General features: G+C 37.5%; 3 protein-coding genes across 6 annotated transcripts; 2 read left to right on the forward strand and 1 right to left on the reverse strand.

The window, feature by feature from the left end:
• Positions 1–940: 940 nt before the first annotated feature.
• Positions 941–29,095, reverse strand: LOC139143726 (presequence protease, mitochondrial-like). Of its 3 annotated transcripts, none has more exons than XM_070714263.1 (26): positions 28,981–29,095; positions 26,966–27,074; positions 26,695–26,801; positions 25,571–25,722; positions 24,833–24,947; positions 23,771–23,867; positions 22,990–23,150; positions 21,962–22,088; positions 21,529–21,617; positions 20,913–21,041; positions 20,259–20,372; positions 19,708–19,804; positions 19,063–19,336; positions 18,112–18,228; positions 17,440–17,569; positions 16,490–16,610; positions 16,050–16,126; positions 15,257–15,422; positions 14,601–14,701; positions 13,411–13,531; positions 3,667–3,779; positions 3,123–3,176; positions 2,763–2,834; positions 2,319–2,433; positions 1,458–1,591; positions 941–1,070 (listed from the first exon to the last, which is right to left on the reverse strand). In XM_070714263.1, exons 4-26 carry the CDS (start codon positions 25,698–25,700, stop codon positions 944–946), a joined length of 2,781 nt encoding a protein of 926 aa, XP_070570364.1. In that variant the 5' UTR covers positions 25,701–25,722; positions 26,695–26,801; positions 26,966–27,074; positions 28,981–29,095; the 3' UTR covers positions 941–943. The 3 variants fall into 3 exon arrangements, with proteins under 3 accessions (XP_070570364.1, XP_070570361.1, XP_070570362.1); XM_070714260.1 differs by lacking the exon at positions 28,981–29,095 and adding an exon at positions 28,360–28,502; XM_070714261.1 differs by lacking the exon at positions 28,981–29,095 and adding an exon at positions 27,562–27,599.
• Positions 28,744–36,575, forward strand: LOC139143728 (ankyrin repeat and SOCS box protein 8-like). 2 transcript variants are annotated; one of them, XM_070714264.1, is made up of 3 exons: positions 28,744–28,903; positions 30,859–31,117; positions 32,369–36,575. In XM_070714264.1, exons 2-3 carry the CDS (start codon positions 30,896–30,898, stop codon positions 33,002–33,004), a joined length of 858 nt encoding a protein of 285 aa, XP_070570365.1. In that variant the 5' UTR covers positions 28,744–28,903; positions 30,859–30,895; the 3' UTR covers positions 33,005–36,575. The 2 variants fall into 2 exon arrangements, with proteins under 2 accessions (XP_070570365.1, XP_070570366.1); XM_070714265.1 differs by having other exon boundaries at positions 30,862–31,117; positions 32,369–35,096.
• A 2,527-nt stretch (positions 36,576–39,102) lies between these two features.
• Positions 39,103–41,309, forward strand: LOC139144397 (tigger transposable element derived 5-like). Its single transcript, XM_070715098.1, has 2 exons — positions 39,103–39,130; positions 39,733–41,309. Exons 1-2 carry the CDS (start codon positions 39,103–39,105, stop codon positions 41,307–41,309), a joined length of 1,605 nt encoding a protein of 534 aa, XP_070571199.1.
• Positions 41,310–56,629: the final 15,320 nt, after the last annotated feature.

A 56,629-nucleotide genomic window follows, 5' to 3' on the forward strand; every position in this document is an offset into this window, starting at 1 on the left:
TTGGGAAAATTACCCCAAAATTACAAATATGACAATATCAATACAATTTGTACAAGCATGACTGAGGTCATTCTGAGGAACATGAATATTAAGTTTCATAGCAATCAGACGAACGATTTCAGAGAACAAGATTTTTTGACTAAAAACGGAAAAAATACCCTAAAAATACAAACATGCAAATTTCATCCCAATTTTTGCACACATAATTTAGAATACCTAAAGAAATCTGCATATCAAGTTTCAACCAAATCTGACCAATGCTTACTGAGTTTTAGCCATTTGCAGGATTTTTCCTTTTTCCCCCTCATTTGCATATTTTTGGCACTGACATGTTCATTTGAACAAATTCACATCTCCACCCCTAGGTGCACCTGTACACCAAATACTAAGACAGTATGTGCTACGGTTTAGGAGTTTTTGATGTGGACGGACTAACAGACATACATACATACTTACATACACACAGACGCCATTTTGCCACCTTATACGAATACCTCCCATTTGCATATATACATATGCATATATGGGAGCGTAAAAATTGATACAAACATATTAACTGTGACATTACAATTTCAGCTTCATTTTTTAAAATGTATTTCCAATGCTCTTTTGCATTGTTTAAAAATAAATTTTTGAACATACATAAGATGATTGATGTAATTCTCGTTTTTTTAATGGATAGTGTAAAGTTTTCTTGTCACTACGAACAACTTTGGGAATTATTAAAAAAAATGAATAAACCCACTTAAATAAAGGATGTACAATTTGAAAATTGTAATCCAGAGCAGTTACTACTCAATTGCAGTTTTCTATGTACCCCATGTAATTTTCTTTGTAACCTAGCACTCCAATTGATATCCAAGTGCACTGGGTGATACCACAGGCACTATAAGGGTTGACCAGATTAAAGAACTGTTGGGTCTCCACACCTACTTACTCATTATCAGTGTTTGTGAATGTAACTTGGTTGGCCATCCACCACTTTCATCCAGTCGTCATTCTCTCGCGTCAGCGGAGTCTCAGGTCCCAGGAATGCAATACCATTGGTTTGATGGTCTGACAGTAAATACCTGCGACATTTGATAGAGAAATATTCATGGGAAGAAGATGTTTAATGAGAAATGAACAGTCATGAATTACAGTGAACCTTATGATATTTGCCATTATTTTTATAGAAAGAGTGAAAAAAAGTTCACTGATACCAATACCATTTAGAAAGGTGTAGTTCAAAGATGTTCATTCCTGGGAGTAAAGTAGTCTTGCTGGGTAAAACCAAACCACAAACTCAATAAAACAGGACACGAATAAGCGATAGAATCAAAATACAACTCCATCTATGGATACAGCAAACTGAAAAGTCAGTTTTTTATATTATCACGACTTGCGATCATTCAAAGTTGTGAAGTGACAGGGATTCAGAATCACGCAAGTACATGAATTACACATGTAATTCTTACTTTTGTGCCACATTGACAAGGTCATCTCTGGTGACGGCAAACAGCTGTTCACGGTGGGTTTGCTTCATGTCGTCTGTGATACCGGTCAGAAACAGGGTCATTCCTCTGCTTGGGGGCGCTATTGGATAGTCAATCTGTTCAGAAATACCAGAATAGATATTTCAAGGAAGATTCATAAATAATTAACAAAAATCCTTATGGATTATTAACTTACAACTTCCTGGCTTTGTAATATTCAGACACATGGCTATAACAATAGCTATAACATATTCCGCAAAACCAGCAACAAAATATTTGATTTTGATGGTAAATACATGTACTGTACAATAGTGCTATGTAAGACTCTGCTATTTCAGTAATACTTAATAATACTTTGTTTTTAGTAGCTTTAACACAAAGTAAGCAAAATTTTGCTCTACATTGTGATTCATGTTCTTGAAACATGCTGTACTGAATCTTAATTTGACTGCCTGGCAGCTTATCATAGTTTAACAGACATCTCACTCTTGATTGTCTGTGCTTGTTTATGCAGACAGGAGGCGCTACAGTTGTAGAACTTGCTTCATAGTCTTAAGATTTTAAAAGAAGATTTCACCAGATATTTAAGATAGATGAACTTATGGTAGCACTGTCTGCAATACCATACAGCAAACTACAGTTGTGACCAAACACTGTGTCACAGCATAGACAGTAGAGGGAGTTCTTCCTCTCTACTGTCTGTGGTCACATTAACATGTATTAATATGTTTAATACCATTACTGTCATATGGGAATGAGAGGTTATTGATATTTTCATAAAATTATATTTAAAATCAACATGTATATTCTGATGATACTAATTTTTGTGTAAACAAAACTTACAGTTTGAAAGACTGAGAGTTTAGCTTCATCAATTTCTTGCTGCGTGTACTTCCCCTGGCTGGCCCACTCTGCTGAACTTTTGAATGCCTGTAGTGTTTCTATGTTGTTTGGATCTCTGAAATACAAAATACATTTTAGTGGGAGGATATCTCTGTGTATCCTTCGAGTAAAGAATCATGATTTGGCGCAAGAAACAAATAATTTTCAGCTGGGTCATCAAATTGTCACACCAATGATGAGCCATCTGGTAGAATTGTACATCACTTCAGACCTGCAGCAAAGCAGAAAAACTTGAATTCATCCAAAAGGAATTCCCATATCAGCAACAGATGGTCACTGACTACAGGTAGTGACAGCACTCCAGATTGCTACAACTTCCAAACATTCTGAATTCACCATATACACTACATGAAAAGCCGGAGTGACTGTATATTGTAGCATTACCTGTATGAATAGAATGTAAATATCCCTGATGTTCCCATGGAAGCCCCTCCTCCGTACGCACCACCTTTCTCTCTGTGGACAAATAAAATGTCATAATATTTGTAAGAAAGAATTACATGTCTTATCACAATGACTTTGCTAAAGATATGTTCGTTGATGTTCTTGAAGCGGGGACATATATCCAAGGCTCTACAGTATCTCCAATGGTAATTTGCTTATCCCTGAGCTTGCCTTGCTCTGAGTCAAACACACTGTACTTGGACTTGGATGTAGTAATGAACTGCATTGATAGTACATAATGATTGTCGTTGTTCGTCAAGAAAACTAAGTGAATTAATCAAGGACAGGGAACCAACTTGCCTGATTTCTCTGTGCAGGAACTTGCTGGTCATCAGTTTACTGAGAACACGTAAGCTGACAAAAGAAGGCAGACGTAAAGAGTTATTTACGAGAAACTTTGAAATGTGTTGGCAGCCCAGTGACATGGCCAGGAGATTGTCATTGACTTACAAAAATATATCAAAGTGTTGGAGGGGTATGATTTTTTTGTACAGAGCTGCAATCAAGACATTGAATAAAAGTATACCTTTAATCCTGCCAGGCTTATCACTTCCCTATCTGCTAAGCCAGTATGAAGTGGAATTCAGCTAGAACCTGTGATTATTTTCATCAACTTGACATGGTATATTGTAGCAGGTTAAGTTAGTAAAAATCGTGTTAACTTTGCAATATGCGTTTTTGGGGCCTTCCAATTTTCAAGTCTTTGTTGAAATGCACCATGCAGGACATTCTATGCATCACTCGCTTTGATCAATCTGACCTGAGGGTGGTCGACATATGCTCTTGGTAGGATGAAGATTATAGCTGATCTGTTATTAAACTCATATTGAGAGGCTAACTTTACCTTGCACAATCTCGGTGTGAGTAGGGCACTGTGGGTAGACACTGTCCCATGTAATTGACTGGAAAAGGCAGTGGGAAGTGTATCCGCCTGCTTGATGGCTTGAAGTCAGATACCTACGTGTGATATAAGTCATGATGTTATTAGATTGGAAGACAGTGTAATGATGTTATAGAACTGGTGGCAGGCTGGTAAATGTTGAAACGAATTTGATATACAGAATGGAATGGGATGCAACAATGTACATCTGTATCAAGCAAATGTTTGTTAATCAGAAGATGTGAAAGAGACAGATGCATGAATAAGATGGAGAGACTCTGATATGTAACATGTTGATATTGGTATAAACCTGGTGAGAAATACTGTCAGAAGAAAGGCACAATAGTTTGATATCAAACGGAGAAAACAACAATGGAAATATTCATTATGAAGATAAAACAGTGAATTTGAAGCTATTCCATTCATTTAGAAGTGGTTAATAACACATAACATTCAGGCACAGGTGAAGATCAGTCGATGCCATCTAGTGGATATGGACTAAAATGATTTTCCTTGGGGGCCTCAAGGTAGGTACTCTATCCCAAACCTGAAGCTAAATGATTCCACAGGTTTTTAGTGATAAATACAAAATACTGTTAATCTTTCCAATCTTGTAAAGCTCCATGGACATGAACTGTTAATTACCTGGTAATTAAAACTTGTTCACACAATTTCTTTCAGAAACTTATTGAGCAAACATCAATCATTAGTATAACTTGTCCAGGTGACTTAGTATTTCTATATTTATTATATGATGAAAACATTAGTTCTGGTGACAATAATATAATATTTAAAGCCCAATCACTCCGCTCATGAATATAGCCTATTGTTAAGGATTGGGGGATGCGGGTATTGTGGAGGCTACATCCATGCGAAAGATTAAACCATCATAAGGGCGGGTGGGTGGGCAGCACATCTTTATCTCTTGCTTGTACCTTTACTGCTCTGTCGTCGTATACGTTATTATACCATTCCTGCAGCAGCCTGGCCCTTATCTGTGCGAGGAATGACACAGGTCTTGGTACTTCTTCTTTCTTTCTTTTATACTTCTCTCCATTTGATGAATATTCATGGAACTTAACACCTGGCGTAATTATATCGCTATGTGATTGGGCTTTGAATAATATAATATTTAAAGCCCAATCACTCCGCTCATGAATATAGCCTATTGTTAAGGATTGGGGGATGCGGGTATTGTTCCGGCCGTCCATTTCACACATTAACCATGTATATAATTATATATCCCCCTCGCTACTTAACCCCATTCCTATAAACCCTTGCCTATAACTCTCCTCTTCCTCATCCAAACCCCCACTCATACATGCGTGCTACAACCATCAGTTATTCATGAAACCAGTTTTCCTATCAAAACAGGACATCAAGATAAACTATGCCAAATTGTTTTATCTTCTTTAATATTTATACAGCGGTTATTAATCGACACTTCACATATGCACATACTATGGCTCAAAGGCTATCGTAAAACTCGTTCATAACTTTGCAAGGTGTCTAGATTTTCATTCACAGCTTCAACAAACTAGTGTGCTGGGTCCTGACTGACATATTTGACAATTGTGTATAATAATTGACCATCTCTTCCGACCGCCAACCAAGGTGACGCACCAGGCTTTTGATATCCGTATCTGCCATGGCTAATATTACAGCGCATGCGCTTCTACAACTGTGAGGAGTATCCATGTCTAATTCTTTGAGGTAGTTTTAGGCGCAGATAAGAAACTTATGACGCTAGAGGGCGTTGTTCAATGTCTCCACTTGAGGTTGTCGGTCGGAAGAGATGCCCTCTCCTCAGATCCATACCTAAATCCTTTGCTAAACAAATATATTGTTCTACGGTGTTCACCGGACATAAAAACTTATCTTCACATCTTTTAATCGCAAACAAATTAGATGAGCCTCCCCTCAGTGTCTTTTCCCAAAAGTGTGATTAAACAAAAAACAGGAGTTGGCTGGAAAACTATATCTCTTGTGTTTCTACATTTCCCAAACCCCCAGCCCTATCACCCGAGAAGTAAATCACCTTGAAAAATGCTGGATCCCTTGCCAGAATGTATGTGTTGGGGACTTTGCGACACCAATCTTCTGCATGATGAAATAAAAATTTCATTAATTTTGTATAAAGAGTAGAGGGGCTTGTTTGGGTTACATGTGCTTTTACTGCCCCTCAGACAATTTTTTTTTTTTTCATGTATCTGACCACAATGTATGCTTCTACTGGGTTTTGTCTTGAAATAGAGCATTCCTTGTATACAATGCGATAGAATGTTTTTAATTTGGATACCATATTTATTAGCGTAGCAGCTTTTTAAACGTTTTGGACACTGGCAGGGAGACACCGGAATGCCCCAAATACTGACACGTATCAGTGTGAACATGGGTTTTTGTGTCCGTATCTTTAAATAAAAACCGTACAATGCCTTCTGAGTTCGCCATTGTTAAATCTATTGGGACAGGTAGTGAAGCTAGAAATTTCTCGAGCTGCTGAACAAGCCAATCTTTTTGTCTCTCGTATGCGGATTTCTCTCCCAACAGTTGATGCATACGTTGATGGATATCTTCAAATATTTGGTGGTAATTTCTCTGAGTGGGTTCTGCCGTCTCTCATCCGGCTTCACGAGTTTTGTGTTACACATTCGACAGTGGTGCATTCACTGTCATAGGAACAACCACAGATCCAACTGCGAGTGCCTGGGGGCAAAGACAGGAGTTTCTGCAATCGCTCCGCGAGGTGGATTTTTTGGGTCATGTCTGTTATGAAAATGTGTTTGTCTTGTGTTTGTGTATGCGTGTCATTGGGTTTAAATTGCACCTACTCTGGCGTTCTTTGTCATGTTCTTTTAAGCGAGCAGGGTCCAATATAGTGCTTCGGGTTCCTCGACTACGATATGCTCCTGTTGCCATGTACTTTCTCACATGTCACCTATCACTTCAACATCGTCGCGACCTTATGCTAAGGGTCGCCCATCTGAAAGAGCTAGAGTCCGTATGGATACGTAACCTGATATGATACTCTAGAAGCCAACACAACATGCCTGCTAAATCATATTGTTTCTTATCTTGTTTTTGGAAATGACCTAGTAACCGTATCTGCTGTAAAACAGAGCATCACAATGGATGTTACGGGGATTAGAATACTTTTCTCGAGAGCAATAAAATATCCAGCGTCAATACAAATTTGGCTAGTATGAAAGCAGCAAACTCTGCCAATTCTTGACGAAAAAACAGCGGGCTTGCTAGTTTTTTAATGTCGCAGTTGGCCACCATGTCCGTCATCGATATATTGTATACATGGGACGCCAAGGGATCTAGCATAGCTGGTGATACAATACCCAATTTGTAATACACGTATGCTGAAAGTTTCCAACTATAAGGCAAAGTATTACACACGTAAGCCCCTGTCGCGTTTAGACATTTTCACGTGGTCGTAACCACTTTTATAATCACACTTGACTTGTAAATCCCCCTGATCAAGATATCGACAGACTTCCACAAAGTGATCTAACTTAAAATTTACGTTCCAAATCCAAAGATTCATATAACGCATATCAATAATGCACAATCTAGGCTTCTTTGGTTCAATTGTGATGGACATCACTGATTTTGGAGGGGGGTCAATACCCACTTTTCCCCATACAGAAATCGCCCCGGATTCTAATTTACTTTCCGGTGTGGAGGATATAAAACTCTCCAAACTGTTGACAAGAGGGTGATTTTTGAAGACCGTAATAGTATTGGCGGGACTTATAGTCGTACACAAAATCTTAAACTCTCCCTAGAAATGCCTTATAGGCCTATACGGAGAAATACTGACACCAATGGTAATCCATTCCATGATTAATTTTTGTTGTCAAGTGGGTCTGTGACAATTTTCCAAAAAACAAGATGGTTGTGAATTTCCCCACTATAAAGGTCTTAGGATTTATAAAAGCTGGATGTGCAGGGGAGGCCATTATCGTCCCTTGAGCCATCGTGGATACACTCGAGTAAGGGCAGGACCATGTCTGGGGGTGCCCTCTAAGGACATCCAAGATAAAGTTTGTAGGCCTTGATGTCTTTATTGACTTGGTGTTCAAAGTCCCAATGATGGGTAATACGCTGAAGAGAAATGTACATTCCTGAAGAGGGCACCCCCAGACAGGACCTGCAAGGCAGGCAGCCATAACGGCAAAGGGCTTTGATGATCGCCCTCCCCGTCTAGGAGTACAGTGTCGCAACATAACAGGAACACATTACATATATGTATGCAAATAATATCTCTTGAATTCATTTATCATATTCGTATATACATAGGCTTCAACTATATTGCCATCTGGACAACTTCGGGTGCGCCATGTTGGTTACTCTGTCCACCAATATTCTGAGTGCATTGAGAGCTGTGGTCTGGAATTCCACGATGCGTTGTTGGCCATTTCGATCACTTTTTACAGAGCCTCCTCTTTAATCGATGCATTGCCAGCCGACTTCTCGAGCATGTCAAACTTCTTATGTAACTCTGCCAATTGTTTTTGCATCTGTAATGCAATGAAACACCGTATTACTACCTCTAGTGTAGCCAATCCGTTTTCTGTAATTAACAGTGTCACTTACACAATCACCTGCTCACCACGACCCCTCATCCACCCACGCACCCGCACTCATATACGATACCCGTACTCGCATATGACCACGGGCCGCGCAGGTGAAGAGCAGAAAACGAGCGAACAAGTGACAGTGTCCCTAATAGACATCACATCGTCACACATTTCATTGTGTATACAAAATATTGCATACTCCCACCAGAACAACACAGGTAACAACTGAAATTGCATATGCATAATTCTCATAAGCCCCCGCATGGGCAACTGTGTAGCAACTCAACTCAAATCGCGTGTATATGATACTCGTACGCTCCACATGGGCAACATAATGTAATGCCTCGACGCCCTTATACATACTACTAATATTCCCCCTCATGGGCAACACCACATAACGCCTTGACTCGCGTATACGTAGTTCTCATAAGCCCCACATGGGCAACACAACAACGCCTTGACTCGCGTATACGTAATTCTCATGAGCCCCACATGGGCAACACAACGTAACGCCTTGACTCGCGTATACGTAATTTTCATAAGCCCCACATGGGCAACACAACGTAACGCCTTGACTCGCGTATACGTAATTCTCATAAGCCCCGCATGGGCAACAACATAACGCCTTGACTCGCGAATACGTAATTCTCATAAGCCCCGCATGGGCAACAACGTAACGCCTGACTCGCGTATACGTAATTCTCATAAGCCCCACATGGGCAACACAACGTAACGCCTTGACTCGCGTATACGTAGTTCTCATAAGCCCCGCATGGGCAACAACGTAACGCCTTGACTCGCGTATACGTAGTTCTCATAAGCCCCGCATGGGCAACAACGTAACGCCTTGACTCGCGTATACATAATTCTCATAAGCCCCACACATGGGCAACACTACGTAACGCCTTGACTCGCGTATACGTAATTCTCATAAGCCCCGCATGGGCAACAACGTAACGCCTTGATTCGCGTATACGTAATTCTCATCAGCCCCGCATGGGCAACAACGTAACGCCTTGACTCGCGTATACGTAATTCTCATAAGCCCCGCATGGGCAACAACGTAACGCCTTGACTCGCGTATACGTAATTCTCATAAGCCCCGCATGGGCAACAACGTAACGCCTTGACTCGCGTATACGTAATTCTCATAAGCCCGCATGGGCAACAACGTAACGCCTTGACTCGCGTATACGTAATTCTCATAAGCCCCGCATGGGCAACAACGTAACGCCTTGACTCGCGTATACGTAATTCTCATAAGCCCCGCATGGGCAACACAACGTAACGCCTTGACTCGCGTATACGTAATTCTCATAAGCCCCACATGGGCAACACAACGTAACGCCTTGACTCGCGTATACGTAATTCTCATAAGCCCCACATGGGCAACACAACGTAACGCCTTGACTCGCGTATACGTAACTCTCATAAGCCCCACATGGGCAACACAACGTAACGCCTTGACTCGCGTATACGTAATTCTCATAAGCCAAGCATGGGCAACAACGTAACGCCTTGATTCGCGTATAGGCCTACGTAATTCTCATAAGCCCCGTATGGGTAACACAACGTAACGCCTTGACTCTCGTATACATAATACTCTGTATCCCGTGTGGGTAACAACGTAATGCCTTGACTCGCGTATACGTGAATCTGTACACAAATACTTGGTGCTGAATACAAGGAGGCCCTATCTAAGAACTTCTTGTCACTGTTAACGTGTGCTAAATACTCCTCTAAAACCCCTAGGAGGGCTACATGAAATACGGGACAGTAAGCACGGAGGGAAGCGAAACATGAAACAAAGTGATGAAAAACAAATTCGTTTGCCTCGAAAAATAATACAAGCGACAGCAGCACACCATGTGTATCTCATATTTCCCCAGAAAAGCTTCAGTGTTGCACACTATATACAACGAATCCAAACGCCCTGCATCACACGTAACTTGCAAGGTATCAACACGAGAAATGGAAACGGTGAAACTATCGATTTGGTAGACTGAACCACGGCCCTCCACAAAACTGAACGTGCACACACAGTACAAAATATCAAACTACCAAAGTACTAGCCAGCAAAGGTGAAAAATACATTCAGAATAAAGTGATGAGCTACATACGCAGTGGGCTTGAATTCGTACTTTTCCATTGAAAACGGAAATGTGTTACGTACACAAGGGGAATGGCACAAACGAATCTGCTCAACATACCTCATTGTGCCCCATTGTTTTTGGTGTAGACTGGGCGTTGGTCGCGGCACTGCTGGTTCCCGCCACTCCTTCAGTCGGTTGTTGAGCAACGCTGGCGAGTACTGGGCGAGTGACTGGGATGGGCTGGCCATCCTAGGCGATGAGCTTCCACGAAATTTCGAAGTCATTGTAGCATCATTCGTCGCAGAAACCGTCTGAGCAACAGCGTGGGGATGAGCCACTGAAGAAGTTTCAGTGGAGATGGTAGCGGTAGTGGGTGTAGAGGTGGAAGCCATCGTGAATCTGCCAAGACTGCGTTGCACAGGGCCCGGTCTGTGCGAGGAATGACACAGGTCTTGGTACTTCTTCTTTCTTTTATACTTCTCTCCATTTGATGAATATTCATGGAACTTAACACCTGGCGTAATTATATCGCTATGTGATTGGGCTTTGAATATAAAGAGGATTGGCGCCCTCACCAGGCAGAAAACATCAAAGTCTATCCTTTCCAGGCATGATTTTCAGAAATGGCACAGCTAGACTTTTTCAGTACAGAAGGGTACAGTTAACAAAGTCAAACATTTGGCTCTGATATAAGATGTACACCACTTTTTTGCTGTGAGTTTTTTTTATGAAAAGACTCATACCAGTAATTTAATTAAGATTACAAAATGTACTGTAAGGATTTTTTCTTTTTTTTCGATTTCTTAATGTTTTTCTGAAACTGCCAGCTCATTTCACCGTAGGCCTGTGAAACAAATTATAAAAGGCTACAAAATGAATAGCAAGAAACATCATAATAGCAGTATGGTCATGTATTCTCTATTCCTGTTCAAATCGTTCCGACTGAAGATTGTCTCCTCAAACTTTCCATATTCATTTCTGAACAGGATGAAGCAAATGTGGCAAATTTACCAAATACTGATAAACCTGCAGAAATTATTACAAACTACAGCATTTGAAAGATATTGACAAATGCAAGGAAAATTAGCATATTTATAACATGTTCCATCAGAAGTACCACAGCAAAACAATTTATGCATGTAACACATACTAATAAGTACATATTTCTTGTAGCAGCTGGTGAAATAAACGTTCTCTCTGAAACTGTTCAGAATCAACATTTACAAAAGATCACTTTTATTTACATTTCTATAGAAATCAGAATGACTTTTATCTTATCTTTGATCTGCTGTTTTACAATTCTATTCAGCAGACTTTAATTGTTGGCAGCATATGTTTCTGGCATTCATTGTTGTTGACAAAACACTGAATTGTGTGATCATTGTGTTCTTCTGCTCACATATTTTCAACATATGGCAGAGCTTTTGTACAATTTCATGGCGATGTTTGAAGTTTCAATACAGATTTCTGATAAATCAAGTCGACACATTACTGTAAAATTTGCATGAACGATACTTAACACTGTCACCCTCATTTCCCTTTAAACATGGCCACACCATTTACCATACTGAAAACAGTTGGGATATACCAAAGGCTGGGGTGAAAGCATTTAAATGTGCATAAATGGACAGCTTCTCACCCTTTTGCCACAATGGTGTGGTCCCAATCAATTGTTAGCAACTGTCAGTGTGGACCTATTTACAGTGAATGGGGGTGAACAGGTTAAGTACTGTGCTATTTTACTGAAATCATCCTCTCTACGAAAATATTTTGTGCCTGATGAAACCATACATGCACATCCAGTTGTGGTCAAGGTGAATATCACTCTAAAAGCTATTTACAGAAGAAAATGATTGCAATGCCCTTGGAAAATAAAATACACAGCTGGTGATTGTGAAAGCATTGAAAATAGAAAATATTGTCGGTTGTCATATGACATTGTCAAGGACAAAGTCAAGGGTACATAATAGGAGTTCACGTCCTCATTATCATAATTTATTAATATCATCTATTATCATTTCTATGGCATCACATTTTTTTGATCAACTGAAGTATTACTTTTGCTGTTCACCTGGAAATTAAATGTGAAATTTCTAACCTACATCTTTGTGACAGAGTGTTTTTGTTTGTTTATTCATTTATTTGTTTGTTTGTTGGTTGGTTGGTTTGTTTGGTGGTCTAATCTTAGGGGTAAAATAGTGCTCCTGGTACCAAAAGTGAACAAATGAGCATTCCAATTTCAAATTTGAGAGTAATACAGTAGTGATTTTGTACAGTAATCTTTAGAATTTTTGAATATTTTGTTTGCACTCATTAGAGCCTTCGGTAACTTTACAGAAAGACCAAAATGTCACTCCGTTGTTCCAGCAGGTACTTCACAAGTGCATTGTGCATTATTACTTATGAATGATTAAGACTTAGTGGAATATTGCCATTTTCATTTTATCAATTAACTTACTGGCCATACTCGGTGATCAACTGCCTATATTACAATGACAGAGAAACCTACTTCATGGTGACAGCAGCAAAAAATATTAATTTATGGATTCATATCGTATGATATGAAGTTTTTTAAACTGTATCTGTCCTTAAGTACATGTATTTATGAAAATCTTTGCTTGTTCATTATGATAAGCCCACATGTTATGGAATAGATTTGCAGGTACTGACAGCAATGGAATGTTGCCTTCTCAAAACCAATGATGTTGTAAAATGCTCATCTACATTCACAGTCAAATAGAATGAGTGACAGAATGAATGAAAGTGAAAGCATGTGTGAATGAATAAAGAAATAAATGAAAGAATGAATAGTGAGGTTGGCAAATGATTATAAAAACTTTATTATTTTTTTAATAGCAACACATACACATGCAATTGTACTGTTTTCATTAAAGTAATCATATATAAATAGCAATCACGTGAGAAATTTTACACGGATTGTCTGAAAACTAAGAATAGATGAAAATATTCTTTTTAGAAGTTTTAAAGTCTGTATGAAAGTCGTAACTTACATAAGGTGTACTTACCTCTATCATTTTTACATGGGAAGCAGGATCAGCTTTGGACGGTGCAGCTACTGTCTGTAGGAATTTCTCTAAGGAACTGACAGCAGGGTCTAAACCCTCAGCTGTGGTGTTGAGTGCACATCTGAAGATTAAATGAGTATGAACTTGGTCAATATAATTCAATGAATCATCGCTGAGATGATGAAAAATTATTGAACTTTTGATGTTGTTTCCAGAATCTACATGTATGTCAAGCACCTAATGCAAGGTTAGCATTTAGATTCATGACTTCAATTATAAATCAGTTAAAATTTTAATAAGAAATTAACACAGGTGGGATATCAAATTTCTTTGAGAAGAGGGCATTGCTTCTGTTAATAAGAAAGTTGATTTTCAGCAGCAGCAATTCTTTACCCTTTCCATCCTAAATTCCAAGTGAAGAAGTCCACACTCACCACTGATCACATTGCATTTGGACAAAACCATGGTAGAGAAAGGGTTGAACAGACAAAAAAACACAGACACAAAAATACTAGCTGGGAAAGTTCATTGGTTGATTATGGCGTACCAATGAATGTATTCTTAGCTTTGCATTGCATACATTTATTCACATCAAGCATATAGAGACTGGGAGTACAGGTCTATCAATGCATTTCAGCAAGCATGATACACCATCTTACAGATAGAGGCCAAAAAATGATTATTTAAGACACTCATGGCTGCCTCTTTACTGTAGAATGTATGCTTGGAATAGATTTTCTCAGCAAAATGCTAGCCCTTCGAATCTTTCCAAAAGTTCTTGGGTAACTATTTTGAGGATGTATTAAGAGAAAATATATGTAGGGCTTTCATCAAATTGTTAACAATTACATTCTGCCTTATAAGGTGAACAGAGATTGTGACCATTTAAAATTTCAAATATTCATTAAATTTGAAATTATGGTAGTCAACTTTTCTCCTCCAGAAAACACACATTGTCCCAAAAAGAATACTTTGAATGTAAAATTAACAGAAATTTTCTTGTCTAATCTAACATTTTCACACCGATTTCTGATATTAATCCTTCGTTGCAAAAAGGAACAACTTTCCGTGAAACACATATAATTTAGATTTATTTTTAGGTGTATATTGAGAATTCAAATGAAGTTCTCTACTAGCATATACACATTGGCATGACACCATAACCTTAATCATACATCAGATAAACCTACCTGAAATTTTTTCTATTGAACAATATGTGTGCAATCATTTTTAAATTATTAATAACAGGTTCAAGGTCCTTCATTTCGGCAATCTTTTTCATAATGGCGACCTGTCACAAAGGACACATCAAAACAACATCTGTTAGTCATTTATCATTTGCATAATTATCAACTGATGACCTACAAATTTTGATTGATGAAGTGTAGCATTACAAGATTAAGATTTCAAGGTTCTCATATTTCAAATTCAAATTTATAATCGGAAATAATTTCAGAGACGTTGGTTTATAACTAGGGCAATACACTTAGGGAAAAGCAACTCACAACTTCATATGATATCATTCTATAGATTCACGTATTCCTTTACATTAAAATTTTCAGTAATACATTCTTTTACATACAAAGACACTATTGTAGCAATGGCATTTCTGATAATTTGTAAAATAAAATAAAGTAAAATAAAATAAAAATAAAATAAAATAAAATAAAATTAAAGCTATTCTCTATTATCATTGTGTAATACTTTTCTATAAAATGTAACTTATTTCTCTGCAAATATCACATGCCATGACTTTTGCTTTTATCTAACATATAAGTGATACAAATTCTCATTTTGAAGAGTAAAGGTCCAAATGAATACAATAGTCCTTATCTTCCAGTCATACCTGTGTCATGCCACCGAAGAGCTCCTTGACTTTGCCGAGTGGAGTCAGGGAACTTCCGGCACACAGCATGGCATAGTGATGGCCGTGGTGTGGTAGAGAGTTGGCCATATCAGCTGCTTCCATTTGTATAAGTGTTGTCAGTGTGTTTTTGTCATCAAAATTAGCCCTGATGAGAAAAAAACGATACACATAATTTCAATACAAATCTGACGAATAGTTCAATGTAGTGAAGCAGACAGTAACATAAAATCTTATGTTCCCAAAGGTCAGACGAACTTAACAAAACAACGACAGCAATCTGGGATATGAAGTACTTTTATTGACAAGCATAACACAGGGTTAATTTTGCGATTCTGGATCTTTATCAATGAAGCATTTGAAACGTATCCATCATGTAATGAGGTAACTAAAATCTAAAATAAAGTTGTTTTATTCCTTCAAAACGTTCAATGCATATTTCAAGGCAATAGACAGCCACCTCCATGTATTCAACTGTGTCATGTAAGTTCAACGCAGGCTTAATATAGAAAGAGATCTGAAGCTATGTATAAATATGAAAGGAATACTGGAATTAAGTCACTTTATGAATTATGAATTATGACAGCGACAAATGCCACTAAATATAGTAGCACACACAAAATATTTTCAAATTTGCTCTTATAGCTTTGCATAGTATGAATATTTTCTTTCCATTGAAAGGCATTACATACATTTGACCAGTGAACTTGCTTGGTATAGATCATACTTGACTATGGTTTTCCTTTCAGCGTATCTCATAAGACATTTACTATACCTGTGAAAAATTTCAGTCCACAAATCAAACATGTCTTCCATGTTGTGATCAAGACAATATGACGAGATCAACACACCCTAAAATTTGATAAGAAATGTTATCAAACAAGAGACCTCACAAGAAAACTTTTTATTTCTAAAAATGTTGATGACGTCTTTTGGTAAAGACAACCTCTCTGTATGTATGTGTGTATTTATGTCTACAAAGTTTTTGGCAAGTTTTCAATGATGGTAATAATCTCACTAAAGAAAACAATACATGAGACATACACTTGCCATCTGATGTATGTAACCCAGAGAGCTTTGTGGTACACATATCAGGAAACATATGATGAGCAGTACGGGGAACACACACCTATAAATTATGCACACCATCTCGAAATCATTCTGATATGCCCTGACATCCAGCCAAATTATTATATTCTCCTTATTCTTACTAACCTGTTCATGACTGTTCATGTTGCTGTGATGTAGCACTGTGTGAGTGGAAACATTGAGGCCACCCGTTTTCAGCTCCTCTCTCTGAGCTAACTCATGGTGGCTCATTACCCCAGCACCAAGACTGACAGGAGATAAATATAAACAAAACCGATAACATTTTACCATGATCGTAATTAACAAATGTTCCTGGTAAGTTCACATAAAGGAGTTCTAATTTGTCAACTTGTTGATGATTTCCTATTTTGAAAAGGAAAGTGTTAAAAGTTGTTAAAAGTCACATCGTGAATTCAAAAGATGATCTGTTTACTTTAGCATGTATCTGTTCTCTATTCAAAGTAAGTTGTTAGCGCCATGGTACACCATACTGCAGAATATTTAAATGATCATCATCCTTGCCTTACAGAAAAAATGGACATACATGTAGCATAATGTTTAAACAGTGTTGGTGTACTGGTAGTACTGCACATGACTGTGTACTGGACTGAATGCAGAATGACAAAGCTTTTCCTGCCCAAACAATGTAAAGCACAGGAATGGTAAGCTCTAAAACCACTCTAAAATACCAAACCATGATCCATTTCAGGTGACTTCATGCTCTGGACTGCTATTAGTGCAAGATGCGAGGTATAATGATATTCAAATATGCAGATTACGCTAATGAGCATTGTTTCGGTATTAAAATTCTATGCTAATGACCCTTAATCAATGCGGAATATTCATGTACCTCGGATCTTGCATTGTATACTGGACTGAGACAAGAAGGCAGACAGACAGAGAGACAGAGAGAAATAATGACAACTATGATACTCACATACATGTATACACAATCAAAGACACAATTTGTATACAACACAGCAATCTAATCTGGTTGGGCTAGCTATACACAATTGCAAACACACACAGATGCACATACATATGTAGGACACTTCAATACCTGTGGCCACACTTACTTTGTTATGACACTGCAAAATAGAGGTACATAGGCCATGAGTTCTTCAGGGAGTTTTTTCAGATTAGCCACAGCTCTGAAATACGTCACTCCATTGGTAGGTTGCTCACATAGTTGAACAGGAACAGATTCTAAAAATTGAGAGAATTTTAAAACCTTTCAGTCAATTTCAAAATAGCAATGCTGTTTGTTCTGTACAGCTTCTATGCATTAAAGGTACTTCCTGTCAGCCATCTTTATGATCAATTATTAAACTGGATGTTCCTGTCTAACTATGGATTTGAGATTTTTACTAGGTTAAACTCAGCTGAAACAAATGTAAAATATTCACTCCGCTGTTAAAAAGTTGCACGTAGCCGACTAATCATGTGTACATGTACACTGTGCAAAAGTCAAATTTTGTTGAAATATCAGTAAATGGCATTTTTTAAAATCAGTATCAGATATTAAACAGCCATACATGTACTAAATGTAGTTTGATGTAAAATTAAAACGACTGAATTCATAAAATCCTGTCCTCAGTATGATTTATATTTTTGGCACGATAAGTTGACTGTCACAGGAAAGATATGACAAGGCAATGATTGATGAGAAATCTGATATCTAATTTCCCCCATATCTAAATATCACTCGGAGAAATGATTGATTGAGAAGCGTAGCTCTGAATGCTCACCAATGATGGCCTTTTTCACCTGTGTCCTTTTCAACTCTGGGTTTATGTCGCTAATTTTTAGCGTGGGCAAGCAGGAAAGGTCTTCTTTACTGTTTTGTATCTTGGCAAGCTCAATACCTGAAACGCACGAAAAGTGTGGAAAAAGTCATGTTGTCACTTCAGAAAGCTATCACCTTCCCGTATGACCCACTACTACCTGTTGCTGGAAATCTGCAAGCAGCAAAATTCTTTTTCCTTCATTATTTTGTGTGAATTAATTAGTGTTCAACAAAGATATTTTTGAGTATGGCCGACTTGATTGATCACATCCAAGGGGGATATAGACTTTGCACAAACTGCGGATGGAAAAAGATGACCTTTGTATATCAGTAATTCTTGTGAAATAACGAACAGTTCATCAAGATGATGCATTGACTGCCCATATGATATGAAGAAAAATGATCATGATGAATATATCAAAAGTCACAGAGTCAATAATATGATGCATTACAATTTTCATAACTGTTATACCTCAACAATAATCAGGGGGCATGATATATCAATTTTACGAAGCTTTTTCAAAGTGCAGCAAATATGCCCTCAAGCAAAAGTTACATAAAAGTGACATGTAACAATAACGTGAGAAGAAAAATTCATGATAATAAATCACTGAATGATTCGTTGAATAATTCATTGAATGTAGAATTGGAAAAAACTACCATGCGTAACAACGAACATCGATGATTGCTATTTGCAGTTTTTAGATTTCCCTACAACAAACTGCTTTTTTTTCAAAAGGAATCAGTCACGTACATGATTTTTCTTAAACTATTTTCATTTACAAAGTATATGACTGTGTATTTGCATATTTGTGTATTTGCATATTTGTGTATTTGCATATCTGTGATTTGCATATCTATGTGATCGATGTGATGAAAGATTTCCCGGGAGTTTCAGGTTAATGGAACTCACCATGATTGAAGACCTCTGTCTTCTGATCTTCACTCAATGAATTCAATTTTTCCTGCAATAGTACCTGTTCCTCTGCTGATTTCTTCGCCTCGTATTCCGAATCAGGACTCATTGTCAGTGTCAGTTTGTGAGTGTTGCACTTGAAGTATGCCTCTATCTTGTCTTGCAAGAACCTTGGATTCTCGGCCATCGACTTCTTGAACTGGTCCACACATTTGTTGATTTGTAAGTTTACCATGGGATCTCCACCATGGTTCCAGCTTGGCATCAAAGACTGCCATGAATATATAATATAAACATCCACATGTTAATCCCTACTTCACTGTATATGGGTCCACAAAGCACTATAATTGAATACAGTAGGGGATGTACCATAGTACTGTGGGGAAAGGGTTGGTGGAGATTACTGTGGAATGCTGTGTGTGTCAACTGCTTCCTTTATTCATTCCTGGTTTCAGTGATTTCTTATGAAGGAAGAAGCAATAGAGTATTCAAAGATGTAGCTACATATGCATATATATTGAACACACGCGTATCCCTCTTTTGTTCAAGTTCTGAAGATCTTCATCTGTGGCAATGGGAAATCCTACATGCAAGGATATCAAAAAATGCAGACAAAATAAAATGAAGTGAAAATATACTCACACTGATGACTCCAAGCCCAAACTGAGTTGTTTGGTGTTTAAGTGACAATTCTATCTTGTGCAAGACAGCTTCTATCCTTTCTTCAGGAAATCCTTCTCTGAGAAGAAGTGGAATGTACTGAACACTTAACTTGATTGAAGCTGGGTTGAAAACTTAGAGAGTAACTTAACTACAAAAATCACAATAATTTATTTCACAGACACCATCATACAAACTTTTGCTTTGCTGTCAATATTGTTGGTAATCATTGCATTACACTGATATCATTAAATGATCGTTGTTTATCACTGAGATTCAATGGCATGATCAAAAGATTCGTCATGAATAAAATCTTCGTCAGGACTTTCATGGGAGTCTAGTAGACGGGATGAATTTTAAAAAAGGGCTTATCGCAAATATCAAAAATTTTAAAGCTGATAAATTTTTTTGTGGCAGTAATATATATAATTATACAGATTATCATTATGGTAATTTGTCATAATGATACCAAAGTCATTCTGGCATGTTGAAATGCAAAAGCACAGATCCAGCTTGCATGGTGGAGGACTTACTGAATCACTTTATCAAATGTATCTTCAATTATATTCTTCACAGTTTCAACATCATTTTCACTGATTCCCTTCAGTCCAATGGAAAATGTCGCTTCCTTCGTTGAACTATCATATCTGGAATTATGTGACAAAAAAGACACAACTGTTCTGTTATTCTGTTACCGGTATCATTCTTTTTGACAGTTTAATGTGCTCTGGTACAAGTCTTTATTAGTTTGTTGTTCCAGATAATGTTATCATGCTACATTAAAATACCTGTAGCAAAGCAGAGGTCCTTCCAGATGATCCATTGCCAAAACAAGCTGGAATACCAACTTTCGATGATACAAAAAATTCCGGAAACCATCATTTCAAAATAGCTATAAGTACAGATGACAGCAAAACTTGACACTTTTGTCAGTATATTTTTATATTCCTTAGTTACTGGTCAGATTTTGCAATGCAATGTCAAGAGTTGTAATGGAACAAGCTAGATTTTAAATTTCAGTGAGTTGGCTTGGCTGATCTACATGCATTTTCCAACTACAATGATACATTTCAATGTGGTTATAAAGGTGAGCTCAAAAACTTACAATTCACAGATTACCCAATAAAAGTTTAAACAGCACAGGCTAGAATTTGGAAGATCTGCAGAGGAGGAGCTAAGCTACTCACCCAACAACAGGTGCATAATCTGATCCAATATTAGCATCCAATAGTGCTTGATAAAATGGTGAAGTTGGTCCTGCAGTCAGCAGGGATCCTAGAATCGATGCTGTGAATGATTCAAAAGTGTCTGAAATGCTGAGAGAGACAAAAAATGATTAGTCTTGAATAAGTTTGGAAATAACAACATCTGATGCCAGGTATACATGAATAACAGTGGACCTAGTAGAACAGCATTGCTATTAAACAGTCACTGCTTTATGGGTACAAAGTCAGCATTAGGATTAGATGACATTTCAGTTACTTTTGCCAACAGTCATCGATTTATGGGTACAAGGTCAGCGGTGGAATTAGGTGCCGTTTCAGACAAATCATTGTGCTGGGTCCACTGTTGTATGTGTGCACCCATTGTTGATACCATCTCAAATCGCTGGTGGGTCTGACCACTTAGAGAATTCCTGCACTTGACCTTTCACATTAAACTGCACAATGAGATCTATTGGTATCAAAATTGTTCACTGCAGTATGATATAACGTGATGATTATCGTCAACAGAGTTAAAAGGGTGCATACTGTATATAAATATCATGTACAGCATTGAATAGACTTGTAGAGGATAACTTACTCTTCGAGGAGATAAGAAATTGATAAAGTTGTTTGTTTGTTTGGATCTGCTGCCATGGGATCCACTGCACAGTAAACGTGGTCTTCTCTCTGGGAAATGCAAAAATCATCAAAATTATTTTCAAACAATTTGTGCCAGATACTGTGTATTTTTTTAAATTCTCTCATTATAAAATAGACAAAGACTTTCTCAAAGTAACCTTGCATTTCTTGTGTATGCAATGCAGAAATGTGGGTAGTTAGTCTTAGCAAGAATGTGAAGCTGATACTTTTGTGGGATTAAATCATATGGTCAACATTCAACCCGTATTTCACGCAACAGAGATCCACATTTGGTACAGAAAACAATGGGCTTGTAGCAAAATTTGGGGTGCACAGGGTCATATATGCTTTTCATATACATTAGATTGGATATATCCTGTATGTATACTCACAGGTTCTGTCCATCTTTCTTCCTTTGGAACATCTGTGTCAGGTTGAATTTTTGTAAATTTGCTCAAAGCATGGTTTTGAATGAACTCTAGATGTCTCTCCATTGGCATATCACCATACGTGTAAAATCTGAGTAAAATATACACAAGAGAAATCATAAGGTTGTTTGCGGTCTTCATTAATTTTTATTCAGGTTTGTGACTTTTAATTTTTTAAATGGCAACAATGATCAGATGACAATTACTGTTTTTTACTTGTGGTCACATCATTACTGTATGTCATTGGGCATACTGCTACATGTTGCATGATGTGCCTTATTACAGCTGTACCTAGCTTTGCATTGATACTTTGGAAATAGGTACTGTTGATTTCATTCTTGAGTTGAAATATTTAGTTAAATGACAACATATACTAGAAACGGCAAGATCACAATTTCTTGCCTGCCAAAGGAATTGAGCTCATGATGATTATATTGATGACACCTTCATTAGGGCAAGACTGCATTAACTTGCATGGTACATCAAACCCAGGTTCTTGCCTGACCAACTCGGGTGACAAACAGAAGACTTTAAAATCCCCCAAGCTGTTAATGTTCCATTGTTAAGTTTATCTTATCCAACTGGTGCCATTGTAGTGCCATTGTATGAAAGGCAGGTCTATGAAATTAATCCTCTGGTAGGGAAGTGGGGTATTCCTAAGTTAAAAGAGCTTTCCCGTAATGTTAGCTGAGTGATAGCAATGACATCATCAATATCATTGTCATGAGCACCAACTTGCAAATAGGTAACAAGTTGTGATCTTGCCCTTGCTATTACGTGTTATTAATTTTATTAAACCAAATAAAACCAAATAAAAAACTTTCACATCTAAAATAAAAATATCAGAGATGCAATCTTCCATTATGCTATGCTATGCTATTGGTTGAATCATTTAAAATCTGGCATTGTTGGGATAGGAGTGATCCAACATGCCTAACAAGGTTGTTATGTTACATCCAAGTAGCGGCCATATATTGATTGACATACCCTACCTGGCATTGCTTGGATGGTAGTGCGTTGAATGAAATTCCCTGAGCTGTTCAACGGTCAGATTTGGAATTTTCAGCGGGTCCCCACCATAGTTTGTAGCGTACGTGTGACTGGGAAGTATTTTATTCTGGACATGGATTGCAAACATTTGATCAGGACTGGTCTGAAAGAAAACAAATAAAATGTCATTGAGAGGGTTATCACATCACATCTTGTTCCCACTAACTTTTAGCACATTACTATTTCTTTTGAATATCATTATGATTCTTGAAACTTTCTTGTGACTGAACCCTTTTGTCGCAATGGTTTGTCCCAATGCTATTGTTTTCTATGGCAAAGTTGGACCTTATACTCAGAAGTGTGAACCTTTCTTCCTGTCACAGCCCATTACTGAGGTCTAAACAAGGTTTTGAAAGCAACATGACAAGAGGTAGACTGCAACAGTCATAAACCAAGTCAGTCTTTGACAGCAAGGTTGTATTTTCAGTGTATATTTTCAGAATATATGAGTGAGATGGTGAAAGGTCTTTGAAGTAAACTACTTTCCACTCAACCTGTCATTGAAGGTAATGACAGTGATGAAATATACCTACCTTCATTTTCAATGAATATGAATAACTTTACACCATCTGGGTGTAAAAGATTATTATACTATGAAGAACGTCCTTGTAGTTTTATAACCACAACAAAAGTGTATGCAACATGTACACATGGGACTAAAGATGAAAATTTGCAGCCTCAATCACTAGATGTAATTTAAGTACAATTGCAACATCAACTCACCAAAGCTCCCTTCATCTCATTGAAAACCACACCTTTGAATATGATGGGTGAGTTTGCATTGTTGACATCCTCATGTTCCAACCTCCATCCTTCTTGACTGTCAATGACAAAATGAAAGTGTGACTGGTCTTTTAATACAGATCTCCTATAGAATACTACATTACACATTACTTTAATTCAATCTTTGAAATAAAGATAATGCTTGATTTAATTCCAGTATATTGGACAGAAGCAAATACTGGCAACCTGCAAAACCTGGGTATGAGAATTGATTTTGAAAACTCTTACTTGTTACTATGTGCACACTTTTGATTTGGTTTATCACATTTTCTCAGATTTACCAATTCTTAAATTTGAAAAGTGATAACAATCTCTTTATTTCAGTTATAGAAAAAAAATGAATTGAAGACTTTCATTCAAAACTTCAAAAAGTGTAGGAAGTAATTTGTTACTTTTGTCAACTTTTTCATGGACTATTTTCCAAATAAAATGTTTCAAATAAGTCAGACATGAATTGTACAAGTCTGTTGTTTTCGTAACTTGAGGTAGAATGTGCCTTTTGTGACAGATATTTGGACTCAAACACTTTCATAACATTATTTCGGTCTACCACTTCCTGGGGCTCATTTTGAAGCTCATGGAGTGTTACTTAAGTTTTCCAAAGGAAATTTTTTTTAAAAAATTGAAAGATTAATTTTTCAGTTAAATCAGGGATGGTTGCCATTTTGAATTTCAAGAGTCGGTAAACGTTGGATAATTTGTTTCTCTGGTACAATTTTTGCAAACTGACCCGTGCTTTTTATTCTTGATTTTGAAAGGGAATTTTAGATTTTCCTCAGGGAAAGTGTGAGTGAAAGTTTAAGTCTTACAATTTTGAGGCACGTACTACCTGAATTGGTCACAAACTAGGATGTATAAAAATTTTACAAAAACCAGATGTCTATATTGCAACGTCACTAAATGACCATCGCTTCTTTTAAAATGCACAGCATTTAGATCTGACAAGGTAAGGATATCGAACGCCGAGTCACTTTCTTGATGTCATTTGAATCGGACATTTACCTGAAGTCAAATTCTTTGAGTCTTGGAAAGAAAACAGCATCTAGGTACACTGAGAGTAGATTTTCAAAGTCCTTGGCATTCTGACTTGAGAAAGGATACACTGTGTAGTCACATGCTGGTTGATAAAACAGATGAAATAGTCACTTATAACCTGTTAACCCCTTTTCCTTGTAAACATGTCCACAATTATTCATTGACAATAATTAATATAGGCCAAACCATGGTGGCGAAAGGGTTAAATCTGAGAAGGATGTGCTATGTCATTTTACATTAACAATATTCAAATTTGTGCCAATTTGGACCAAAAATGTGTAGAAACAGTAATGCAGATATACAATGTGCCTGGTTTTATAATTATCAACAGGTATGGTACATCTGGTAATAGTAATTCAATGGCTTGTTTATCTCAGGATAGTGAAATTTGAGTTGATGAGAAGGGAGGACTGTTTGGTTGGGGAGCAACATTAATGATCACCTTGTGTTCATGTTGGAAAAGAAGCAAGTCCATAGATGAGATGAACAACTGAACAGTCTGTTTGGCTACTGTTTAAAAAGGAAATACAAATTGCACAATTGTAGTTGGAAAACATGATGACAGAACCTTGAAACAAAAGTCCTTATCCTGTAACCATTCTATGCATCACATGGTTCACATACATCAACAGGTGTTGCACAATTATTACTTAGAAACATCAGGAATATACTGGTATATATGAGCCGTGACAACAAATGGCTCACCTGTCATTGCATTGAGGAATGTGGACAGTGATCTTGTCAGCATCTTGAAGAAAGGATCTCTAACCGGATACTTGTCACTGCCACACAGAACTGTGTGTTCTAAGATGTGTGGAACTCCTGTATCATCCATTGGTGTTGTACGGAAACCAACACTGAAGAGAGAATACCTTAAATTCTCCATTTGCATCTTTAGTAAAAGCATTTTACTTTGAAGGCTCAGATTGTGAGATCATGTAAAGATTCACAGCAATTATGTGACTGCATGTGCAAAAAGTAGCTTGTGCTTTCAAATGTCCCAATGCAAAGTATGTATGTGCACAGATATGTGCAAAGTTGATTCTTGAAAAGATCCTTGGAAAGTTTTATCTGTTCTGAGTGAAAATTTTGAACGTTTTAGAAAAGAGATTCAATAAAGACTAAGTACAGCACATGTAAACATACCAAAGATCCACTCCAAAATTTGCCTTGAGCCTTTGTAAGTAACTGTACATGCTCATCCCAGTGTACATGCATATATTTCTAAGTCCATTGTTTAATGTTAGAAATCTGATCAGATTTGATTTGTTTGGAGTACATGTGCACATGGCAGATTTAATAAGTTTGCTTATTGTTATCAATGTGTAAATACATCTTTTGATTCACTCCTTACAAAAGCAATATATCATTATGATTGACATTTGTGAGAATCAATACACTACTCCAAGGATGGAACTACCACTTGGACATACACACAAATGACAACTGTGTGTATGGTGTACATGCATACCAAAACCAAGTGACACATCCATCCTTAGAATGTGGCTTATTGCTATTTTATCATACAAGTCCATTGAAATTCTTGAATGAGATGTTTATGAGAGCAAGCTGTTTTGGACCAGAAGCTCTCATAAAGTCTGCATATTCTATGGACACTGAATTGAAATATTTATATTCCATTTCTGTGGGCATCAGATTACAAAGCACTGGGTAACTCCACAGTTTATCATTACCTGATGTTTTACATTCCACACTATAAATAGATAAATTGCAAATACTTCACATCCATGAAGGTGATGTCATTAATACACAACTCATTCAAAACTCTGCTGCATGCACAAAGCAATATAAAATATCATAGTGCTTACCTGAATACATTATTGGAATCGTCCCTGGCAACATGCAGATACTGGGCACCAGTTGCATCATGGGTAAGTTTTATGGCAGACAAGTGTAACTCGGATACCTTTTCAACCTGATTGAACATTGCAAAAAAATTACAATATGTTCATGTACTTCTGAGATAGAGGTTGATATTCAAAATATATTGTGGGCATTTCTCAAACTTGCATATTGGATCAGGGATCAGGACAAAAAATTCTGTTTACCCTTGGGATGTCAATTTGCCATAAAACTTACTTTGTCAACAGTAAAGCCATGAATATGTTGTCCCGGTTGGTATTTCTCTGCCTCTTGTAATATCGCAGAACTTGACCGTGCTCTTCTGCTGCATATTGGCCTACACTGCCTGTTTGCAGACAGAGAGAAGGCATGAGTTTTTTGCAAGTGAAAAAGACTGATCCTCTTAAACAAAGATGTACACATATGATATTATAACACGCCACATGCTTATTCCGTGTCGCGATTCGCCAGAATACGTCACGTGACGAGAAAATAGATACGTCTAGTCCTCACCGGATCGACAAAAGTGGCGCCAGAGGGCATTTTTTGGAAAGCTATTTCCCTAGGGAAATAGTCCTGACCAAATTTGGAAAAGTGTTTGGTCACGTGACCATAGTGTCGTCTGCAGCTTTGTAACAATGGCAGTTGACTAGAATGTGATGTGCGTCCGGGATAGGTGACAACACATTCTCTAAAACAGATTTTCCAACATTTTCCAACATTCCAACAGCGTAGGAACTTGAACAGCTCATCGACGGAAAAGACTGAAGTGCAACTAAGGATGTCGTAAGATATACTTAGAATATTTTTTGAAACAAAGTGGTGCCACGTACAACTGATACCGCTGTGGAAACATCGCCCAGTAAACTTGTCACAATGAATTGTTGCGGTGCAAAATATCAAAGCACATTCAAAACTGTACAACAATACAACATGAGCATAGCCTGGTCTTTATTCGGGCTATAGCACTCGTCTATAACCCCTCGTGGCCGTGTGTTACCAGAAACACATCGCTATACCCCTTGGCCTACGCCCTCAGGGAATAGCGACGTGTTTCTGGTAACACACGGCCCCTTGGGGTAATAGACGGGCGCTATAGCCCTCATGACCAGGCAATAGGTAAGGTGTTTAATAAAACTTCCTTAATGTTTCATGAATAACACGTCATCTAGGGTGATGCATCCACATGCAATATTACATGGGATGTCGTCATGAGTTCGATTCACGCTCTCAGTCTCATGTACACTGGCGAAGAGAGTGGACACAGGTGTCTGGAGTTGCCACTGTAGTGAGTAGTAGTGTACATGCTAGTTTTTACTACACAGGCAACTCCAGGTACCTGTGAGTGTGGATGGTGCAAGAGGACACCAGGGCACGGACCGTGACCAGGGATAAAATCATGGACGCTCTAAAGGCCTGCGCCATTGCGTGGATGGCGCCAGCCCACACAGCCACAACGGTTGTGTAGGATCGTGTGCACGTGTGCTGATGAAATTCTGCGTGCTCATTGCAATAGCATCGCACGTGTTCACCGGCAGACAACTGCTGGTGACAGTGTACTATATGCATATATTCCGAGCAACAGTTGACAAATCAGGTTCACGTTAACGTTTGCTTGAGTATTGCCTTACCTGTTCTGTGCTACCTTTATCAACCTCTTCAAATTTGAAGATGTTCGTAACCTTAACATTTTGTAGTAGACACACGACCCGCCTACAGAATAACTTACTTATATCACAACATGACCCCATGTAACCCCATATGTTCGTGTGTCGTGTCGATACTCCAACCAAATTTGGCCAACCTAACTTAAAGATTGTTAGTAAGAGTGATAAAATATCGTTTCAATTGTATCACTCTTTAGGTGTATCTTTGGATCTTTTTGAGTTAATTCTTACAATAAGTTACATTATAGCCTTTTCATAATTTTTAAATTTAAAGACATTCGTTAGGAGTTTTACTATGTGTACATTGCCAACGATGCTGTTTCAATATACACTAGCCTAGAGGACCTTAATAGGTCTGTGTGTCAACTTCCGACCTACTCGTTTGTTAAAAGGAAAACAAACTTTCTTTATCGGGACCTTGATCGCATTTTTAGAGTGGATAAATCGCCAAATCAGATGTTATTGTTTGGACCGATTAGCTGGTCATAAGACAATCATTTAATAGAAGGTAAGTGTATTAAAAGTTATTTGACGGGGTCGAAAGTGCATCAAGTGAAATCTGCATGACTCGACTGTTTTACTTACTGTTAGATTTGGTATGAACTGCGAATCGCAATCCTTGTGCCAGTTGTGGACAGCTGTTTCGACTTTGGAGACGATTACACAACGACGTACGAGATAGAGACACCGTACTGTTTTCTTTTAGCACTGAATCTTTGCCGATGAATGCTTTTTTATAATGAAACGCCCACTCAGAGAAGGTCTGTCAACAGTCGAACGTCTTTTATGATCTCCTAGCCACGCCTCTGCAATGAAGTGTAAATTGGTTTCTTTTGTTTCATTGTTTTCATTCTTTGTTTAAAGTAGGTGAGCGGCTGCATGCAGGTGACAATTTCCAAGATGTCGATCTATTGTCAATTCTCGTTGTTGCTTTGTCACTTGTGTGCATATGATTGCTACAAAAAGGCGTAGGCTTGTTGATTTTCAAACGCAATAAACTGCGGACAGCGGAGTGGAATCCGTTCCACTGTGTATGGATAGACTGTAAGCAAAAGAGCAGAGCGCATTGAATCAACTGGGTCGTGACTGAGTAATATACATATAGCACATGGAGGTACCAAATGATATAGCATGAGCCCAGGGCATGAGCTTTCACCAACATGGAGTCGTCTTCATAGCATCCTCCCAGCATCTGATGAAGGAGACTGTCTTTCAAAACTAATGCTATACTACCAGTAGTTACTACCCAGCTCTGCATGGCAGGGCTGTGTGTTCCCGGCATTATACAGCCTCCCACCACAGGGCTGTGTGTTCCCAGCATTATAACGCCGGGAACACTGAGCCCTGCCATGCAGAGCTAGTTACTACCCAGTTGATCACATTGTGCTAAGACCCAAAAATTGTGACACGATGTGCGAAAGGATAAACATGCATCAGATGATATAGATGGTGACAAGGGATATATTATCGACAAACTTGTTTTAAAGTGATCACAGTGCTAGTGCCTGCACTCACTCACTGGGAAACATGTGCATGTGGATGCAAAACCTGACATGCACAGTGTGTTTGTCAGGCGTGTATGATGATAAAATGAACTTTTAAACCATGATTTTTAAGCTAGCATGATATGACTATTGCAGTGTTTGACACTACATCAAGTCTCATACAGGGATAGCCAATGAGCCAATTTTAGGCAAATTATGACTTGAATAATTGTGCCATATCAATAATCTTATGAATAGAATTCTATTTGAGCATTTTGGAAAAAATAAAAATTTTAGAGGGGAAAGTGAAATCTGTTCACTGTAGCCTTTCGATTGTGATTTGAAAATGTTTCATTCTATAAATTTCCCCTACAACCCACCAGGAAACCTTCCCAGTCTCCTTCATCCCAATAAAAAATGCTCCTCTACCCTTTCCTTACTACAAAAGCTTCCCAGAGCATTCTCTACGCTGTATGCTTCAACCCCCAACCCCCAACCCCAACCCCCTCCCCCCACTGAAATAGTGCCCAGTACCCATCAAGGATGCTCACTTGTGCTTAACAAAGTCAGTCACTAAATAAGCTCTCTGAGAAAGGTATGTGTTTAAGTTTGACTTGACGCTGTCCCCAGATGGAGCAGAGCAAATTTCCATGGGCATGAAGCTCCAAAACAACCGAATCATATTCCCTGCCCACCCATTGGACATTTTTTTGTACATCTGATGAAGAATTGTATGAGATTTCCTAACTTACTGATCAAACAATGGTGTGTCTCTACATTCCCTACCTGCTGGTACAGGATGAATATTGCTCACGTGCCAGCCAAGACATTGTTTGTGAACACGTTTTTTCATGAACAGCTTTGTTGGCAATGTTCTGTCTACTTTAATTTTGTTCATGCAAACTATTTGAATTCCTGCTTTACAGCAATTTATTTTATATTTGTAAAGTTTACTGTCATGACTTTTGTTCTGCTTCAGCAGGAATGAGTGGGTTGTCTTTGGAAAGTGTACTAACATGTGGTATGTGATGGCTAGACTACAGCAAAGCTACAGTCTGCAGGAGCGTCTGATTCGCACCATCGCTGACTGGAGAGCCTACTCCACTGACGACGTAGAGGAACTACTGGACGAGGGCGCTGACATCAATGGGGCATCAGGTACTCTGCTTCCATTGCACTGTGCATGTATGGTTTGTGACAGTAATGTCCTGAAGTTGCTACTTGACAGAGGAGCAACGGTAAGTTCACCTCATCAGACAACCCCATCTAGAAGTTAAATTGATAAGCAAAATTTTTAGAGGGACAGGTATTTCTACTCCAAATTGTTTTCAGTTCCTCTCTGCTCTTATTGTGAAATCTTGAGAAAGAGGTGTTTTATTGTATTGTTTTCCTGAAAATCAAATTTCTGAGTAGTGAACCATGGAGTATAATACAGAGTGGTAGTAAAATAGTAGTAAAAATTTAATACCTTGGCCTTAGGGAAAATGTACATTCAGACCTCTGATTATCATCCATAAACATAAACATAAAAGAGACTACATGTAGTTTACAATTTCCAATGACAAAATATTAGTTTAAGCTTGAAGCTTTCTTTCGAGTTGTGCATTTTCACCTTTTGTAGACTTTTTTTTTTTCAAAAGCATGTAGGGGAACAATATTAAGGAGGGTTTGCACATTGACATTGGAAAGAAAATAAATATGTCAGCTACACTGTGTTTTTGATATGAAGGCAGTGTTTTCAGTAAATGAACCAGTATTGGGCACAAGTAAGGTCAGCAAACTAAAATTCATTTGTTGTGGTGCTGAGTTTTGAAAATTGGGTGCTCCAAGTACAAAAGTCTGATATCTGAGGAGCTATAAGTGTGATCTTTGTTTCATATGCTCATAATGTATAAATGTAGTAAGGTAGGGTTCAGACACTTTGACTCAAATACCTTATCTTGCAAACACCAATCTACCAAACTGCATTTCAAGGCCAGGTTATCACACTGACACAATAAGCCATGATAGTGTGTATGGTTTTTGTCGATGTACGAGCCAGTGACACAGCTTCTGATGTTGTTGGTCACATGCATGGGTAATATTTGCTTGAAATATGTGTATAGTTGCATAGTTAGATGTAGTTGCCGTCATATCAAATCAATACATGTATCTCATTGTAGTTTTGAGAGAAGGTGATACAACATCATCAGTCACAAAATCTAGGAAAGAGAATTAACCTGCCTAAATTTGATTGAGCAAGAACTTAGGTGCCACACAGAAATTAGCACAGCGCCCTCTAGCGTTAGACCTGGAATTATTTCGAGTCATAAACCCACATCTTTTATGTTCCTTGAAAAGCAACAAGAGATGCTTAAAAAAATTATTTAAAAAAGTAACATTTAGGAAAAACTGGTTAGATATTTTGGATGGGAGATAATATGACATTAATTCCATTGTGTGTAGTAATCAGGGAGGGAATTTGAAACATGTAAAACTTTTTCAAACAGGTCAATGCTGTCGATGGGTATGAAAGAACTGCTCTGCATTATGCAGCTGAGAAAGATGACATTTGTACAGAACTCCTTATCCAATATGGCGCTGATCTCAATGCACCAGACGGTAATCAGGATACACCACTTCATTGGGCTGCGTTTAAGAATAATGTGAGCAGCTTGCGTATGTTGCTACACCACCGTGCCGCGGTCAACCTCGTAGACTACAATAACGACACACCGCTCAGCTGGGCCTCTTTGAAATGCAATCATGAAAGCATTCAGTTGTTACTAGACTACGGCGCCGATCCGTCCATCACAAATTACAATGGGATGTCTCCGATTCTACGAGCTTCCGCCATGGCCGCCAGTGGACTCGACAATCGAGATATGGAGTCAGTGCACCTCCTCATCAAAGCTCTTGGAATGTTTGATATACGCAACGAGCAAGGCTCGTTGCCAAATGAAATTAAGCGCGATGTGCAGCTTCACGACATGCTCTTAGAATATTGCAAAAATGCGAGACCACTGAAGGAACTCTGCCGTTTCGTAATTCGCAAAAATCTCGGCCAGACTTTCCTACCAGATGCTGTAACTAAACTGCCTTTGCCTTCTTCTCTGCGGAGCTACCTAATGCTTCAAGAACAATAATGATCGAATTTTACAAGTTTCTAGTATTTAAGATATGTACGTGTATATAAGATTTTTTTTATCAGAATTCAAAATATTGAACATGCGGTAATGTTATTACAGAAAAGGGCTAGCCATTTACAGATGTTGAATAACTGTAAAGTTTTTTTGAATTTTTTGGGGTATTGACTGGTTTTAAAGACAGGAAACTTCAGGTAAAGATTATTTTATTTCTGGTTACAAATTGAGATTTGGGATTGAGATGTGGCAGCTATATGCACAACTTTGACACTATCCCATTTAAAATGACTCCATGTTTCTCAAAATTTGACAAGAGTGTGCTCCCATCATGGATGCCGGTCACAATAAAATGGTGGTAATTTTTGCAGAGGCTTGCATCACACTTCCAGTGATGTTCCCATGATTGAGGTACAGATTTAGCTCATCAGATCACAAGCCATTGGGGCATGAAACTCAATCATTACACAGTATAGTAATGAGTCACATTTGATAATGGTGAAAGTCTTATTGAATATTTATGCAGGGGGCAAACACATGCTTGTGTTCATCTCTGAAGAGGATTATGCAGAGGGGCATAGCATTAATAGCTATGTATATGTTAATTGAACTCTGCAGTCATTCATGTAGCAGTGCTTGACAGAAAAGAAGCTGCTTTGAAAATTATATAGGCCAAGTGTGTCTCCTACAACAAAAATTGCAAAACACATGCAGGCATTTACATAGGGTATTGTCTACTCTCAATTAACTAGACATGGCGTTTGGCATCAATTTCATTTAGACAGGTGTTCACTTTTCTGTTGAAGTCAGAAAACAACCAGGTACCTAAATGATCACTTGTGACATAATAATATACAAGGTCTAGTCAATAAAGTCACTGTATGTCTCAGAAAGGCAAATCAATGAAAATCATGTGTTTATAACATATTGTGAATTGATGAGGTCTGCAAAGGGTGATACATATAAACTATATGATGTGTCACAAGTGATGTTAACTGCTTTCATGTGCTTGACCAGGTATCAATATATGGATTTGAGAGTAAAGGCCTTTGAACAACAGAATATAAAACTTGAATCTTGACAGTACACATTGTACATAAGGCTCTGTGATCTGATTTTGAGGGAACATCCCTGCAGGCCCATAGCCATGTGCAGCATAAACAGCCAGGGAGTGATGGTCAACTGACTTCCCTTCTCTTTTGTACGTCTGAGACATCCGAATGCTCACGAAGAGGCTGTATACATCATTGAATTCTAATATTGTCATTTGATAAATGTTGAGATCTAAAACTGGTCATAAGAATTGAAATATTGCTCGATTTTACAATGCTGAATTCATCCACAAGCCCTTTGGCAGATTATGCAGGACAAACTCCAGGGTTCATGACTGTGGTAACTTGTGCTATAAATGCAACACTGCCCGTGTTCAAAAAGTATTAATACATTGTATATATCTAATTAGTGTGGTGAATTTACTCAGAGAATTAATTCCATGTTTTTGACGACACCACAACCAGTTTTGGAGCCAAAAGAATTTGTTTCTAGTTTTCCCTCAATTTGATCTTCTCACTGTATTTTCATGAATGCAAATAACAACTTTCAATAGAAAACGATTGGAGAAAGGTCGTATTACATAGTCACCAATTGATTGATATGGTAGATGTTCTTATGCACTGAAAATCCTGGTACTAGCTGGTTTGATTGTCAGTTCTCAGCATGCCAAAACAATATTATAATAGTATTATTGAATTTGCGTGCCTCAAATGAGTAAAACTTGATGACAATGAAAAAAGAAGACAATGATGGCAAATTGTTACCAATCAAGAGATCACCAGACAACTGAGATATTTACAGAAGCTGTGAAACCACCAGCATGCTTGATTTTTTTCTCCAGAATTATGAGTCATGAAATATTTTATTCTTGTTTTATTCTTCACTTTGTCTTAGTCTGGTCTGAGCCTATTTATGTGTCATGGGGCTGGGGAATTGACGTGGACTTTGTCGAAATTACATGTATAAGTTACGGTGACTGTGTATACTTTACATTGAAAGTGACAAATAAAAATTTGCTTTTATCATGCTTGACAAAGATTCAAAAAAATGTTGTTCTGTGTCAAAACTTTTTGCATACACCAACTGGATTACAGATTATGAGTGTACAACATGTGTCTAATACACTATAGGTAAAAAATGCCATGTGAAGAAAAGAAACAATGCAACTACAACTATAGGATACTTACTAATCAAATAGTTGTTTGATTTCTCAGTCTAGTGCATAGTGTGATATTTGCAGGCGTTCAGTTGAGATGACTTTGTGTGATAGACTTTTGTTTACCAAATGAGCACTGTGTTAGTAACAGTACCACAGTTGAATCACGAATCGTTACACAATTTATGTCACACAGTAATGGCCAAAAGAGGAGCAAGAGTGTCGTCAGCTTCTCAGAATACTACAATTAAATCATTTGAAAGGCAGCTTAAATTGGTAGTTGACTGACTTTATTTTGGCAGTAGATCTACTTTGGTTTCACATATCCCTCCTGATTCACCGAATTAGCATTGGTCAGATGGCTCATAATCTCAATGGCATGCTCATGTTGAGTGTTGAGTTTCTGGCAAAGTATTTCTGATTTTAATTTGATTCTCTTCAGCTGATGGTGTGCTCTTCTTGGAAAGCTGAATTTCTGTTGAAGTTTTGACTTCACCACTGTTTTTGTCAAATTCTATAATCGCATCAGCATTAATAACAAACATGACAGACAAACTATTGATAAACAGTAATTGAATCCCAAAAGACAAAATAAATACACTGTACCATATAATATTCCCCAAGCCAATAACATTTACATATGTAGGTTATTTGTTTACTCCAATAACATAATGTTGTTTTTTGAAAATGATGCAACTTTTCACATAAATTCATCAGCTGTTATTATGGTGCATTTTAGGATACATTATGTGTTATGTTTATTTTTTTTTCCTGTTTTCCTGCCAAAATCATTTCAAAATGCCTGGTGTTAAACTTGTCAGTGCAGAGTCAGACTGTTGATGTGTAATGTCCAGACCCAATGATCACATGGCAAGAGTATAAGGTCAGTGGACACAGAAATCATTTCACATTAATCACTAGTGACCTAGGGAGTCATTAGGGTTAGGGATAGGCATACCGGTAGAATAATAGCCAGAGGCCCATAGGAAATGTTTGTGTCAACTTATCTTGACCCAAGGTGATAATAACTTTTATCATATACCCATGCCCATATCACTCTATCCTGGTGACATTTGCAATAACATATCAGCCGTGATATTTTATGGTAAACATCAAGATATGCAGGAAAAACATCGGTTTTGGAGTGTTCCCAAACTTCATTTCCAGTGTGATAGTAAACAAAGTAATAACAGTATATTTTCTTATGGTGTAAGTTGTGTAACTGTTCATTGAGATATGGAGGATTTGTCTGTTCAGTCCAACTTAGAATTCATTTGTGAACACCGAGATCAACTACATGTATTGTGCATGATGCATTTTGTACATGTTGGCAAGGCTGACAGTTTATATTTCATCATTCTCTAGAAATGCAAAAAAAAAGTGTTTTTTTCTGAACAAGAATAATGATAATCTCAAAATTTATAGCTATTGTCCCTTTTGAAGCAGACTCAGGAAGTCATCCAGTAGAAATTATGACAGATTATGCATCAACAGAAATATGATAGCTTTGGTAATCAACGCAAGACATGGTTTACATGTAGAATAAAGTAAAAACCAATTATGTCAAATAAAAAGTAGTGTCTCAGGACCAGAGATATGATTTTTGTCAATAACTTGATGCAAATGTATCCATGACAAAATAAGTTGTCAAATGCCTTACTGTTCTTTGTGACAAAAGTCTGTGTGCTACAATTTCATATTATCAGATGATTCAATTCGATAATGTCAGATATGATTGAGTCAAATTTTGTACAATAATAGCGTAAAGAAAATTACTATTGAAGATAAATATGAAATATGTTTGAAAAATTATGGGTAATTTTATCTGTCATCCAGCCATAATTTTTTCTCCAAATTTTTAATTCAGAGTATGGAGGACCTTGAATGAGCTGGTCATTATACTAGATTATATTTCCAGACAAAAAAAATCATCGGCAAATTTAAAAGAATGCCATATCAGTAACCACTGCAAGCCAAATAGTAATACTCATCATTAAGCCGAATATTAGACACAATTTTTAGAACTTAATTATATGCTATTTTCTGAAATATTTTAATTTGCAGCGGACGATTGGAAAGAAATTTGAGAGTGTTGTAATAGTGAAATGTTTGAGAACATGATAGTCCAGCTGTTACTGGCTTTATTCACTGTCATCCAGTCGCTGAGTAAGGGAATATTTTCCATGGCATCATGAGTCAACAAGACTTGAGGCTCATCTAAAAATGCCAAGGTTGAATTTATTCCTGGAGAACGTTGATTTCTTTCAGTCAGAAATTTATTGCTGCTATTTCAATTCATCTGATAGACTAGGTCTGTTTACTCTTGATGCCAAATAAATTAAGTACACCAAGAACTAGTCTATTAGATATAGCCAAGTTAGCATTTGTCTGATCTTTTGACACTTTATATTCCCCTCAAGGCAAACTAGTGTGTTTTTAATCACTTTGTCTTGCCAGCGATGTCATAATTTAGAAAGATGTTGTGACTTTCTGCTTCTCATCTGAACCTGTTTTGTCTGCAAGCTTTGAATAGCGCCACCAGTGGCCAAAGTGTGACTTTCATGGGTACACTTTGAGCTGCTGTGTCCCAGTTCGAAAGGTGCTCAACTGTCTCTAACTTTTGACTTTTTTTGACATTTAGACAACTTTTCTACTTTCAAATGGACATACTCATAAACATTTCAAAAGAACAGCTGGTCAAGTAAGGGATTTTGAAAAATACCGGATTTTTAAAACTTGTCACCCAATTAGAAGAAAAATCTGCATTGTGTGATAAGGTCAATGGAGACACATGGATAGTTTACACATATTCATGTTGATATGCTTAAAAAAGAAAGTGCTTTCAAATTTTGCTATGACATAGCAGCATTTCTTATGAAATCTGCAGCTTCTCAGATAAAGTCTGTGAGCTCTGGATACAGCGTACAATTACATATATACCAAATCTCCCAGGGTAGGTAATTCAGAGGTGCGAAAAAAAATTGCCGACTGGAGAATGGATACTGCTGAGTAAATTTCACAATAATTATCAGGTTTCATATTTGGCTTTATCATTCTCACCGATATCCATCACGTCCATATGGCGCTAAGTTCACAATATAACGGTAGTATATCGTCTTTCTCTGACATTTTTACAGTGTATTCACGTGAATGGTTCCCTCCTGGGGATCTTTTCAGAATAGAACAAGACAATGTCAAATGTCAAGGTCATCAAAGTTATAATCACTTCACCCTTTTTACTCGTGTGTAGGTCCACCCACCTTATTATGAACAGTGGGACTGTACCATTGTCCATGGTCATGAAGGGGACCTTCACATGGATGATAACTATAGCAACCAGCCATGGCAAAAATCTAGAATGTCAATCTCCTCCATGTGTAATGTAATTGTGAAATACCGGTGCCAGCATCATTCAAATTTGTCACATTCATGTTATTTGACTAGATTTCATATGTACACATAATAGTTGCAATGTATAGCTTTAACAAATGTCAAACCCATATGCGTGTAGGTATTGTGTTTGCATTTTCTTGTTTCGCGGTGCACAAGACAAGCTGGGTAGCCTGGCTACCTGCTTCATCTATAGTCAGTGCTGCTGGATCAGATATCACAATATAACACCAGCAGTGAGACCTCGAATTTCAATAAGAGTAATCAATATCAACCTCCCGGAAATCTAGCGAATTGCATCTCGCAAATTCAAATTATTTTCCACCTGGGGCTTTACTGCCGTGAACTCTGAACATCTATGGCAATGAACTTTGCTCTTGTAGTCATGAGCAGGTTTCACTGTGATGCAGTAAATATGTAGCAGGAGGAGACTGATTTGTGCCAAAAGTTGGGGCGAATAATCCTGCAGAACTTCAGAAAATGTGAGAAATGTTTTTTCCAAATGGCGGGAAATTGCTTGCAGAGCACAGGTCAGCTGAAAGCCAGACAGAGAGAAAGTGTTGCTAATCTGTCTGACTCACAGAAAGAGTTTCAAGTTTCCTGGCAACTTTCAAAGGCTACATACAAAACTTTGAAGCGATTCGACATATGCTGCGTCTGCAAATGTGATGAACGGCTTCTATGTTAGTTGAGAAAGGTTATCGTACCACAAGCTGATAATATCCCGAGTAGGCTCATCAGAAATGCAGGTTTTTCATAAATTTTTATGATGTTGAAGCATTAATATTGGACAATATTAATAGTGGACAATATTAATGTTTCAATGATTAATGTTGATTCTGTTTTTGTCAACTTCCTGTTGTATATATACATATCTAGTTTTACAGCCAGGTAGTTATAGTTAAAGGTATACAGTCACCTGTAATCTAAATATGCCCATATATGGTCAAAGGAGGGTTCCTTGATATTCAAAATGCCCATGTGAGGTCGCTGTTTTTAAAAAGCAGCCACCTGCTTAAAATCTGTGATTGGATAGATTTTCTCTTTCCATGGTGACTGTGGCAAAATTGGAACAGGTGACAGTGTACCTTTAACAGACACCTTACTTTTGAAGATACCGTAATTAATACAGGTGAAGCGAAGAAAGGTGAAGCGAAAGCGAAGATAGCACGTGATTTGAGTGTGGGTGAATCCACTATCCGAGGGTGGGTGAAGAGCGAAGAAAAGTTGCGGCAGTTTGTTTTCGAAGTCGATGAAGAGGCGGGCCTCAACCGAAAACGTGCAAAGCTGTCGAACAACGAAGATATCGATAAGGCTGTACACGTTTGGTTTTTACAAGAACGGTCAAGAGGGACTCCGCTTTCTGGGCCTATCATACGTGAGAAGGCTCGCATTTTGGCAAAACAACTCAGGGGAGACCACTTTGAGTTTGAGGCCAGTGCAGGGTGGTTCTGGCGTTGGCAGCGAAGACACGCGATCAGCGAAGTAGCCATCCAAGGTGAAGCCCGATCTGCAGACGCCGAAGCTGCACGAACTTTTCCCGCTAAATTGAAAGACATTATCGATGCCGAGGGCTACAGTGATGAACAGGTTTACAACGTCGACGAGGCTGGTTTGTTTTGGAAGTTGCTGCCCTCGAAGTCCCAAGCTTCATCGAACGACCCTCAGACCGTCGGCTACAAACAGAACAAACAACGCATCACCGTAATGCTGACGGCGAACAAATCGGGCAACCACAAGCTGAGACCACTCATCATCGGTAGAAGTCTGAAACCACGTTGTTTTCATCATGTCAACATGGACAATTTACCTGTAGTGTACATGGCTTCGGGAAATGCATGGATGACGCAGTTTCTTTTCGAGGAGTGGTTTTTCAACAACTTCGTCCCGAGTGTGCGTTGTCATTTGACGTCTCGTGGGCTTGAACCCAAAGCTCTGTTGCTTTTAGACCAGTGTCCTGCTCATCCACGCGAAGACCGCTTGAGAACGCGAGATGGGAAAATCAGAGCGCTATATCTGCCAGCAAACACGACCAGTCTACTGCAGCCCATGGATCAAGGCATCATAAAAACTTTCAAAGCAAATTATCGCCGCGAGTTAATGATGCATCTCTTGCTCGACCCGGACTATTCATCGCTGGTAACAAGCCTTCAGAAGTACACCATTAAGGACATGTGTTACATCGCTGGAAAATCATGGAGACAAGTCAAGACTTCATCTATCGAAGGATGCTGGATGAAAGGACTCGGAGCAGCATTCAACGTACAAGACGACATTTGTGCCACCCCAGAGACAGAGTCAGTCAACGCCCTTATCAACACCGCAGCTGAACATGGACTTGACAGCGAATACAGCGAAGACGTGCTGATGGAATGGATATCCACCGATGACAACGAGCCAACATTTGAACTTTTGTCCGACGAGGGGATCATATCAACCCTCAAAAGTTCTGAAAACCAACCAGCCGGCACCGATGATGAACATGACGACACCGCAGTCGACAAAGAGAACGTCCCACCTCCAGCAACTGCCTCAGAAGCTATCGCGGGACTTGAAGCAGCACTGTCATTTTTTGAAGCGGCTAACAGCGAGAGAGACATCGACAGCTTGAAGTTGTTGCACATAAAGGAACTTATCGCGTGTTGTAGAAATGTCCAGAAGAAGAAACAGCGTCAGACAAGTATCACCAAGTTTTTCCAATCGCGTTGAACTTTAAACATTGTGACAATTATTTTGAGAGAACGAACATGGATGATGGACACATGCGATGACATAATTTACTGAGATTCTTTATTTTTCAATTAATTTGATGTAACATTTTTTGACACTACTCAATTAAGATGTGTGTTGTCACATATATTTGCAATTTAATAAAATAAAATTAAACGGAGCAATGTATGTGTTTTTATTGTTGTCATAGACAGTATGGGAGACAGTATGGGAGACAGTTGCCCCCTTTTGCAAGGCCCCTCGCTAAGTCGCGGCCCTCGCTAAGTCGCGGTTTTGGCTATGGACCCCGTCACCCGCGACTTAGCGAGGGTCCACTGTATTAGCCCTGCCTATCCAATGGATCAGATCTGGTTACTATACATACATAATCTTAATTTTATATTGTTTTGGTACGTGGTTCATTAAGCACTACTGATGCATATTAATGATTGTAATTTCCCTAATGGATAGTAATTTGTAATTGTACAAATATGCAAATTGATAATGGAGCCTACTGCGGTAGTGTTTCAAATAGACGGCACTGAATGATCACAGAAAATTGCTTTCAAGAAATAAATATACTTCATGGCATGCAGCATACATGAAATGAGATACTAAAAAATGCTGTTTATTGCTGATCAATTTTTACAACTGCAATTTTTCATGAGAATTCAATGTTGATTTTTTTTATCATTTGAATATGTCTTGTCTAAATCCAGCTATATGATTGGCTAAATCTAGGGTCTATTTTCTGCAGTAGAATACTTCAGATCTGGATGGTGAATAATAAACCAAAACTGAAAATCTAAGCGTTTGATCCGCTGTGGTATGAGAAAATAATGTTGAATGCAGAGCATTTATAAACTCACACTGATTTTTACATATTGATAGTTTGACACTTGGAGTCGTTGGTAAATGTTGGTCTATTTACTCTCAAACAGCTCGATTCCAAGCTAGTGGCAAACAGCTTGTCCAGGCAGTGGTACATGTATAGTGATGGAGCACAATTCCTACATGGATAGACCAACATCACTAGCGGGTAGTCAATGCGCCAGTAAGCAGTGGATATTGTTTGCAAGAGCATGTGCGACTCTTAGCGACTTGTTCAAGAACATGGCCCCTGAACATGCATAATGTCACATTATCCCTTACATTTCCTAGAGCAACAGAAACTTTACCACATTTTTACCACATTTAAATGAGAGGTTATAAATGGTGTGCTCAGGAATTTGGTGGTGGACATATCCTCTCGAGGAATCTGCTTGATGATTATTTCCAGCAAACCTTACGCAAATTTTCCCTTTGCTTCTTCTCATTACAAAAAGCAAGTATGTTTTTTAGAGAAAAAATAATGAAAATATCAAAATTGCAGCTAGTGTACCCTTTTGTACATCAAAACAAACATGTACAAACTCCAATTTCCAGAATCATTGCTACTTTTTCAATACAAAATTGCATTAAGGTAATTGTACACTAGGAAAATCTATTATCTCGGCAATAATGTGGTTATTAATTTGTTATTTTGAAGTGCTACGGCTTTTAATAATGAGGGAAAAAAATGTCATTTACTAAAGAAAAGCTTGTGTAGTATTCTTGAAGTAAATGCATTGCCACTGACAGTGTGGCAAATTTAAGAAAGAAAAATTTCAAGAAAGTCTGTACTGTTAATCTGTCATGACACAGTCTGGTACGACTGATTGTCAGAGGTCAGAGGTCAGAGATTCTGTGTCAGATGGTCGTATATTGTCAGAGGTTAGAGATTGTCATTGTCAGATGGTCGTATATTGCCAGAGTCATGGCAGTTCAATAACCCTGCCAGTGTTAGCTTCTTGTGTTGTCACCAGACAGGGTTGCCGTTTGATGTCGATGAAGAATTCACAGTTCAGCTGAAGTATCATCAGACATCATGTGACTGATTTAAGTCTGATTTTAAGTACTTCGTCTCTACGGCTGCATACATGCATAATTGCTGCTCTTCAATTTTATTTTGTCGGCAAGATTCAGTACCTGTGGCGTGTGGTTTCATGGCTCACTGAACAAGTATGATTTTCATCCTCTTAGGAAGTCGAATCCCATTAAAAACACAGAAATATAGTCAAGATAGGTTTCTGCATTAAAATCTATGCAGTGCTGGAACTGAGAACTAGACCATGGCGACCTGAAATCCCAGCAAACTGATTGACTTGTGTGTGAAGAGATTTTTGACGTATTTGCCCATATTCCATTTCCTGAAGTCTGAGTTTATTCAGCCATGATTAACATCACATCCCAAGGTATCAATTGATTTCTCTCCATCTGAACGACGTCATTGGCCAATGCCGTTGTTGAAACTGACACAGATTTTGCAGTCTGTCATACTGGATAATGCTCCGTGTGCAAACGCCGCCTGTCCATCCGCTGTTAACCCGCAGATATTAGTGACATAATTTGGTTATACTTTCGGTTCCAAGTATGCCTAATGAAATTTAGAGCGTCTCGTAGCTTGATCTGCGTGATTCATTGTTGTAGTCTGCAGTGAAATATTCCTTCTCCAAGCATGGTGCTCGCATTACACTGATGTCAATCACATTATTTTTGTTCAGAAATTATCAATTTCTTTCGCGAATAAAACTGCACAAGCAAGCATACTCTTCAAATAGTTAATATATGTTGCGGAGACAATGTACGAAAAAAATGATCACGGACAATAAGATACAGTCTTTGTTCAAGGGTTCAATGATTTTATTGATTATAATATCAAATTAAATCTACAGTGGAAATGACCAAAAATGGTATACAATATATTAAACACAATGTCAAAAAGAATCCATGTAATAAATTGGACATGGAAATTATTTTGCTAGGGGCAACTGCATGGTTTATCACTTGCTCGACGTCAGGAGTGAAATTGGTCTCCTGCTGCAAGGCAAATAAATCCTTATGCTCAGTCTATAATATTTGTATTAAATGCCCCCACTCAACCCACAAAACAAGTTCCTTTTTTTCAATGTGATTTAAAATGAATAGCTTTTCAAATATATGCACATATCTGAGTAAAAGAATTCATGAATGAGAGGAATTGTTATAGCAAGTGGTTTGTAGTAGTAAAGTTAAGAAGACTCTGTTGTAATTGTCATTTATATTCGTTTCCTTGACCGATAAATTATTTATTTATCTAGAATAAGGCTGGTTATTGGACCTGCTTTGATGTAATGCAACATATAAACATAAAACAACAATGATGACCAAATTGCCTACATGTTTTTTCATGATTAGCTGATGTAAGCACTTAAAGACCTGCAGCTTGAAATCCCATTAAAAATGAACAGAAATGATATTTATAGTGATAAAAAATTTAGTTTCCAGACAGCCAGGCACTTGGATAACTCTGCACAATTGCTGCTGTTATTCCAAGTATCATTCATCTGAAGTTGATAGAGATTTTTAAAAAGAATTCTGCATCATTGATGCCCTTTCGAGTAGTTTCTGAAAGTGTTTCATCCTTTTGCTTCTCTAAAAGTCCAAAAGTAAATGTTATTTGACCTTGAATGCATTTACTGTGTGCTGGGTTTAAAGGTACACAGTCACCTGTAATCTAAATATGCCCATATATGGTCAAAGGGCGTTCCTTGGTATTCAAAATGCCCATGTGAGGGCGCTGTTTTTAAAAAGCGACCATCCGCTTAAAATCTGTGATTTTGTTAGATTTTCTCTTTCCATGGTAACTGTGGCAAAATTGGAACACGTGACAGTATACCTTTATAGGTTGTGGTGTCATTTTCTTGAAACTTTGCACAAATATTCTTGGAAGTTGTGCAAAGGCAAAAATGAAATAAAAAATGGGGGTCACCACGCTCGTTTCCATGGAAACGGACGTTAAAATGGCGTCGTTAGAAATAAATGAAAATGATATAATTCACTTAAACTAAAGACAGCAATTATAAAACGCTTAGCAAATGAGTTAATTTTAATAAATACCAAGAATTAAGATCCATATCTATTGAATATATAGTTTTCATGATGTTTGTAAAGAAATTTTAACATAAGTATCGATTACAAAATGACGATATCGAAATTATATCACTACATAATTTTCGAACTTTCTTCCTGTCGCTTTGGATGGTGTCATTTTGACCAAACTTGGCGAATAAAATCCTGACATAATACCATTTAGTTTACACTTGTAATAAAAGGGTGTCCACCACGCTACTTTTTACAATATCTCCAGGTGAATGGGTAATATGCGCCATGTAAATGGGAGAGAAATGTTAATTTTGCGCTCATATTGAATAAAAACCAGCTTCCTAGGGGGTCAAAATATGACAAGGTTAAAGGTCACATGTATTTCTAAGAGACTGGGTCAAAAAATTAGGTAAAAGCGCAATTTCAACGATGACAGGTGATGTTAAATACATGAGCTACAAAATAACCCATTTGCGGCAGGCTGGAGTTAAATCTGCGCAGAAGTGTTCTTAAGCGTGTGCGCGTCCGAATTCGTCGCCCTTTACCTTAATATCTGCTGTTTGATGTACAAAGTGCTGGGCAAATGATGTCAGGTGGCAGGCAAGTGATTACTTTACAGCCGACAATGTTATCGACATCGACAAATTTCCAAGGTAAATATCAGAGTGCCAGAAATTTGATGCACATTGACATGTAATTTAGCAATATACTATAGTGTAAGATTCCACGTGAGCATTAGTAACAGTTGAGAAGGTGTAACCAAGGTAACAGAACAGATACTTGTCAAAAAAATTAGATATTTACATATATTGTGGATAAATAATGTCATGAAGTTACATCATTGACAATCTAACTCATCCTACTGATAAAGAATTTGGCCTTAAAGAGTATTTCCTTGCAGTGATTCATGAGTTTTCAAGAATCTTTGATGAATTGAAAGAATTAAACCACAAAGTTTTGATATATATCATTGCGGTAAATTATACTTACGTGTTTAAAATCAGAAAGTATGTCTATATATCTTTTGAGATAATTAACCCTGACACATTGTTTCGTCTGCAGTTTCGCTTCCTCTCGTCACTTTCACCACCCTGAGATTTGTCATTGGACTGTGCAAGAATGCGTGAATAAGTAGATCAACATGGCCGACATCGCCATGACAACTAGAACTTGATCACCAGAAACTGATACCGTCGCCTGTCACGTGTCGTCAGCGTCTGGTATCGGGGTATTGAAATCTAAGTAGGTTAAACGATGCGATGATCAAAGATTGTCAGGGTAGATTAAATGTGAATTGTGTGTTCAATAGAGCCGAGGAGACTCCTGTGAGTGTCTGTATGCATGCAGATTGGTCTGAAGATTTGCAGTTTGACGATTAACCCTTTCACCCCCAGTTCCCTGTATACAGGTCCAACTTTACCATAGAAAACAATGGATTTGGGACAAACCATGGTGGTGAAAGGGTTAAACAAGCGTATGATTTGTGGTTGAAAATATTTGAAACACGAACGTGAGCCTCAAAATAGCGGGTCATCGATACCTACATATGATATTGATTCCAACGTGCAGATTCTTATGTTGCACAGTTAATAGAGATGCTATATTCTGACTGAGTGACTCACACGCTGCAGTCTTGAAAGTGCTTTTATGTCTGTAGTGACAGCAAGTCCAGCGAGATGTTTCTGTGACACGTTTTCCTAGGCATTTTACTCGAAATACTCATTTGATAATGTCTATTGAAATAAACGTCATCCCAGCATCTGAAAGCAAGACTGATTGGTACAATTATTAGCAACAAATATAGTCTCTCTGTCTTTTTGTGATACATTCATGTACTTGCCAAATGTAAAACCGTTTTCCCTCCAAACTTAAATGTCCAGGCTTTTCTTACCAGAAATACCAGTGAGTTAAAGCTCGAGAAAGTCAAAGAAAAACAATATGATATTTAGATCATTCAACTCACACATTGATATTTCTATTGAAAACCAAATGTCATGTGAAAGGATTAATTGCTGTTTACATTTGTGATATGCTGCCTTGAGGGTAGATGCCGTTTTTATGGGGGTTGACCTCATCTCCTGAACTCTGTCCTTATTAATGTGAATAATAAATCCATTAATCATGAAACAAATACATCCAGGATGATAGATAGATTGAAACAAGTTGATGTGTGTGTGTGTGCAAACAAATGATGGATAGAACAGCTGAAACATACTGAGTTATACTAATTGAAAATTTGATGTTTTTTTGAGAATTATAATGTGGTAGAATAGTTTCATGTTCTGCAAAAGTCTCTTATTGGAATGCCCAGTGCTCAACAACTCATTATATGCTTGTCTAAAATTGTCAGATGTTATCTTTGACAGTTGAAATTTAATCGAGACATACTAGGAACTCATTTGTCAGCAAAAACATTTCCTATTACAAACAAAGGTTTGTTTTTGAAAGGCTTAAACTATGTTCTTTGTATTTCAATATGATTCAGGGAAAAAGAATAAGAATATGTTTGTTCAGGGAACAAAAGATAATGAAGATATTATTATCAACAAAAGTATCAGCAATTGTTTCAGTAAGTCAACATGTATTTGATGAATGGTGCATCTGTTGAGTCACTTGACCAGTGATGATTAAAGCAATGATAAAAACTCAACCAGCTTTAGGTCACAGCAACTTGGTGTTTAATCCATGTATGTCATCGTACATGTGCGTGTATAATATTTGCCCATATCTGAAGGACGAACAGCTTTTTTTTGAAAAAGCAAGTTTGATTTTTTCAGCAGAGTTTCTTTTATTCATGTGTGTTTAGACATTTCATGTGTGCTTCCTGGCTGTGTGCAAAATCAATTAGAACAAAATAAAAAATTCATAGGTGCTTGCTTCAATAGCAGAGGTTTTTGCCCGTTGTCAATATTTATGATTCAGTAAGGTACTCGTAGCTTTGTCTGGACAAGCGTCTCAGGTTTTATCATTGAAAGGACAATTTATGCTGTTCTCCAGCTTTTCCTCTTCTATACTCAAACATCACCACAAACACATATGTTAGACAAACCGACACAGCAATCAAACAAACCAAAATAATGACACACACATACACATGTCAGCATGTGTACATACATACTTACATGGCAACATGCATGCATACATGATAGCCATATTAAATTGATATCTCTGCCATATATCTATTTACACACACACACACACACACACACACACACACACAATATATATACATGATAGATAGTTGTGCACATGAACAGACAGAAAAACCTTTAATGACAGGATGAAACTTTCACATCAACAAATATAAGCCAGTGTACACTACAGTAACTGGTACATGTTTTTTTCATTTAGCTAATTGACTGTATCGCTAACATCTGCGTACATATTTATCATATTAATCTGAAATTACAAATTAAATTAAAAGGTTCTTTTCAAGTGCTGAATAAGCATTGTAGATATTACTATCAAATATTTTAAGGCTCTTTCAGATGCTTTTTAACATTTTTAACTGAAAACTATTTTTTAGGAATGTCGGCAGTATATTTTCTTATATTGTATGCATTTTTCGTGTGTAATCCTTGAAAATGTAACATATTTCAGCGCAATATTTGAAGGAAAATTGTGAAAATTCCCGTTTTATTCTCATGTCGTACCAACTTACAAAACAATTTCAATCATTTCATGAAAGATGGAGCAGAAAACAAAGCTTCAGAGTTTTATTTTTATGAATTTAGATTTATTGATATATGTGATTACCTGTGAATATTGAAAACAACTGCCTAAATTATTCCTTTTCACTGCACTTCATAGGTCTTCATGACAACTTCCAGCATGTCTCAAGTATAGTATAGCGCCCTCAGTGGTGAAGATGTTCACACATCCATAAATCTTTGCTTTATCAGAAAGTCAGAGCTGTGTGTATGAACTGTCTCTATGGTGATGACACATGACCCTCGCATCCCTGTCTAGTCATTATCAGCCAACAATATTTGCAGATATGATTTCAAAAGCTAGACATTATAACAATCCACTTCTCCTCCCCAGCACGTATCTCTTCATAATGGTCCTCTTAAAATGAAACATAAACGCACGTACTCAGAAAGTTTGATTAGGTCTGTAAATCTAGTTTACTCATAATATTTTCCTGTCTAAGAGGAAGATAGTTTCTTGAGAAAAATGTTGTTTCATTGCAGCCTCTCAGTCTCATAGAGTAAATTTTGTATTATCAGCAGAGAGAGAGGCATTTTATTGATTGAAAATATTATATGTTAGAGATTTAGTTGTTCTTGCGTCTCCCTTGCCAAGTACACACTCTACGTGCGGAGTATGAATAGTCAATCATTTGAGTGCATGCATGAAAAGTCATCACTGTCAATCCATAAACATGTCAGATTTTTCACTGAATCATTTACACATCCATTCATTCATGTCTTTGAGTTTGTAGTTCCGTTTCCTGATCAATATTTCAGAAGTGACAGTTTTGTCTGTTTGTTTTTCAGCTCATTCATATTTTGATCTCGTAGGTAATTCTTCAAGACTACAATGCATATATCATATATCGTATACTTATGAATACTTGAAAAATACACATCAGGATTTAAATGTGGCTTTTTGGTTGTCTCTGATATTAAATGAAAAATATAAGGTTTTCCCATTTCTTTTACTTGCGAAAATTTTGGGCTTTTTCTTTCTCATCATATCCAATTCATTACTCCCTTGATCCTATCCATTAAAAATATTCCTAGACATAAAAATCTCCAGTTTAATAAATAAACCACTGTCTTGAGTCCACCATAATTTAGGACTGGCATTTACACAAGCACTATTATTATAATCACTGTGCCAGGTGATCTTTCATGCCAAGTGTCCGCGTATAATGTATGCAAAAGAACATTGCTCTACATCTCCAACAGCCGGAATCACCCAGCAGACACGAGCGACTCTGTGTTTCTTTGCACTGGAAACTAATATGTGATTATTTTGACCACAGCACACACATTGTGTACAATATTTCCAAAGTGCCCATACTGTTGACAAAAGCAGAAATCAAGCTAATATCGCCAGAGGAGTTACAGAAAAAGGAAAAAAAAACACGACAGTATGATTTGCGTCATGTCTGTAATGTATTCGATGAGCTCGTACGAGCTCGTACATTCATACCATACAGATGAGGAGCTAGAGTAGATCACCCCCTGACCCTAACCTCGAGTCTGTAGCATATCACACCAGGTACATTTACAGCTCTTTTGTGCATCTGTTTAACGACTTAATTACGATCAGCGGAGCGTAACGACATGTCAGTTTACACTGCAAGCTGATTTTAAAATGAGAATAACTATGTAATGTTCATCCCCGTCCCAAATTATTCTAACCTCAGAGCATTGCCATCAGTTCAATAATCTCCAACAGAATTAACATGGAAATGAACGTCAAGACCCCATCACTGCAAGGGGAACATTGTGTTAATCGCAGGATGAACTGAACGATATTGACAATATATTACTATGCATAAGTACTCTTAGCAGGGAATTACTGTAAATAATTAATCGCTTAATCAGACCTGCATGTTTTTAACCAAAGTGTATCAGATAATACATGTTTTGATGATGTTCCAGTTCTACGTGGAACGAGTGACCCAGTCTTTTAAGTTCTCATTTCAGCGCTGATAGAATTAATCATCATGTACAACTTATTTTAAGGTACTTATTCAGATATCCTTTCAAGGCGGAAGGATATTAAATGGGAAAGATAGCCAACCTTTTCAAAACTGACATGTCTAGATACAGTCAATTGATTTGCGCTCCTTAAATTGTCCTCTTTCTGTATTCCCAATATTGCTGTGCAAAGGCAGTCTACACTAATAATTAAACTACCGGTATATAGTATATACACAACTACACTTCTTAGTATAGATATATGCATGGCTTTTTTATATGAAGCTCAGCTGGTTAGACCACACTATATCCAGGAAATAAGTCAACTGCTGTTACAACTTCATTTGACTATTAAACAAAAGCGATTGTTTAATTTTTCAGCCCATTTATGTACTTATTTATTTATTTTTTTATTTATGTATTTATTTATTATAAATTTTCCTTGATTTGTTCAGCCTGTCTATTTATTTATTTATCCATTATTTATTTATTCATTTATTTATTTCTTTATTCAAGTTTTGTGTGTTGTTTGTGAATGGAATTAAATCAATCGCTGAGCTCCATTCATTGATTCATAATTCGATTTGACAAGACAACTTACAGCTAGGCCTGAATATTTGTATTGTGCATACAACAGTATGCTGACTTTAAAGCAATTTGAAAACTGAACACCGCATCCTCTCAGTTTTAACAGTCTAAATTTTGCAACCAAAAACAATATAGTGTTGCAGCAAAATTATGCGTCAAAATGGTTTATAGGTATATTTTTTTTTTATTTTTTTTTTATTTTATTTGATACACAGATCAACGGGCAAACCCACTAACAGATCTGCGAAACAAAAAAGTCACACAATCACAAGACAAATGTACAAGACAACCATAAAAGTAGCATGATACATTAAATTGAAAAAAAACATACACGAATCAAAAAGGAGAACTGTTAAAATGACTGGATAAAATAGTTTTAAAACTACACAGCGTAGAAAAAATATCTATATTACATTTAAAAGAGATATCATTAAAAAAGGACATGCATCTGGGCACTGTCGAGAATTTAATATATTTATTAGATATCTATCATCAATAGCAATTACACTTACTGCGTGATTCAGGTTAACTCCAGAAATAGAATGCTAGACCTGCCAACATGCTTTTAATTTATATTTATGTAAGCTAGAGTGTAGCTTATTGAAACTATGGTAAACACTATATAGTTAATCATCAGAATTTTTTTTAAGGAAGTATTTATTTGAATAGTACAAGAAAAGTGTGTGAATTGAATCCCATGTGATTATTTGCACTGAAAATATTCATAATTAAAGACATGAGTTATTAAAATTTCATACCCATCAATGGAGATTGACATATGCAAATGACTTTTTCTTTGACTGTAAAAAGTATACTCAGTTTCTGGTTGAGTTATGTGACTAATTATAGCATTCATTGAATTCATTGCAAACCATTATGTGAAAAAGTATCCATTTCTTAAGGATGTTTCGAAACTGAAGTAATTGCATTTGCACAGTATGCAGTTTATGGATTCAGTTTTCATGCCAGCCTGAGTGAATTAATTTGTCAGCGTCCACCTTGTCAATCGCTTAAGTCATCCTGATGACTGATTTGAAAATTTGGGGAAATGACTATGATGAGATATTCATGCAGGCCAACATTTTAATTGAAGAAGAGAAACAAATGAAATGTTTCTATCAATTGAAATTAAAACAACCGAAATACCACTACGGGAATACATGCACACACACAAACATATACCATTATGTACATTACATCGGGATTGAACTTGTACTTGCATGTAAATACATACTATCATCGGTCATCAGGCCTCTCTGCTCATTAGTTCAAAGCCAAAATCTAATCATATGCCAGTTTAATGAAATAAATGAAATATGCAATTCATCGCAAATAGAAATAGAGTCACCATCCCGACCACAAATCAACTTATCTCCCCCCCCCCCCCCCCCATATCTTTCCATGACCTTCTGTAATGATATACCGCATATTCTTCTGACACTTCAGGGTGACAAGTTGTTGTAGTAACACACATTACAACAGGGCTCAGCAGAATTGTTGGAGTTACTGGCATAGCCGTGTGCTGGGATAATCACTACATTTGGACTTTCATTGCACAACGCTGCGATCCCAATAACCTTGCCTTTGAAACCACAAAATAGGGGCCCCATCATCAAAAATGTATTTTTCATGGGGATTTTTTGGTCGAATAAGATTTTCAGTTAGAAGCATTTCTTGAAGAAATATTAACTTTTCTTTATCACGGTAAAATCAAATGTGGAGTATGTTGATGATTCGAAAATTTTGGACAGGCTTCAAGACCAAACTATTTGTGTTCGGAGTCATCTTTAGCATCAGGAATTGCAAACGGGGTGACCTCCGCATGATAAATTGACCCAGCGACTTTCCTCTTTCATCAGAAAATCAGCTTAGTCATCCGGTAGAACATCGGACAGTGTGACTCAAACAGCCAACCAATATGTCAGCAATGTTGAAGATGTGTTATTTTCTTGGAAGCTTGCCAAGGATCTCTGATATGAGATAGTAAAAATTATTCAATCCTCTGACAAGAATGTACCAAGATAAGATACTGTGGCATCAGTGAAGTGGGACATTGGTGGTCAAAAGAGCAACAAATTATTATTATCAGCTCATGGAAAATACATAAATTGAAATTCATAATCTGTTATTGCAGATATATGAAATTTGATATTAAGTTTAAAGCACAGCTTAAATTACTTTCATTCCATTATCCTTACAACAGGCTGTCTTCAAATGTAATATTGATACGGTGACTGTGTTTGTAACCCATATATGGCAAAGTAGACATAGTCTGAGAATGATGAAACGAAGGATGCATATTAATTTAATCAGAGGATACGTTCTCCTGTGAACATGAGGACATCGGTGGTAATTTGATAGTCAAGATATGTTAATTTGTTGAACTAGAAATACAACTTCCGCGGCTCAGAAAGCTTTCAGTCGTGGCAGGTGGTATTGTAGTTTAGAATGCAAGGTTGACAATAATGCATTTGAGTCTGCGAACGATTTATTGTGCATTGAATCTAGGACGGTGTGCACTGTATTATCAATTATTTTGAGTGGGTATTCATAAAAATTTCAAATTTTCTCCAGCGAAGGCACTGTAACATGAGAGTTAGTGTCCTTAAAATATGGAGGAAAAAATTAGTTTTGGATCGCTTGCCATCATGTGCTTTCATATAAGTCCGATGTGATTGGCAGATTAGAATCAGCCGCTAGCATAATGGAATGCAATTCATAAAAAAAAAAGGCCATAAAGATGTTCTCAAATGAAGGTCATTGTCGTCAAGGCCAATTAGTTGCACCTGCACATGTGCACCAGTTGTCCATCATGACAAGACGAGAACATCTGAACATTGACATCATCTACTGAAAGGGCACGCTGTGCAATGGCATCATTCTTGATGTACTGGTTGTGTATACATGTATGTAACATATCACCATGTATCAGTTAGATTTTAGACATCCAGTATATATACTTTTATGTCGAAATTCCCTCTTTTTTAAGTCAAAGTGCTCTTTGTGTACTTAAAATTTTACCTCAGGTATGATATGGCAGCTGGCTGATTGCAAGGTAGCCGCCAGCAATACTTTAAACTCCTTGTACCAGGCACAAGACAGACTTTGCAGTGATTTATCTACTGTAGAAGAACATGTAAATCATTGCGTGTCTGCTGCGCATACTGAAAATCTAATTTCACATTCCATGAATGATAATCGTGTGTTAATGTGTATTAAGCCAGAAGTGCATGAGATCTGTGTTTGTGCATACAATTGTTCCATCACTGAATAAGATGAGCATCTAACAGACCTACATGTACGTGCCTCGCACACTGAACTCTTTGACCCTGTGACCTCTGCTCTAACACATTATGTCTGTCCTCGGCTTCTGTGACCCAGTTCCCACAGACAGATAATTAGGCAAAACCCATCTGAAGGGCAGGGGGGTAAGTCATCATCTCAATAGTAGAGCAGGATGGATTTTTAAAAAGTGTAGCGATACTTGATGGAATGATTTTCTACTTATGAAATCAACATCTAACATGATAATTGATGAGCATGTTGCATCTTTCCTCTCTGTATACTGGGTCAGTGTGATGTGTACCTGAAATTAATTATCTTTTGTTATTTCTTTTTCCGATCTTTTAAATAATCTTGGACGAGTGAGAAAAAAAGTTTGACAGAGTTCTGTTTTGGCAAGATACTATCTGGTTGCTAGGCAACAAAACAGATACACAGGGATGCAACCCAACCAAAGGACACTGAGTCATTCAACCCTGCATAGGCTAATGCAGCTATTTCAATGCAGTCGCTCCTTTCGAAATGGCACATGTGCTTTTTCCATTACAATATTCCAAGAGCACAACGCCAGTTTGCAGATGCCTCTCAGCAGTTGTGGTTCATGTACGTACTTCCATATTCCACAACCGATCTACCCAAACCCAAGGCGGTACTCGCCTCGGCCAACAGACGCTAATAACCTGCATAGCCAATGCTAAAATATCACACATCCTAGTGTTTCAAATGGCAGTCATTTTCAGGTAGATGCACATGGATTTTGCGTTCCTGAAAAATAAAACGCCAGATTTATTATGTTGCAAAGTCATTTGGATAATTCAGTGTTCCTTCCTGCAGGCGAGGAGTTGATTAGCTTCGGTCACGGGACTTTCCAATGCTGCATCTAATACACTGTTGCTCAATCTACCATCATATCCGTGAGGAAAATTGAGTATCGCCGCACTGCTCGGAAATTTACGGTTCACATGTGTATACAGACGTGATTTGACAACACGTGAGCAGATGTAGGTCTGTGCTGTTATGCATTCATGTTGGTAATTTGCAGGGGTTGCCATCATTCACTCAATATAAACTCTATACGTACCATATCAGGATTGCATGCCGCAGAAATTTCTGTGTAGAACAAACAAAAATTCATTTGCCATCGTCTGAGATTGAGATTTCATTAAGAGCAAGTTACTTTTGAATTAACTCTCTAACGGTATGTCCTATATCTAAAAATCTGTTTTTAAACACCAATCTTTTAAAGCAGAAAAATTAAATCAAGTGATCCTGATCTTCTCGGACATCTGGTGTCAACATGAAATGACAAATTGGCAGTAATTTGAGTCATATTCCCTGACAAAATTTTAAGATCAAGGTTACGACAAGTAATCAAACTTTTATCGTAAAGCAAAATAATTTTAGTTTTATCAACTTAGTCAACCAGTAAGTCATCTACCAATTTGCTGTTAAAAGGTGATTCTTAATGCCAGATGACCTATTTATAATTGATACAGTTGCAAGTATATCCATTCATTATGCACTGTGTGGACTCAAGGGTTTCATCTTATTTCATGCATGATGACAAGACATCATTGTAAGTCATCTTAATCTGAATATGCAGGATTCAATGCCTTGTGTTGGTCTGCACGGTGATTCCATGAATAATCGCACAGTATGGATGCGAATCCACTCAGGCAATGTGTAATATTTCCATATGCAACCTTCCTTGAAAGGAAGAGGACGCCCTGGTATAATTGGAAGCTCATCCCGCGGCTGGTTGAACAATAGTGGAGCTCGTTGTTTCCTTTTCAACGTTATAAGCAAGCCCCACAAGGATTATATTCAATCTCAGAAACCGCTTCAGCTTAAATG

The sequence above is a fragment of the Ptychodera flava genome, chromosome 11 (assembly GCF_041260155.1).
Source record: "Ptychodera flava strain L36383 chromosome 11, AS_Pfla_20210202, whole genome shotgun sequence".
Taxonomy (NCBI): domain Eukaryota; kingdom Metazoa; phylum Hemichordata; class Enteropneusta; family Ptychoderidae; genus Ptychodera; species Ptychodera flava.

Excerpts from the sequence above, each read along its gene's own strand:
- LOC139144397 (XM_070715098.1), top strand. The coding sequence starts at position 39,103 with ATGGCGGGAAATTGCTTGCAGAGCACAG. Across the intron at positions 39,131-39,732 it reads AAATTGCTTGCAGAGCACAG|GTGAAGCGAAGAAAGGTGAA; the intron begins GTCAGCTGAAAG and ends TAATTAATACAG.
- LOC139143728 (XM_070714264.1), top strand. The coding sequence starts at position 30,896 with ATGTGGTATGTGATGGCTAGACTACAGCAAAGCTACAGTCTGCAGGAG. Across the intron at positions 31,118-32,368 it reads TACTTGACAGAGGAGCAACG|GTCAATGCTGTCGATGGGTA; the intron begins GTAAGTTCACCT and ends TTTTTCAAACAG.
- LOC139143726 (XM_070714260.1), bottom strand. The coding sequence starts at position 28,418 with ATGTTAAGGTTACGAACATCTTCAAATTTGAAGAGGTTGATAAAGGTA. Across the intron at positions 16,127-16,489 it reads ACATGAACAGTCATGAACAG|GGTGTGTTGATCTCGTCATA; the intron begins GTTAGTAAGAAT and ends ATCAAATTTTAG. Across the intron at positions 14,702-15,256 it reads TCTTCGGTGGCATGACACAG|GTCGCCATTATGAAAAAGAT; the intron begins GTATGACTGGAA and ends CCTTTGTGACAG.